At 46.0% G+C, this 72,089-nt stretch overlaps 2 protein-coding genes across 3 annotated transcripts; both read left to right on the top strand.

The window, feature by feature from the left end:
• Positions 1–20,871: 20,871 nt before the first annotated feature.
• On the top strand, positions 20,872–22,233 carry LOC146021242 (paraneoplastic antigen Ma1 homolog). The gene has a single exon (XM_083155035.1). The coding sequence runs from the start codon at positions 20,872–20,874 to the stop codon at positions 22,231–22,233; it is 1,362 nt and encodes a 453-aa protein (XP_083011161.1).
• Positions 22,234–54,771: 32,538 nt separating this feature from the next.
• On the top strand, positions 54,772–71,470 carry HNMT (histamine N-methyltransferase). 2 transcript variants are annotated; one of them, XM_083153876.1, is made up of 7 exons: positions 54,772–54,907; positions 58,267–58,529; positions 60,517–60,569; positions 62,262–62,369; positions 62,520–62,650; positions 64,914–65,007; positions 69,163–71,470. In XM_083153876.1, exons 2-7 carry the CDS (start codon positions 58,393–58,395, stop codon positions 69,519–69,521), a joined length of 882 nt encoding a protein of 293 aa, XP_083010002.1. In that variant the 5' UTR covers positions 54,772–54,907; positions 58,267–58,392; the 3' UTR covers positions 69,522–71,470. The 2 variants fall into 2 exon arrangements, with proteins under 2 accessions (XP_083010002.1, XP_083010003.1); XM_083153877.1 differs by having other exon boundaries at positions 54,817–54,907; positions 58,282–58,529.
• Positions 71,471–72,089: the final 619 nt, after the last annotated feature.

Here is a 72,089-nt window from a genome sequence, read left to right as displayed (position 1 = left end):
ACATGACTTAAGGTCGAATTTGCATAAAGGTCGACATGAGGAAGGTCGACTGGTCATACGGTCGACATGGGTTTTTCACTGTTTTTTCATCTGAATGTCGACACAGTCGACATGGACACAGTTGGCAATGAGAATCGGACCCTCGCATCGCTCGCTTCGCTCGCGATGCTTCGGGCACGGTGCCTCGCTGCGCTCGGCACACTATTTTATTCTCCCACCACGCCCTAGTGGATGGTAGGGCATGAAATACCGCCTGTCGGCACATGTCGGCAAAAACCCATGTCGACCTTATGACCAGTCGACCTTCCTCATGTCGACCTTTATGAAAATTCGACCTTAAGTCATGTCGACCTTGGCCCATGTCGACCTTAAGTCAGGTAGACCTTCCTGCCAGTCGACCTAGTGGGGTCGACCTAATGACTGTAGACCTAAGTTCATTCTAATAGATGACCGCTTCCCATTGAATGATACATACATATCTTTATTTTTTACTAAAGTGTATTTGTTGTAGATCTCAAAATAATTGGCCAGAATAATTATTAGGTCTTTAATTACATTATTTAGCAGTGTTGGTAGCAAAATATTTTACAGTGCTGATTGATTTATATTAAATGTGTCTGCTCTGATATTGTGACTTGGCCTCTGGATTTTGGTATGATTCTGCGGGGTGTCTGGTTCTGACATAAGTGTGGGGGATAAGCAGGGTCGCGGACAGGGGGGGGGGTACTATTTACTTGGGCCCGGGCTTGCTGAATGGCCCCTTGCTGGAGGGGCCCATTGGGGGCCCTGGTCCGACCCCCCATTCCCCCTCCGTCCATCCCAGGCAGCAGCAGAACACAACTACAGCATGTGCTGTGCTGACAGCTGGCTCAGCACGAGCGTCTCAAAGACAGCATGAGAGCTCATGCTGAGCCTTCTCCTGACAGCACAGCACATGCTTTAGGTGTGTGCTGTTGCTGCTGCGGGGGGGGGGGGGGCAATAACACCCCCCCCCCCCTCGACTTTGGAGTGCTTTTTCACCCCCTTAACATTTTTTGGGCGTGGCCTAATCGCAGAAGGTGACCACACCAACCGTAATTAGGTCATTCCCCCATATTTTACCGGGGCCCGGCATACCTCTCAGCGCCCTGGGGATAAGGGCTTGATTAGACTGACCCAGGTACTTTGTACACGCTCCGCATCTTGGCTATAGGCACTACTGTACATAGTTTTTATCTTTTCCATGTAAATTCCCTTTGAAACAACGGGATGTCCTGTGAAATACTATCTTATGATGGAAGAATGTTTCACTGACAATCACACAACATATATTTGAGTCCCACTCCCATCCAATCATACAGTATGTCACCCTTCTGCTGTTCCTTTGCTGAATGTTAATTACAGCAGTCAGTGTTAAACCAAGTAAATTTGTGATATGAAATGTGACATTTATCAGGCGGTGAATCAGGCCACACTGTACTTCCATACAATATACTGTACTAAGTGATTTCTATATTTAGGATCACTACAGTCAAATAAGCGAGAAACTCTAGAATAAATATGCTTTCTGGTATTTACTAATATTACGGATTTCCTTGGGGAACCTTTTGTTATCAGGTTTTTTTCAGGACCCAATAATTATAATTTGTTATCTATTTGTGTCAATAAGAAATGATCTGTTGCCGAGAAAAAAAAAAACGATCCCTGCAGTGTGTAAAATTAAAGTGATCAAATAAGTTTTAAGGGTAGGGGCCATAGGGATGACTGCATTAAAGTTGATATGCATTAGGTCGACCACTGAAGGTCAACAGGGCTTAGGTCATACTTGCGTGCTTTGATTTTCATCTCTCCGGGAGAAGCCCGGAAAGGCAACACATCAGAGGGGGCGGGGCAAGGCTGACATCACTTGTCCCCACCCACATGCCATAAACTCTGCTTTGCAGGCCGCTGAGAGGGGGCGTGGCTTAAATGATGCAGAGTGTCTCTATCGGGTCATTTTAGCCCCGATCCCTCTCCGCAGACCCGCAATTTGCGGTAATTGAACCAACAGGGAGGGGGGGGGGGGGCTCTGGCCAGCAAGCAAGACACTTGCCACCTTCCCGAAGGACCCAATTTTCGGGAGCCTCCCAGTCATTCCGGGAGGGTAGGCAAGCCTGGCTTAGGTTGACACTTGAAACCTAAGCCTCTAATGTGTCCACCTTCAGTGGTCGACCTAATGCACGTCAACCTTAAAAGGGTCAACCTAATGACTGATGTTACCAGGGGTCACGTGGTACTGCCCATACAGTATGTGGTCTGCTGGCAGTGCATGTGAGAGTGGTAAGTGATGGGGGGGGGGGGGGGGGGATCCTAAGGATCTAGGTTTCTATGTGGTCTGCTTTTAATAAAAAAAAAACAGCTATCAAAGCATTTACAGTATCTCCAATATGCTGTGGTCCCCATAGATACATTCATGGGATACTTATTATTTGTGGGTACCTCCTGAAAATATCCTGCAAATACAGGTTGAGTGTCCCTTACCACAAGCATTTTGGATAAGGAATTTTTGCGGAATTTGGAATATTTTTTTTTTCATGCTTACCTGGTCCCCTAGTGGCGCCCCGATGGTCACAGTGTCCCCTGGCATCCACGGCAGCCTTCGGAATCCTCTTCAGCGGCATCTCCTGTCCCAGGGGTGCATTGCACAAGTGCGTGGGCGCACTGGTGATGTCACAGGCACGTCCACGCACTTGCGCAATACACCCCTGGGACCGGAAATGCAGCTGAAGAGGATTCCGAAGGCCACCGTGGACACCAGGGATTGAGGTAAGTATGGAAAAAGAGGCCTGTTGGGGGGGGGGACAAAAAAAACCGAAATATTCTGAAAACCACGGTTTTCGGTTTTTATAATATATGGATAAGGGAGACTCCACCTGTACTTAAATAAAAAGCCCCCTAGACAGACAATATAAAGTACTGAGATATATTATAATCTGCAGTTGATGTAGGCTATTTATTTCATTAGAAGACTCACTGCACCTGCAGATGTCAGTGTTGTTACTTACTACTAACCCTGACTAATAATCCTGTACGTATAACCGAGGCATAGCTGTATACTGTACCTTAAATTGACTGTATGGTACAGTATATAATGTAGGGGCCGGACTGAGGCAAAGCCTAGGGGTAGGCTCCCCTGACAGGGTTTGTAGGGAGCTGATTAGCGGGGTAGTTATAGAAGGGGTGTCAAAGGAGAGGGTCATAGTGGGAGGGGCTTAATGGGGTGTTGGAGGGGTTTATAAGCAGGGTTCAGGCGGGAAAAGGGGACACTGGGAGATTTCTACAGCAGCTCCCACCCACCCTCCCTGTTTTTATAAGGTTTCAGGTAGAAAATTGTTATAGTATGTCCTTTTTGTCACAGTGGCCTGTGCGGAGGGGGGTCCTCGAGGTTAGTGGCATTGAGGCTTAATTATGTGACGGGGAGGGCCCCATGAGGGGGCTGGACTCCCCTGGGTGAGGTTAAGTAATGAGCACTGGGTGTTGACAATTGGTGCCCCCGAGCCAATCGCTATCGGCTGGGGGTAAGAACTCCTGGAAGTGCTTGAACGTGTGGATAGGTTTATTGGGGCCTCGGGGACCACCTCCGTTGAGAATGTTTTTGGTTATTGTTAAACTTGTATTGTTTCAATAAAGATGGCCGCTGTGGCCAATTTTATCCAACAGGAGTGTTTGTGTCATTTTGGGTAAGTGGGGTCAAAGAAGTATGGGTCACAGCGATTAGACAATACCCTGTCAAGCAGATTCAGTCTCTCTGGCATGAAATCAAGCATTTACTACATCTGTGACTATGGAAACGGCTGTAGGGGTCACTCAATATTTCAGACCTCAGGGCCTGATTCAGAGATGGGCACAGATGTACGTAGCAACTATGACTTGTACTGCAGTTCAGCCGCTATTGTAAATCTGTACTAACGCTGCAGCCGATGAGCTTTCTACTCAGACGCCCACTGGCTAAGGCTCTTACAGCTGCTGTGCATTGAACATCTCACCATTGAGCAGACATCAGCTGCACTAGAGGACAGTAGAGCAAGCTTATGGTTGCTCAGAAGGCCTGACGGTACATGGGGAACAGTAGCAGTAGATATTAGTATAGTAGACAGTACCACTGCCTCTTTTGATGCAGTCCTGGGCACTGGCATCACCCCAACACACCAGCTGATGCAAGCCACCACTCCCAGTCATCAGCAAATACCAACTGTTGCCATTGCACAGATTTCCCTGCAATTCTGTATACATGTACCTGTCAGTGGTAACCGTCGCTTCCCAGATGCTTGCACAAATTTAACCCTTTGATTGCCAAGTGAATTTGTCAAAATAGGTGTGAAAATTGCGAAGCAAACATTTGTATTCATCATAATGACCTGTAATGTTTACCTTATATAGGAAATATGATCTTTTTTACACAACAGTTTTATTTGATTTTATATAAAATATATATAACTTATATAAGTGACACTAACATTTTTAGTAGACATTTTGCACATCTCTCACAACTGATTGGCACTGAAAGGATTAAAATATTAGGCCCTTGCATCCAATTTTCTAAATCCATTAACCAGTGATTAAGGCCCTCATTCTCTGTCGCCAGGGGTGGATCCAGGATAAAATGACAGGGGGGCACCATGATAAAAGAGGGTTTAGGTGGGGGAGGGCCAGTGTTAGTGGTGCCAGTGTAAATGCTAAGAGAGCGGCAGAGAGAGGGTGGCAATGGGATTAAAAATAGGCCCTGGCATTTAAAGTACGCAGGCCCACCATGGCAACAAAAGTGAAGGATGTAGTTGTGCGCGCGCCGAAAAGGGGGTGTGGCCACTCAACAGGGGGCATGTCCTTGAGTGTAGTGTACAACACCATATGCAACTTCTACACATTATGCAACAAAATACTAGACCCCATTATACTTGCCCCTTACACATGATGCCAAATGGATTGAGCTAAAATTCACATAATGCCACACGGATTGAGCCAAAATTCACATGATGCCACAAGGATTGAGCCAAAATTCACATAATAACACACGGATTGAGCCAAAATTCACATAATAACACACGGATTGAGCCAAAATTCACATAATAACACATGGATTGAGCCAAAATTCACATAATGCCACATGGATTGAGACAAAATTCACATAATGCCACACGGATTGAGCCAGAATTCACATAATGCCACACAGATTAAGACAAAATTCATAATACGCTTCATAAACAGGGACATTGTCCACCAAAGGCGCGCATTAAACATTTACACCAGGCATGTCCAACGTTGGCCCTCCAGATGTTGTGAAACTACACATCCCAGCATGCTTTGCAATAGTTTTAGCATTCTCTAATAGCAAAACTGTGGCAAAGCATGCTGGGATGTGTAGTTTCACAACATCTGGAGGGCCAACGTTGGACATGCCTGATTCACACCATAATGTCCATTGCACGTTAAGTTACACGGCATGATGTCCATTATGTATTATGCCAAACACCATAATGCCTATTAAAAATTATGCTACATACAGTAAGTGCTGCTTATCTACATGCTCATTGCCACGGGTTCCATGCTCATTGCCAGAGGTTCCATGCTTGTTGCCATGTGGGATTACATGCTCATTGCCAACGGGGAATACATGCTCGTGGTAAATGGGGGACAGCCGCCAGGCAGAAGTGATAGCCACTGACAGTGGCAGAGCCTGGCTGTATTCCGAGCACTGCAGGTCCCAGCTATTTGAAATAATACCCATTTCACACCAGAAAATGCATTCCCAGGTTGGCCCCTTTTACACCAGCCTAGTCCCTGCATTTTCTGGTGTGAGGGGGAGAGAAAACCCCCCCCCCCCCTTTAATCAGTTATCTCATTTAACCGGCTATATCTTCGGAACTAACTGACGCATTTACATGAGACAAGTATCATATTGAAGAACTTTTGAGTGGGCTTTGAATGATTTTGGTCCAGTGAAACTGGAACGTTTGGTTCCAGAGTAATCTGCCCTCAAAGAACATGAACAGCCATGAAATTACATTTCAAAAAGAAAAAAAATCGATTTACACGCTATATCTCTGGAACCGATTGACCGATATGGACCATCCTGGTATCATATTAAAGGCCCAGCGATTTGGAATTGAATGACATCAACCAAGCTCACCAAGCTCCTGTGATGCCAGGGGGGGAACTGGCAGCCGTCGGAACTGGGTGGGGGTCGGAATTGACGGGTCCCATATTATCCTATGGGGAAAAAATGTTACAGCTTTGCCAGGCGATATCTCCGGTTCCTGGGGGGCTAAAGACACGGGGCTGGGCTCGTTAGAAAGCTCTGGTCCTCATCTACAAATTGAATGACAGGGGGGCACGTGCCCGGGTGCCCCCACCCCTGAATCTGCCACTGTCTGTCGCCTACAGTATCGCCGGTGAAGACTGAAGAGGACGTCGGGCAGAGATCAACTTCGCTGCAGCGACCACCAGGTATCGGGTAAGTGTCCAGGTACACCACCGGAGGGTTAGGGACGCCAGCCCCTGGTACCACCCAGCACTTACTTTGACCACCAAGAAAGTGCACACTGCACGGACTGAGACTCCAGCCAGCGAACCCCCAGTTCAAGGGTTCCACCCCACACCCTAATTGCTCACCACAGACTTCCACACTACCCCCCACCAGCGGGACCCCTGTGCCCCCCACCCGCACGGAGTTCCCACTGGTCCACCACCCCACCCAGGTCGACACAGGGAGGCTGACACGCACACCAGAGCCTGTGGAAGACACAGTAGTGAGATCCACAGTAGACCTCTGGCCCCAGTGACACCAACCCCCAGGCCGACCGCCCTTAATTAAGAGACGTTTTATCTTAATTGCACTAGTAACAATGAAGAGCATTTGTTTTCACCACATCAGCCTTATAGTATATTTATACTCTGCCTACACCTTGTTACAAACAAGTAACCACACAAATCAGAGTTCACAGAGTGCGCATTTCTACCCCCAATACGACACAGCCTACAGTATCACTCTGACTTAGCTAAACTCTCCAAAACAGTATTCTCACAATCTGCAACTAGACATACTGTAATTGAAAGCACATCCCAAACATTTATCAGCCTCTCTAGCATTGCCAGGGTTAATCTATTCTATTCTCACTAATACCATCACCAAACTATACTTCTTGCCTTACTAGCTTCTGGGTTAAGAGCAAAGGCAAATGTATTACAGTGTATATTTAATATATAATAATTATACAGTTCTTACAAAAATGACAAGTAAAGACATGACAATATAATATTTGCTAAATCAATGTACTGTATAGTAAAAGCTATACAAATTGAGAACACCAATGTACATTGAAGTTATACAGTATGCCTGGGTGCCATAAGTGAGTAGTAGGACTACAGAAGTGCTTTTTAGTTGAATCAGAGGAGGAACCAAATGACAGGTGCTTGGAGCTGAAACACCAGGGGGCACTAAGCAGTAAAACAGATGCACATGCTCCATGGATGTTTCATCATATATGTAAACAGTTCAGCTTGATAATATAGTATAGAGAAATCCAAAAAGTGGAGTACTGTATACAGTTACAAATTACATACTCATACGGTCAAATTGTGACAATAAAAAATGATCAGACACAATGCATGGTCAAGGACAGTTCATTGTATGCCAGGGATGCAGTCAGCATACCGAATGCCTTTAGAAGACCATCACCGATTGGTGAGTTTGAAGGTAAGGGTCAAGCCGGGAAAGGGGAGGTTAGGTTTAGGCACTAGTGTCAGGATTTAGGGATATGCTGCAGGGAGGGAAAGGTTAGGGTTAGGCTGCGGGGTGGGAAGGGTTAGGTTTACACACCTACAGAGGGGGTTAGGATGTGGAAGTTAGGTTTAGGCACTATTAGGGAGGGTTAGCATCAGGTTGTGGGGGGGGGGGTGGCAGTTAGACTGCTGCAATGGAGGGTTGAGGGGCGTCAGCATTGCCTTCTTTGGGATGCAAGCATCACTATCCTGTATGTTTCAGGCAGGATCATGGTCAGTTTTCCATAAGTAATAACCTACGGTCAGGCAAAAGTTTGGTCTAGAAATTATCAAGGTCTGATTCTCAGTGCAGGTAATCAGTTTAATGCAATACCCTCTGATCTATGACTAGAAACTAAGTTTCATCCAACAGCATGACAAACAGTATGGATGGTGTGGGTTTTCTCCAGGTACCCTGATTTCTTTCCATAATACAAAAATATTCTGGTAGGTTAACATCCAACAAAAAAATAACCCCAGTGTGTTATAGTGTGCCTATGCAAGTGTATATGGCAGACTAGATAAACCAATGTGGTTCTTACCTGTTGTCAACGTCTATGTCTCCATGTTAAAATAATTGTCCAAGACATATATTCAGACTAATCCAGAGACTGAGCCAGAGCTACCTTTAATGAAACAAACAAGACACTACTGTATTATGGAAAGGCCAGCAACCACTCCAGAAAGTTCGCTTCAATCAAGAACAGTGTATGAAACTTCAAACTTGAGAAACTACTTTTCCTCTTCTATTGTAGAAAATGGTATTTCTAGACACCAGGAAAACATGTCTTCCCAAACCAGCCAATATAGTCTAATAATATCATCTACAATTGGCTTCTTCTGTAAAAGCAAGTAAGTATCAAACATTCATTCATCAGGATGAATATAACTGATTGTATTCTATTGAAAATGTACTACGGAAACATCACGATGCATTATCTGAAAGAAACCGGATTTCTGAGACAAAATTGTATTTGGACAAGTTCCTGAAACATTAAAATAGTTCTAGTAATTGTGAAAATGTGATGTTTATTCAAAGTAGCTGTTTAATTAAACCTTCTTTTTACATGTTCCTCCCCTCTGTACTAATATAGTCCGAGCTGCATGATGCCAGCTCATCCAGAAGTGTGATTCAATGAACTTACAAGTCAAACACTGATTATATTGTTTCTTTATTTATTAGCAGTTTCTTATATAGTGCATACATATTCCGCAGCACTTTACAGAGAGCATTTGAACATTCATATCAGTCCCTGCCCCAGTGGAGCTTACACTATATTCCCTACCACATGTACACGCACACATTCACTCGGGTTAATTTTGTTGGGAGCCAATTGTGTGGGATGCGGTCATTTGGTCTACAGCATGATGGTCCACAGTCATTAGGTCGACACCATTAGGTCGACATGGGAAAAGGTCGGCATGGTTCTAGGTCGAAAGGTCATTCGTTTGACAGGCAATTAGTTTGACTGTTGACCTAGACCCATGTCAACCTTTTCCCATGTCGACCTAATGGTGTTGACCTAATGACTGTCGACCATCTTGCTGTAGACCAAATGATCCCAACCCAATTAACTTACCAGTATATTTTTGGATTGTGGGAGGAAACTGGAGTACCCGGAGTAAATCCATGACCTCACTTTGTACAGTAAGGACTGTTCTGAGAGCCTATGACCGGTATTCAATGTGAATACCGGCGAGGTGCAGCGAATCCTGTTTAGGATTCGCTGCACATTCTGGAGCCTCGCCGGCTCCGGTATTCAACGAGTCAGGGGCTCGCTGCCCCTGACCGGCGAATATGAGCTCCTGCGGCGAACGCCGCAGGGAGCCTGAAGACGGTGGCAGGCAGGGAGATGGAAGTCTCTCTGCCTGCCCCAGAGCGTATGTGGGGGGGGTGGGCTCCCCGGGTGCCAGGCAGCACAGGCTGCCCCCCGGGGGTGCCAGCAGGGGACCGGGTATATTCACTACACCCGATCGTGCATATGTAACGATCGGGTGCAGTGAATATATGAATATCTAATAAGCGGCTCGGCTCCGGCGCCCCCTGCTGGCTGCTGTGTAAAAAAAATATATATATATTTTTTTAAAATTAAATATATATTCATGTGCTTACAGCACATGAATAAAAATAGCATGCCCCTCCTCAGAATAAAATTCCTGATTTTTTGACACCAAATGTAAAAAACAAAACACTTTATTTTAAAAGTTCCCATTCCACTTCTCCATAAAAAAGATAGCGATTGCTACTCGGTGAATCATGGTGAAAAAAACCTTCAAATGTATTCGCCATCTGGTCATTGAATAGGGTGATTCACCGTTTTAGTCAAAAATTCGCCAAACAGCACAAATTCGCCATAAAAACATGGCGAATCAGGCTCATTGAATGCCGCCCTATTTTGGCTGGTTTCTTATCAGTGGAGTCTAAGGGTAATATTGCCTAATCAGCACCCATATTAGACACTAGTAAACAGAGGTCACCTATTTATATTTGCCACATCCCATTGCCACTACCATTATATGGAGCATGGATCTACCAACATCCACTATGGTGGACAGCTGTGGGGCAGGAGCCTAGCGTTTGGTGCTGACTGCATGGTAATGCTCTACCTGATCCTCCAATAGAGTAACAAAGTATAATGCATGTGAACAATCCAGAACTGATGTTACAGGAGGATTTCCCCTGTACCCCAATGGGCCAACCAACCCTCACTTTACTATTATGGGGGACATGATCACTTCTCTGCTAATTTTTAGAGCCCTGTTATCAGATAGCCACTGCCCTGTCAGAATGTGCAAGGCTGGGAAAGACCGGTGAAAATTTTGTAGATCGGAAAATAGCTGCTAATCCATTTACAACTTGTTCACCAGCTAATGCTTTTTCCAGTGTGTGCAGTCTGTGCATTACTTAGAGCCTACTTGGCTAGTGCAATAGAAACTGGCTGATCGGGGCTGGAGCTGACATCACACACGCTCCCTGAGAACACCTGGGAATGCCTGCGTTTTTCTTTACACTCCCAGAAAATGGCCGATTACCAGCCACAAACGCCGGGTTCCTGTTAATTAACCTGCAGCCCAGCGATCAGGTCTATATACACAACTACAGTATAGCCATAAAGTGAAATTTACATCGAGTTACAAGCCTTGCTGCATCCAGTAGGTGGACTAATGCTCTAACCAACGAACCAAGGAGGGTATTCAATTAGTTCAGTTTTTACAGATAGTAAAAAAAAACAGAACTAATTAAATGCCCAACTATTTAATTGCGGCTGTTTTTGCCACTATTGAAGGCATTTTTCACCCATGCCTTTCCAAGTTTTGGAGGGCAAATAGGCATGGGTAAAAAATGACTCAAAAAGCAGAAAAAACTGCAACAATGTCGCTGATCCAGTTGATTTTCGACACTGACAAATTTTTAGCCTAGAAAAAAGTTTGCCCTCCATTTGATTAGGGCGGATCCCTATTTGCCCTAAAAAAAGTGCAGAATATTCTCCTAGGTGAAAAATTGGCAATAATGTAATGACCCCTAAGAGTCCTGCAAAATATATTTACTGTTTGTATATTTACTGACATATTACAATGCACCAGAGAGATCAAGGAACAATGTACAGTATAGTGAAAAACTGCAGAACTTAACATAACTAATAATGGTTATCTACAGTCCCAATTTATTGCACGTCTAGTTTCATTTTTCTCACAAATGTAAAAGGAAATCCAGCCAGACACATTTCAAAAATGACTAATTGAACACATTTAAATATTCATTTTCTGGTACTTAACAGTCTAATTTGCAGATTAAACTCCAAAGAAGAAAGTTTAATACTGAACAAAGAACCTGTACAAAAATAATTGTATCTGGCTGTAGAATGAGAAAAATAACGGACAATAGTCTAGGTACCATGCTAAATCTGGGTCCATTATGTGCATCAGGGAGCTTGTAAAGTAAAAAGAAAATAGTGTTCCTCTAAGCAGTAACCTCTTGTGTGCACTAATAATCCTCATTGGTGCTGGCATTGCAAAGTCCATTCTTGGATCTGAAAGGATAAATCCACTGCACACAGGAGCTCATGCATAGAAAGTCATGCAAGTGAAGGAGCTCCAAGTATAATGCATCTCATGCATTATGATGAGTTAAAAGCTGGCCATACACTACTATGATCTCTCGCAGCAGTGTATGGCCAGCCGATCCCCACAATACATCACATGTGGTCCTTTCACACATGATGAATTGCATGCGAATCCTATTCCCAGTCACCAGGAGGAGGGTCCGAAGCCGGAGGTTGGACCTGCATGCCGATCTGACCTCCAAATCAGGTCTGATGCACATAGGACAACTCACCGGACCTGATTTGGGCTGATATCTCTGCCCATTTTGTCGGGAACTGGCAAAATTGCGGTAGTGTATTGGGGACTTTAGGTGAGTGGCCTCTTAAAGCTAGCAACAACAAAAATAACAGTACATTATTTTACATAGAATAGTATTTTTCAAGTGTGGCCTTTCTGCGCCAATGTCAGTGGCGTAACTATAAATTTTGCTCCCCCAAGCCAAAAAAGTTGTGGCGCCCCCCACTAACTATATATATATATATATATATATATATATATATATATATATATATATATATATATATATAGTAGAAATTGAAGGAGTCACTCACCAGTCTTGTAATCAAACAGTGGGGTTTTAATCAGGCAGCATGGCAAACAGTGATGGGCATCGACGTTTCGGTCCGCCTCTGGGACCTTTTTCAAGATGACATGCTTGGGCTAGAGCCTCTCTATTTATGCCATACATGACCCGGAAGTGCTTACTGCGTTGCAGTTATTCAATTAACTATTAAAATGTACATCAGTTCAGATTTATAAGCATAATATACAATGCAATCATAGGGAGTCTGGAAATAAAGTGCTAGTGCATGTCAGTATCTAGTTTAAGGTGCTGTGGGTTAAGTGCAGTGAGGTAATTGAGTCCGTGGTCCGCATGCCTGGAACGCACGCTACCGGACCCGGAAGTGATGTATAAGGTGAATGTGGTCTCCTAGTGCCGGCTCACGTAACGCCGCGCACTGGCGTGCTATCGTTGCTATGGTGTTCCCAAACATAGTGATCCGCACGCGTGACCCGCACACGTCAGATCCGGAAGTTGCAGAAAAAACTAATGTAGTTAACTCGCGCGGCGCATGGCGCCGGCGTCACTGGTTGCTATGGTATCTATTTGGGCAGGGTTGTTATGGTGACGCATCGCGTCTCGTGTAGTGAGGTGGACACATATACGTAGTTTGTGTGAAAGGAATAAGTGTATTTAAAATATGTGAAAAAATGCAAAAGAATTGTGTTAAAACTGTGCTTTAAAAACAAGTGTTATTGTCCGGACTCCAAAAAATTCATATAGTTTGTACAAAAATTTTTGCTATTGTAAGCATGTCAGGGGTCTTTAGCTGGCATAAATATTACATTCATATGCGCCATGTATGATTATTTTACATTATGAAGTGAGGATATGTAAAAAACAAAAAAAAGGAAACTTATAAAATGGTGAAAAAAGGAAACTTAAAATACTAAAACAATATAAATGGATATATATAAAGCGTATGGGATATTCACATAGGTAAACATATATGCACCACATTTTATCTTGGGGGTTATCTGTCATATGTGGTGCAATATTATTAATATATATTTTTTTAAAATGTATCACTGTACGGACCACAGGTTGTATATTTTACAAAAAAATCCAAAAAAGGTTCAAACTGGTTCTTGAAAAGAGTGACTTCTTGAGCAAACTTCAAGTACAGAAATTTTGAAGAGGAACTTCTCAAGTTATTAGGGAAAAGGAGCAGTGAGATATTGCAGGTTATGTCAGTCTTCCAAAAAAATGGAGTAATGTATCGACTCATTCAAACCTCTAGGCCATATGGTATCCAACTTGTGGATCCACATCGCTTCTCGACGTAGGAGGGTTTTTGCTCTGTCACCCCCTCGATTGGGAGGTGGAATTCTGTCGATGATCATGCATCGGAGTGCAGATAGTGGGTGTTTAGCTTCCAAAAAATGTTTAGCGACTGGCTTGTCGGTAGTGCCAGTAAGGAGTGCAGAGGTGATAGATGATCTGTGGTTGGCCATTCGTTGTTTAAATGTGCCCACATATATTAACGAGCATGGGCATTTCAAGATGTATACCACATAGTCAGACGTGCATGTGAGCCGATGCAGGATGTTGATCTTCCGTCCTGTGTAGGGGTGGTGGAAGAATGCCCCTGGCGTCATACTTCTGCATGTTGTGCACCCTGTGCAGCGATGGCATCCCTTCTTGGGAGTGATTAGCCACGTGTCTTTGATGGACCTAGGTGTCATCTGAGGTCTCATCAATTGATCTTTTAAATTTTGCCCACGTCTGTAGCTAATTAACGGCTTACTAGGTAACCTGTTCTTCAGTATGGGGTCACTAGCTACAATGTGCCAATGCTGCCTGATGCTTTTTTGTATTAACCCACTTGCTGTATTGTAGGTCGTAGGAATCACAAATAGGTTTTCTTTCTTGGTAGTTTTTCTGGTGTTTTTAGATGCATGAACATTTCGAGCCTTGTGTAGGCATTTCTGTATAATTGGCTTGTTGTAGCCTCTCTCTTCAAAGCGCTGACACATTTCCTGCAATTGAAATTCCGCAGTATCTTCCTCTGAGTTGTTCCGGAGAACTCTTAAAAATTGTGAAATCGGCAGGTTATTTTTAAGACCTGCTGAATGAAAGCTTTCTGACCTCAACAATGTGTTTCGGTCAGTGGGCTTTCGATACAACCTGTGGCCATAGCCACCATCAGTCACATATATGGTCACATCTAGGAATTCAATGGATTCACTCTGGACATTAGTGGTGAATCTAATTGGTGATTCAAGAGAATTCAGCACTGTAAACATGTGTAGCAATTGCTAATTGGAGTCTTTCCATATTAGGAATACGTCGTCAATAAAGCGGTAGTAAACCGCCAACTTATCTCCAAACTGCGGGGCTATGTGGGTCCTCTCGTATGCGTCCATAAATAGGTTCGCATACGAGGGAGCGATGTTACTTCCCATAGCAGTCCCCGCTGTCTGGAGATAAAAGTTCCCATCGTACTTAAAGTAATTACACGTCAATGTGAGTTCAAGCAATGATATTAAGATAAAAAAATATATATTAATAATATTGCACCACATATGACAGATAACCCCCAAGATAAAATGTGGTGCATATATGTTTACCTATGTGAATATCCCATACGCTTTATATATATCCATTTATATTGTTTTAGTATTTTAAGTTTCCTTTTTTCACCATTTTATAAGTTTCCTTTTTTTTGTTTTTTACATATCCTCACTTCATAATGTAAAATAATCATACATGGCGCATATGAATGTAATATTTATGCCAGCTAATGACCCCTGACATGCTTACAATAGCAAAAATTTTTGTACAAACTATATGAATTTTTTGGAGTCCGGACAATAACACTTGTTTTTAAAGCACAGTTTTAACACAATTCTTTTGCATTTTTTCACATATTTTAAATACACTTATTCCTTTCACACAAACTACGTATATGTGTCCACCTCACTACAAGAGACGCGATGCGTCACCATAACAACCCTGCCCAAATAGATACCATAGCAACCAGTGACGCCGGCGCCATGCGCCGCGCGAGTTAACTACATTAGTTTTTTCTGCAACTTCCGGATCTGACGTGTGCGGGTCACGCGTGCGGATCACGGAGATTTTAAACACTATGTTTGGGAACACCATAGCAACGATAGCACGCCAGTGCGCGGCGTTACGTGAGCCGGCACTAGGAGACCACATTCACCTTATACATCACTTCCGGGTCCGGTAGCGTGCGTTCCAGGCATGCGGACCACGGACTCAATTACCTCACTGCACTTAACCCACAGCACCTTAAACTAGATACTGACATGCACTAGCACTTTATTTCCAGACTCCCTATGATTGCATTGTATATTATGCTTATAAATCTGAACTGATGTACATTTTAATAGTTAATTGAATAACTGCAACGCAGTAAGCACTTCCGGGTCATGTATGGCATAAATAGAGAGGCTCTAGCCCAAGCATGTCATCTTGAAAAAGGTCCCAGAGGCGGACCGAAACGTCGATGCCCATCACTGTTTGCCATGCTGCTTGATTAAAACCCCACTGTTTGATTACAAGACTGGTGAGTGACTCCTTCAATTTCTACTACATGCAGTAGCGATCCTCCAGCAAGGTTCACTACATACGGAATGTCACCCCAGCAACTTACTATTCAAATGTGAGTGCCAGTAATATGGACTATATATATATATATATATATATATATATATATATATATATATATATATATATATATATATATATATATATATATATATATATATACACACACATACATACATACATACATACATATACACACACACACAGGGATCCAGAAAAAAGTACAGTGGGGGCACTACAAAATAAATAAATGGGGGGGGGGGCAGTTTCATGCAGGTTCCTAGAAAAGTGTGTATGGTCTAATAAAACGGGTTGTGGACTCCAAGGAAATACTGTTTCCAGGAGCCACGAATTCATTTTCATCATTCCGGGTGCATGGGATACAGTTCTAGCTGGGGACAGATGGGTATATGCTGGGCAGAGAGAGGGAGACAGATGTGGGGAGAGGGGAGATAGATGCTGAGGAGTGCGCATGGGGCAGATGCTGGGTAGAGAGAGGGTGGTACAGATGTCGGGCAGGAAGAGGGGGACAGGTGATGGGCAGGGAGGTGGTACAGATGCTGGACAGAGAGAGGGGGAGAGATGCTGGGGATGGAGGGGGACAGACATTGGACAGAGAGAGGAAGACAGGTGCTGGGAAGAGGGAGGGGGGATGAATGGTGGGCAGAGAGAGGGGGTGGTTTGCAGGGATTGGGGGGGAGGGATGGTTGACAGGGAGAGGGGGAACGGATGGTGGGCAGAGAGAGGAGATGGATGGTGGGCAGACAGAGGCCGGATGGTGGACAGGGAGAAGGGGTACGGATGGTTGGCAGGGAGAGGAGGGGGGCAGATGCTGGGCAGCCATAGGGGGGAGAGAGAGGATATCCAGTGAGTCGGTGGGCAGATACTGGGCAGGTAGAGTGGGGACAGATATTGGGCAGGGAGTGGGGTAGGCACTGGGATGGAACGCAGGACTGGGGGGCGGGCATAGACGGACTACCTCATACATACATACATACATAGATACACTGCCTCCCTGATATATACAGATACATACAGTACATACATACACTGCATCCCTCATACATACATACATACATACATACAACCATCCATACACTACCTACCTCATGCATGCATACATACATACACTGCTTCCTTATGCATACATACACTGCCTCCCTCATACATACATACATACATACATACATACATACATGAACTGACTTCCTTATGCATACATAAATACATACACTGCCTCCCTCATACATACATACATACATACAACCATCCATACACTACCTACCTCATGCATGCATACATACATACATACATACATACATACATACATACATACATACATACACTGACTTCCTTATGTATGCATAGATACATACATACATACATACATACATACATACATACATACATACATACACTGCATCCCTCATACATACATACATACATACATACATACACTGACTTCCTAATGCATAAATACACTGCCTCCCTCATACATACATACATACATACATACATACATACATACATACAACCATCCATACACTACCTCATGCATGCATACATACATACATACATACATACACACACACACACTGCCTCCCTCATACATACATACATACATACATACATACATACATACACTGCACCCTCATGCATACATACATCCATATGTCCCCAAAATGACATCCATACATATATCCCAAGATATTAATAATATTGTACATACCACTGGCGCTGGGTGGAGGGCCTGCCAGCAGCAGCACTAGGGAGACCAGCAGCAGGTGTTTGCAGGGGCCAGCTTAATTGTCCCCTGGCAGAGAAGAGGCAGCAGCTCCGGCTCCAGGAATCCGTGCTTGGTCTCAGCCAGTGGTGCAAGTAGAAAAAACGTCTTAGTGGTACTGTGCTGCGCGCCGAAAGTGTGCGACAAAAATGGGCGTGGTCAGGGGGCGTGGTCATATGACACAAGGGGAGTGGCTACATGACAAAACTTTATGCCCCCAGTGCCAGATATGCCCCCCACAGTGCTATGTATGCCCCTGTAACATATACATGCTTGCATGTGCAAGAAATGTATATATTAAAGTTACAAGCAGTTTCCACCTCAGAAGTAATGTTGTGTGATGAACTTTTCCACAAATGTGGTAACATTCACTGAGCAACCGAAGTGTACAAGTTGCCAGAAAATGTCCAAAACAATGTGGCATGGACTCTTATATATGTTAACAACATGGCTAATGGGAAACTTTATCAAATATGTATTTTATTGTTGTATTATTTGACAAAAGACATTGGTGGCAGTGAAATGGACTGTAAATCATTTGGACTTTGGTTAGACAAGCGCTGTGTGTATAGTTGCCCCCTGGGTGAACCCTCAGTTGCCTGTCAGTCAAAGGGAGCCCCAGAGTGGCCTCGAGGACATAAAAAATGCGGGAAACCAGCTGTCTCGAGGGGCAAGCGGGAAAACAGCTGTTCTCGCGCTGAACAGCTGACCTCCCAGCTGAGATATAAAAGAGATGACAGCGCAGTGAAGCTAAGCTCAGCTGTTCCCTCATTCGTGCGCTCACCTCCCTGCTGCTGCTCTAAGACTGTAAACAGAGCTATAAACATTACCGCAGCAGGAGAGGCACGCTGTCTGGACTAGAGGAAGGGAGAACAGCGTAGGGATCACAGCATCCGATAGTGAGCGCAGCAATTGAATCCAGAAGGCACTGTAAGTGCTAACTACTCACCAGCTAGGGAAGCTGCCGTCCATTGTGCTGCCCGCACACCCCTCCACACCCTGGTGCCGCCCGCTTAAGCAGCGGTCACCAGCGGGAGACGGGAGGCGGTATTGGGAGCAGAAAACAGATGCCCAGCCGGAGTAACAGCGTCGCCCAAGAGCCGCCCATCGGGAGTGACGTGTACCGCCTCTCACCAGCAAAAGGACGGAGCTGTGCTGAGGAGAACCGCCGCCCACCGCTGGTGTTTGACAACATCCCCAAACACGCCTCCTCCACACCCAGAGCCTGCCTGTACACAGAGTAGCGCTCTGCGGGAGACGGGAGGAGGAGGGGAGAGAAGAGACCAGAGACGCTGCCGCTCACCTACAGAAGATAGGGGAAGTGCCGCCCAGCCGCCCCAGGAAGAAGGCTCCGCCCAGCGTCAGTGACTGACGAGACGCCCCCTCCAACTGCAGAGCCGCGCTGACAGGAGACCAGGGAAGCGCCGTACAAGCCGGCCGGAGGAGTGAAGCTGTCAGTCAGAGGCGCGCCTCTGCTGACGCCGCCCCCTACAGACGCTGCTGCCGGGGAGAAGCCGAAAGACGTCCCTCTGCCGCCCCTCTACACCCTGGTGCTGCTCACCAGCGGGAGACGGGAGGAGGCGCTGAGGGATGTAAGCAGGACACAAGCCGGGAGAAGAATCAGAAGCCAGATCAAGAATCGCCGCCCACTGCAGGAGAAGATCGGGAACCAGTGTCATCTCCGAAGGTCGCCGCCCAGCCCAGTCAGGAAGCCAGCCCCTGTCATGCCCCTCTACACCCTGGTGCTGTCCCTGTCATAGGCAGTCACCAGCGGGAGACGGGAGGAGTCACTGACAGTGGAGAGGGAAACGCCCTGCTGATAGGGTTAACAGGGACTGAGAGCCGCCCTCCGCCAGCACTGCCCAGCCAGCATCTCCTCTCAACAGCTGACAGTGAAGTGTCGCCTTTGCACCGCCCCACTGTTGCCGCCCCTACTAGCATCAGCATCAACAGGGTCCAGTTGTACCCCTCCACACCCAGGGGCGGTTTGTATTAACAGCAGCACCCTGCGGGAGACGGGAGGTGGGGCAACTGAGTGACAGGCGGTCACTTTAGGCTGAGAAAGAAGGCAGGCAGTTCCAATATAGTTAAGCAAGAAAAGAGAGAGAGAGCAAGAGATAGGAAGAAGGAAGACAGAGAGAGGGACAGCTACCAAGAAAAGAGAAAGAGCAGGACAAGAGACAGAGAGAGACAGCTGCCAAGATAGACAATCAGAGCTGCCAGAAGGGTGAGCTAACCTTCTTTATGCACCATAACACCACAGGAATCTCAGACATTTATATTAGCTCTATTTAAAGACAGCAGCTGTATAGGAATAGCTCAAGCTTCCTACCTCACTGAACAAGAGATTTTGTAGCGATCGCCCCTAAGCTCACAGCCAAGCAATTATGGGAGAAAGATAGAAAGTTTCAATTCTCCTAGGGAAAGTCAGACTATTGTAGCTATATTCAGTGACTCAAATACTTTGGGTGGTTAATATCACACATCTAAGGGACAGATATATATATACTTTTACAGTGCTAGGGATACCTAGTGAAGACCAGCGTAAAGACTACTTTCTTAGGCAGACTGAGCTTATATACTTACCTATTTACTTCTTCAGTCAACTTAAGGGCCCCAACGTGCACCAACGAAATACTTATATTGCATTGCTATGTGTTGCTAATTGAAACGTATCATTTTTATGCTACTGGCCAGTAAATGGTAATTTTTGTAGATGCATGCATATTATTGATTGTATAGGCAGTTATAAGGGTTTAGAATATTCTTAATACTATAGATGTGAGATGTACTGTGATTCCTTTATTTGAAGTATATGTTGTATATTATTAAACTACTACTAAATTATACTTACCATTTGTGGGGTATTTCCTTGAAGCCATTCACCGATATCTAGATAAATAAATAGAGATAGTGGGTTACCCAAGTGACCCATATATATATACTTCTTAAACTTGGGTGGAGGCACATCACATTAACCGTTACCCTCATACTTAAAGAAGGGTTACATTTGGAGGCACTGGCCGAGATACGAAATACAGGATATACGCCTGTTAATTCACAGGAGAAAATGGAGATCATGTCAGGGAAAGATATTTATGAATGGTGTTCAAGGAAAGGAAAAGATGAGGATAAATGTTTTGCAGTAGGAGGAAATTTTTCCGAATTTACTGATGATAAAATAATACAGCAAATAAATAGGCTATGTGGTGTAGTCAGACCTAGAGTGATAGATAAATGGAGAGGAGAATTGGGGAAAGTTGTGGCTGTATTAATTGAGAATGATGAGGACTTAGACAGTGAGTTAATACCATTAATGATTATAGCTGACAAGGATACGGGGAGGAGATGGCACATTATGTGGCCTAAAGTAACAGAAGAAGAGGCTGCAAGTGTGCATGCGTCAGCATTCATGTCTGGAGAAGGAAATGAGAGGGGTGATGCTGATAGACCCACTCAAGAAAATGATACCAACCTAAATGGTAGTCAATTCGAGACTATAGTAGGCAGAGTAGTCACTCAGTTGGAACGTTGGCACTATGAGGGCAGCTATAGAAGATTGAGAATCTTTTCTGGGATTATCCCTGTACCCGCTGGAGAGGAGGCTTATGAAGCCTGGAAGGAGGCTGCCATACAACAAGCCGAAGAATGGCAATGTCCGGATAAAATCAAAAGGCAAAGAATCGTCGAAAGTCTGAGAGGTCCAGCTATGGGGATAGTACAAGCTGCCCGGCGTAGCAACCCAAATGCCACGTTGGACACCTATTTGGAGGCACTCGATTATGCCTTTGGAACCATGGAAGACGTCGGAGACCTAACATCCCGCTTATACCACACTTTCCAAGAATCCGGAGAAAAGCTGAGTACCTTTCTAATTCGTGTAGACAAGCTGCTGTACAAGATTGTGGACAAAGGAGGGATTGAAAAGAAGGATGTCGATAAACAGCGGATGAAGCAGCTCCTAAGGGGGGCTTTGACCAGTGACCCTGTAGCGCAGAAATTGAGGTGCTCAACAATGCAAGAACCTCCTCCTACCTTTAATGATTTACTCAGAGACATAAAGCAAGATGAAGCACTGATCGAAATGAGGGAAAAGACCGTGAAGAAAGTGAAGGTGGTCCAGCCTACGACAGAAAGCAGTGAGTTCGAGAGCAAGGTTCTTAAGATGTTAGAAGAACAGAATAAAAAGATAGAGGGTTTTTTGACCCAACAGAACTCCAAGACTCCTAATGTGAACAGCTATACCCCAGTGAGAGGCTTGGGCAGAGGAAGCGGTAGAGGGTGCTTCAATTGCGGAAGATTTGGACACCGAGCATTTGAATGTAATAGAAATGCATACAGAAACCCTGGCAGAAGAACTGATAATGATGAGCAACAACAAGAAAGCCAGAATCAGGGAAACGGGAGAGGGAGACCTATGAACCCCGCATAGACTCCCTCGAAATCACGTACTGTGCCATGGGAAACTCATGGTGGAATGGGGAATTGCCTGAAGGTTTGGTGGGGCCCTCCTGCCATTTGAATGCGACCATCAACGACAAACCATGCCGAATACTCCTCGACAGCGGATCCCAAGTGTCCATAATCTTTGAAAATTGGTACCAAGAAAACTTGCCTGATGTACCCATTAAACCACTCAGTGGGCTCGTGATATGGGGACTTAGTGCCGAAAAATACCCATATTCGGGCTATGTACAAGTGACTCTTAAATTCCATCAAGAATCATCAGAAGAAGGTGACACTCTGGAGATCCCTTTAATTGCCTTGGTGTGCCCTGATTTATCGAAAGAGAGAGGTGAGACACCAGTGATCGTGGGGACAAATACCCGGTTGTATTCCTTGTTACAAGAATGGCAGGAGGGTGAGAGTGAGCAGTTCAAGACGACTTCTTTCTGCATACAACCTAAAGAAGATAAATTCCATGTCTGCTTTGAGGGGAGCGACATTCATAAAAGTGATAAAGATGAACTTATCTTTGAACTTGAAAAATACCAACAGGCATTCTCCGAGGGAGAGTGGGACCTTGGCACAGCAAAAGGAGTTGAGCACAGCATCCGACTTACCAACGAGACCCCTTTTAGAGAACGCTCCCGACGGATTGCCCCAGCTGACTTCGAGGATGTGAGACAGCATTTGAAGGGATTGATCGAGAACCAACTAATTATTGAATCTCGGAGCCCTTACGCTTCCCCCATAGTGGTGGCCCGAAAGAAAAGCGGCAAAATCAGAATGTGCGTAGACTATCGTACCCTAAACCAACGTACTATCACTGACCAATACACCGTGCCCAAAGTGGATGAGGCCCTAGACTGCTTGCAGGGGAGCAACTGGTTCTCGGTGCTCGATCTTAGAAATGGTTACTATCAGATCCCTATGAAGCCAGAGGACAGGGAAAAGACTGCTTTTATATGTCCCCTAGGATTCTTTGAATTCCTGAATATGCCCCAAGGGATCAAGGGAGCCCCTGCAACTTTCCAACGGGCCATGGAAAAGATTGTCGGGGATATGGCGTACAGAGAGGTGGTCGTATACCTCGACGATATCATAGTATTCGTGGCCACTTTGCAAGAACACAATCAGTGCCTCTTAAAAGTACTAGAAAGACTAATCGAAGGTGGATTGAAACTATCGATCGACAAGTGCCTGCTGTGTCAATCAAAAGTCAAGTATCTGGGCCACATCGTCAGTCGGGATGGGGTAGCTACTGACCCCGAGAAGGTGGAGGCGGTGAAGAAATGGCCAAGGCCGATTAAATTGAAAGAACTGCGGTCATTCTTGGGTTTCTGCGGGTATTACCGGAGATTTGTTCCCAACTACTCCAGTGTGGCCAAGCCCCTAACCGACCTCACCAAGGGGTACCCTTCGCCGAACAAGAAAATTAAGAGCAAGAAAGAGTGTTATAAGGTTGGTGAGCCTTTTGGAGAACGATGGACACCAGCGTGCGAAGCAGCTTTCCTGTCTCTGAAGAGATGTTTGACAGAAGCACCAGTACTAAGCTATGCGAACCCTGACAGAACCTACACACTCCACATCGACGCCTCTCTAGATGGACTAGGGGGAGTGCTATACCAGGAGCACGAGAATGAATTACGGCCTGTATCATTTGCCAGCAGAGGACTGAGTGAGAGCGAAAGACGGTACCCGACGCACAAGCTAGAATTTTTGGCTTTGAAGTGGTGCATTGTCGACAAGTTTCATGACTATCTGTATGGGACATCATTTATAGTGCACACTGACAACAATCCACTCACCTATGTGCAGAGCACCGCCAAGCTCGATGCCACCGGGCACAGGTGGCTGGCCGCCTTAGCTCTCTATGACTTCTCCTTGAAATACCGTCCGGGTGTCAACAATACAGATGCCGACTCACTCTCCCGCATTCCAGGCCAACAAAGTAACAGCGTAGAAGACGACTGGATTAAAGTGCCTGCCAGCTGTATTAAAGGAATGTGCCATAGTATTGGAGTAGAGCTGCAGTCTGAAAAGAGATGCGTGGATTGTCTAGGGCCTCCGCCGCAAGTCCTACCACTATCATATTGCTGGCTCAGTCAAGTCGAGATGGAGGGACTGCCGAAAGTGAGACAGGATCAACTAAGAAAAGACCAGCTAACTGATCCCGGTATGAAGTATGCCTTCTTGAATAAGTCTGACCCTAATGTTTCACAAGACATCAAAAGAGAAGCTGAATTGTTGAGGCGACAGAAAAAAAACTTTATCACTAAGAAGGGAGTGATGTACAGGAAGCATGAAACTGAGAAAGGCCGGTGGCAAATTGTGCTCCCCAAGAAACATCGAGCAACAGTAATGAAGGCATTACATGATAGGCATGGTCACGTGGGAATGGAAAAGACCCTGAAGTTAATATCTGACCGTTTCTACTGGCCTAATATGAGGAAAGATGTGGAAATGTACTGCAAGAGATGTGGAAATTGTATTGTCCGGAAGACACTCCCGGGGAGGACGGCCCCTTTGATGAATTTGAAAAGTCAAGGCCCCATGGACTTAGTGTGCATAGATTTCTTGACGTTAGAAGTAGACCCAGGGAACAAGTGCAACATCCTAGAAGTCACTGACCACTTTACTCGCTATGCACAGGCGTATGTCACCCCAAATCAAAAGGCCATTACAGTCGCCAATGTGCTCTGGGAGAAGTATTTTGTACATTATGGCCTTCCCAACAGAATACATTCCGATCAAGGACGTGACTTCGAGAGCAGGCTCATCAAGGAAATGTGCCAAAGATGCGGGATAAAAAAATCCCGAACAACTCCCTACCATCCGCAAGGCGACCCACAACCTGAGAGATTTAATCGTACTCTGTTGGACATGCTGGGGACATTGAGTCCATTAGACAAGCGTCGTTGGAAACAACAGATCTCTCGGCTAGTACATGCTTACAACTGTACCCGTTGTGACGCCACAGGATACTCGCCATACTACATCATGTTTGGGCGTGAAGCAAAACTCCCCATTGACGTCAGCTTTGGGACCCCAGATCCTAACCAGTCAAACCTGTCCCATCTAAAGTATATACAAACTCTTCGCAGAGAACTCACAGAGGCATATGAACTGGCTGAAAAAACTGCTGATAAGTTAGAGAAAAAGAATAAAACCAATTATGACCGCACTGTACGTGACCATATTCTCCATCCTGGAGACCGAGTACTACTGAAACGGCTAGGACATCCTAGAAAGTTCAAAATCGCCTACAGGTGGAAGGAAGAACCTTATGTAGTGCTGGAAAAATTTAAAGACTCACCTGTCTACAAGATTCAAAGGGAAGATGGAGAGGGAGCCATCTTAACTCATCATCGACAGAACCTCTTACCAATAGGAAGAGATACTCGCATGGAAGATCTTATAGACAAAAGCACAAAACCCATCAGGGAAGAGATAACCACAGATAATACAAGTCAAGTACAGCACCAAACAGAGTCTGAAGAGAGTGAGGAAGAGATTGGACAGGGTTTCTACTACAAAGACTGTGATCGTGATACTGATAAAATTTGTGAACGTAAACCAGAGACTGATGAACTTTCTTCACCAAACCCTGTGTTGCCTGAGTGGGACTTTACAATGGATGACTCTGACCGTCCTGTACCTGAAGAATGGGTTGTGGGAGAGGGGGATGTAACAGAAAGTTATCCCAATGACTATACTTCGGAGGATGGGGAAGCATTTGGGGAAGTGACGGCAACTAGGCCTAAGAGAGCATGTAGGCCCCCAAACATTGTTACCTATGATCAGTTAGGGGTACCCACATATATCCCGAGAGTGACCTACCCTGCCCACTTAGCAGTATGGCCTTATTTTGCAAATACTGAAGTTGTATATTAATAAATGTAAATATTTCTATGATGATCCAAGTTCATTTATTGCCTTGTATCATCAGGGGAAGAATGTAACATATACATGCTTGCATGTGCTAGAAATGTATATATTAAAGTTACAAGCAGTTTCCACCTCAGAAGTAATGTTGTGTGATGAACTTTTCCACAAATGTGGTAACATTCACTGAGCAACCGAAGTGTACAAGTTGCCAGAAAATGTCCAAAACAATGTGGCATGGACTCTTATATATGTTAACAACATGGCTAATGGGAAACTTTATCAAATATGTATTTTATTGTTGTATTATTTGACAAAAGACATTGGTGGCAGTGAAATGGACTGTAAATCATTTGGACTTTGGTTAGACAAGCGCTGTGTGTATAGTTGCCCCCTGGGTGAACCCTCAGTTGCCTGTCAGTCAAAGGGAGCCCCAGAGTGGCCTCGAGGACATAAAAAATGCGGGAAACCAGCTGTCTCGAGGGGCAAGCGGGAAAACAGCTGTTCTCGCGCTGAACAGCTGACCTCCCAGCTGAGATATAAAAGAGATGACAGCGCAGTGAAGCTAAGCTCAGCTGTTCCCTCATTCGTGCGCTCACCTCCCTGCTGCTGCTCTAAGACTGTAAACAGAGCTATAAACATTACTGCAGCAGGAGAGGCACGCTGTCTGGACTAGAGGAAGGGAGAACAGCGTAGGGATCACAGCATCCGATAGTGAGCGCAGCAATTGAATCCAGAAGGCACTGTAAGTGCTAACTACTCACCAGCTAGGGAAGCTGCCGTCCATTGTGCTGCCCGCACACCCCTCCACACCCTGGTGCCGCCCGCTTAAGCAGCGGTCACCAGCGGGAGACGGGAGGCGGTATTGGGAGCAGAAAACAGATGCCCAGCCGGAGTAACAGCGTCGCCCAAGAGCCGCCCATCGGGAGTGACGTGTACCGCCTCTCACCAGCAAAAGGACGGAGCTGTGCTGAGGAGAACCGCCGCCCACCGCTGGTGTTTGACAACATCCCCAAACACGCCTCCTCCACACCCAGAGCCTGCCTGTACACAGAGTAGCGCTCTGCGGGAGACGGGAGGAGGAGGGGAGAGAAGAGACCAGAGACGCTGCCGCTCACCTACAGAAGATAGGGGAAGTGCCGCCCAGCCGCCCCAGGAAGAAGGCTCCGCCCAGCGTCAGTGACTGACGAGACGCCCCCTCCAACTGCAGAGCCGCGCTGACAGGAGACCAGGGAAGCGCCGTACAAGCCGGCCGGAGGAGTGAAGCTGTCAGTCAGAGGCGCGCCTCTGCTGACGCCGCCCCCTACAGACGCTGCTGCCGGGGAGAAGCCGAAAGACGTCCCTCTGCCGCCCCTCTACACCCTGGTGCTGCTCACCAGCGGGAGACGGGAGGAGGCGCTGAGGGATGTAAGCAGGACACAAGCCGGGAGAAGAATCAGAAGCCAGATCAAGAATCGCCGCCCACTGCAGGAGAAGATCGGGAGCCAGTGTCATCTCCAAAGGTCGCCGCCCAGCCCAGTCAGGAAGCCAGCCCCTGTCATGCCCCTCTACACCCTGGTGCTGTCCCTGTCATAGGCAGTCACCAGCGGGAGACGGGAGGAGGCACTGACAGTGGAGAGGGAAACGCCCTGCTGATAGGGTTAACAGGGACTGAGAGCCGCCCTCCGCCAGCACTGCCCAGCCAGCATCTCCTCTCAACAGCTGACAGTGAAGTGTCGCCTTTGCACCGCCCCACTGTTGCCGCCCCTACTAGCATCAGCATCAACAGGGTCCAGTTGTACCCCTCCACACCCAGGGGCTGTTTGTATTAACAGCAGCACCCTGCGGGAGACGGGAGGTGGGGCAACTGAGTGACAGGCGGTCACTTTAGGCTGAGAAAGAAGGCAGGCAGTTCCAATATAGTTAAGCAAGAAAAGAGAGAGAGAGCAAGAGATAGGAAGAAGGAAGACAGAGAGAGGGACAGCTACCAAGAAAAGAGAAAGAGCAGGACAAGAGACAGAGAGAGACAGCTGCCAAGATAGACAATCAGAGCTGCCAGAAGGGTGAGCTAACCTTCTTTATGCACCATAACACCACAGGAATCTCAGACATTTATATTAGCTCTATTTAAAGACAGCAGCTGTATAGGAATAGCTCAAGCTTCCTACCTCACTGAACAAGAGATTTTGTAGCGATCGCCCCTAAGCTCACAGCCAAGCAATTATGGGAGAAAGATAGAAAGTTTCAATTCTCCTAGGGAAAGTCAGACTATTGTAGCTATATTCAGTGACTCAAATACTTTGGGTGGTTAATATCACACATCTAAGGGACAGATATATATATACTTTTACAGTGCTAGGGATACCTAGTGAAGACCAGCGTAAAGACTACTTTCTTAGGCAGACTGAGCTTATATACTTACCTATTTACTTCTTCAGTCAACTTAAGGGCCCCAACGTGCACCAACGAAATACTTATATTGCATTGCTATGTGTTGCTAATTGAAACGTATCATTTTTATGCTACTGGCCAGTAAATGGTAATTTTTGTAGATGCATGCATATTATTGATTGTATAGGCAGTTATAAGGGTTTAGAATATTCTTAATACTATAGATGTGAGATGTACTGTGATTCCTTTATTTGAAGTATATGTTGTATATTATTAAACTACTACTAAATTATACTTACCATTTGTGGGGTATTTCCTTGAAGCCATTCACCGATATCTAGATAAATAAATAGAGATAGTGGGTTACCCAAGTGACCCATATATATATACTTCTTAAACTTGGGTGGAGGCACATCACATTAACCGTTACCCTCATACTTAAAGGAGGGTTACACCCCCAATGCCAGATATGCCCCCAGTGCCACACATACGCACCCTACGTCCGCAGAAACACAACATCGGTCCTGCAGTCAGTAGTAGCGTAACTTATGCATAACACCCAAAACATTTACCAACAGGCATAGGCGCCAATTCTGTGGGTGCTCAAGGGCCCTAGCACCCACAAAAAATTATGAGCACCCACGGTTCCATAACCACCCAAGTCCCACTGCCAGGCTGCACCTGTACCACCAAACCTGCTGCCTGGGATACGCGAGGCAGTGTGCCAGGAGAAGTGTGTTGTAAGCAGGCCCCTTTCCTAAAACCGTGACCCAGCAACTGGCACATGTGCACTTGCGCATACAAGACGATGCCTGGCACCATTAGCAGTGTCTGCCTGGCACCATCACAAAGTTGCTGCTCTGGTGAGTAATAACTGCTGGGCAGAGAGCAGTGTGTGTGTGTGTGTGTGCTGCCTAACGTGTGTTCTTTTTCTATACACACTGCCCTTTTTGTGTAGTATGTGTGCTTACAGTGGGCGGTATTAGTCACTATTATGTGTTGTGTGTATACAGTGTGCAGTATTAGCTATTGCTTATTGTGTGTAAATTGTGATTCACTGTTCATCTCAGCATATTGCAGGCCCAAATGACATGCCCCTTTTCATGAGGCCACACCTCCTTGAGCACCCTCTAGCAAAAACATAAATCGGCACCCCTGCCAACAGTTGTATCGCTGCATATACGTAAAGCCCTCAACAGTTTCTGACAGTAGTAGCGCAACTTACACGTAACACCCACACCAGCTGCCGACAGTAGTATCAATGCTTATACATAACGCCCACACCACTTGCCGACAGCAGTAGCGCAATTTATAGGTAACCCCCACACCAGTTGCCGACAGTAGTAGCGCTGCTTATACGTAACCCCCACACCAGCTGCCGACAGGAGTAGTGCTGCTTATGCGTAACGCCCACACCAATTGCCGACAGGAGTAGCGCTGCTTATGCGTAACACCCACACCAGTTGCCGACAGCAGTATCGCTGCTTATGCGTAACACCCACACCAGTTGCCGACAGGAGTAGTGCTGCTTATACATAACACCCACACCACTTGCCAACAGCAGTAGCACAATTTATACGTAACCCCCACACCAGTTGCCGACAGCAGTAGCGCAATTTATACGTAACCCCCACACCAGTTGCCGACAGTAGTTGCGCTGCTTACACGTAACCCCCACACCAGCTGCCGACAGGAGTAGCGCTGCTTATGCGTAACGCCCACACCAATTGCCGACAGGAGTAGCGCTGCTTATGCGTAACACCCACACCAGTTGCTGACAGGAGTAGCGCTGCTTATATATAACGCCCACACCAGTTGCTGACGGTAGTAGCGTGGCTGCCTGTACATATGCCGACACCAGTTGCTGACAGTAGTAGTGCTTCCTGTATATATGCCCACACCATTTGCCGTCACTAGTAGTACTGCCTGTACATATGCCCACACCAGTTGCTGGCAGTAGTAGTGCTGCCTGTACATATGCCGACACCAGTTGCTGACACCAGTAGCTGACAGTAGTAGAGCTTCCTGTAAATGCCGACACCAGTTGCCATCACTAGTAGTGCTGCCTGTACATATGCCCACACCAGTTGCTGGCAGTAGTAGCGCTGCCTGTACCAGTGGCAAACGCAGGATTTTCAGAAGGGGGTTTCCAGAGGGGCGGAGCAAATCACGGAGATGGACACTTAGGTGACCCAGTATATGCCTGTTCAGTTAAATTATTATAGATAGACCAAATGTATATAAATAATAATAATAATAATAATATATATATATATATATATATATATATATATATATATATACATACTGTACATATATACATACAGGGGCGTCAACAGCAGTGTAGACCCCTGGGCATAACAATGCATTGGGGCCCCTACTGATCCTCCAGTGGTAGGGGTGGGGAAGCTTTGATGTCCTGCGGGTGGTAGGGGGTATTATATCAACCGCTCAGCATGTAGGGCCTGGATCAGTAATTTCCACTAATTACCCCTTTACTGCACAGATGGTGGGAGATGAGGTGGGAGAAGGGGGCATTGGGCTGAATGAAGGGGCCCTGTTACATAACTTCCAGGGTGGTAGAGGATGTTTAGATAAAGCGAGGGCTGCCTAAGCCAGAGCGTACTTAAGAGGCTTACATTTTTTGGGTTGGCAGGAAAGAGTTAATGACTGCTAGTGGGCTAAAGTTAGTTTCAGTTTTGTGGTCAGACTATGGGAGAGCTTAGGGGCGTGAGCTTAGGAGAGGGGTATATAGGCAGGTCCTTACAGGAAATACTTCCTCTTGCAAAAGTTTCTTCAGCCAGCAGCATGCAGTCACAGCCCAGCAGCATGCAGTCACAGCCCAGCAGCATGCAGACACAGCCCAGCAGCCTGCAGACACAGCCCAGCAGCCTGCAGTCTCAGCCCAGCAGCCTGCAGACACAGCCCAGCAGCCTGCAGTCTCAGCCCAGCAGCATGCAGACACAGCCCAGCAGCTTCTCCTCAAAGCTAAGTGCCTGCCTGTGCATTTTATATGCTATCCCCTTGGCCAGTTGGTACAGTTAGCCAACATGTCCTGTCTCCCCCTCCCCACTGTTGGCTTTATGACAACCTTCCCCTCTAGTTAGACAGTGCACCTCCTTCCAGGGCCCCCCCACCCCTCACAGCATTATCCGCCCCCCCTCCCCCCCCCAAATCCCTACCTCCACCCACCCCGGGACCCACAGTACCCTGTCCCACTCCCCCATTGCAGGTTTCTCTCCCTGCACGGTACCACCAGGGTACGCGCCATTATCCGGCCCGCCCACCTCTGCGTCGGCGCCGGCTCCCCCTCCCTTTTCTCCCCCGGGCTCTCTACCTTACTGCCCGTCGCCGTCCTTACAGGTTCCCCCACAGGTTCCCCGGCTGGCATGCGGCTGCCGCGTGGGTCCGGCGCTCCTGTACAGCGGGCAGCGCGGGCCATGACGCATCACACGCCCACACGCTAAGCCCGATCCGGCGTATCCGGGACGAGCTCTCCCCCCCCCCGTAACCCCATACCCCCCGCAGTCTGCCCTTCTCCCACCCTGTTCCAGGGCAGTAGGGCGCCGGGTCCAGGGCCGCCATGCAAGATGGCACCCCCCAGCGCTGGGTGCATGGTCACCTGCGGGTCCCCCGCAACAGGCCCCGCCCTCACCCCTATCACCCCACCCATCAAATAAGGGTCCTTATTCCACCCTCCACTGGGACTGGAACTGGTTTCCAGGCCAGCCACCCAGCACCCCCTCCCCCCCATGTGGGACTTCCTGCTGTACAGGCCCCTCCCGGGCCTGGGGTCGGGTACCCCTACCCGTTCTTCCCACAAGGGAACCACTTACGTCACCTGCCCTCCCCCTGCACGGCAGGGTTATGGGCGCAAGTGACTGTTGCCACCACCGCCCACGGAGTTCAGGGGGGCCGGACTTTGTGACCCCGCACCCTGGCCCCCTGCCGGGCAACCGTGGTGCCTGCCCCCGCTCCACACCAGTTCCCAGTGGTCTCGGGCGGGATACTAGGGCCGGGGCCACTACGGCTCCGGCCCCTGGATTGTTCCGGCCGGCGTCCACCCAGTCTCAGTGCCCGCCAAATTTGACACATCCTCGGGCCTTCCCTGGCCCAGGGATAAGGGCAAGGGTACTGGTCCCACCCCAACGTGTCCACCTTGCAGCCTTACCCCTCCCAGCAGCATACTGTGGCCAGGACACCTCTTTCGCCTGTCCCATTTCCCGCGCTTACCCACTCCCCACTACGATTGTCCCCATCCCACCTGGTCATTCAATTCCCACCAGTGTACCACGCTATAAAAAGGGCAGGGTTGGCCACCGTTGCCCTTGCCACCATGGGCGACTGGCAACCGACCACCGATGGTGCATAACCATGCAAGGGATGACAGTCGATGGGTTACATATCGATGGTCGTCCATTGCCTACGTGGACAGAATACAGAGCGGGGCTTCTCGGGTGCTGGGACGGAGCTTCGCTCAGCAGCCAAGGCAAAGGGAGGTACAAAAACTATTATTTTCTGCTTGACATCGATGGGGGGGAAGCCATCTGGCTCTTACACATCGGTGTCAACACTAGTTGACATCGGCCATAAACCATCTATGTTTTCCAAACTTCAATGACCATCCATGTTTAGGCCCCACCAGGCCTTGGCAACATCCAATATATTGGGGACAGCCCTTTCGGCCGGCCTATACCGCTGTCCTGGAAGTAGCTCAGATGGAGAGCGCATTAGCTTAGCAGGCCAGGTAGCGGGGCCGTTGCTTGCATTTTCGATATGGTTCTTGCTTGGGCCTTAGGGCCAGTGGGTTCCTCCCCTTGTTGTAAGTGTATGGTGTTGTTGGCCAGCTGCGCCACGCATACATTACCGTGGCAACACCCCCCCCATTAACCGCGCGCAACCCCGGTTTGTGCGGGCCTTGTTCGTTACTTTAGCGGATGGTCAGGGTTAACATTTTTCTTTTGTTTTCTCCGAGGTGTTCCCCTGGATCCAGTGGAGTCTTCTGGATCCCTGCCGTCAGCCGGGTTGGATGCAGTCCTGACGCCCCCCCACCACGTGATGTCAAGAGATAAACTGGTTTCCGTACAGGCTTCCCTCACGCATCGGCCGGCGGGAAGCGGAATTCCTCCCCTAGGTATTCAGACAGTACCAGCTTTTCGAAAAGGCCCTGGATATTATCCTGGGTTTTTTGGTGCTGATCCACTTTTGGCGTCGCCGCCGCAGGCCTTGCGGCGGCGGCGGCAATATTTAGTGCTGAAATTGCCTGTGCGGGCAGCTACCTGCGCAGCGGCCAGCAGGCTTCCTGACTCTTCCGTTCAGGCAATGGGGACGATGGAAGTCCGCTGCAATTAGGATTTATATAAGGTAGATAAGATTTGGATGTAGTGCGCCTGTGGCGCTGACCCAAAAACGCTGTTTACTCGCTGGTTTTGGAACAGCTAGTGTTCCGGAATCAGGGGTGTGAAGGACTTTCTTGCATTTTTTACCTCCGTGGGTCCTTATTAATTTCAATTCGGCCCACCTCCCCCTTCCGGGACACACGAGAGGTTTTTATCAAGTTTTCGACTTCACTTGGGTCCATTGTACTAACTTACCTTGCCGTACTAATCAATGCAATGTATAATTTCTAACGGTTAGGAACATTTTCTTTCAGGAACTTTTTCTTTCAGCCTCCCCTTCAATTAGGTTAGGGGGTTTTGTTGAGGTATAGTTCAGATTTAGTTTAGGATAGCGGACACTTAGGTAGGTCTTCGTGGGTGGCATGCGGCGGCTCTTAGAGCTCATCTAGTTAATCTCTTAAGAGCCTGGCGGTGGCGGTAGGGCGTCACGGTCCAGCGGTCACTTGTGGCATGAGAGGGCGCTGGGAGGCACTACCCCCGGGAAAGACGGCGGGGTGTCCTGCCTTTGCGGGGGGGCGCTGTGGGCACTTCGTCAGCGGAGTGTCCACACCAGCCAGAGAAGGGGTGGTGAGACTTCCCAGCGTTAGGTTGTGCCTTAGTCGGATGGGGCCGTCTCAGTCGTCCCCATGTTAATATCAGTCAGTTGGGGCGTTTAAGTCGCCGCCATTTTTTATGTGACTAGAGCTGGGCAGCCGTGGCGCCTTATTGCCAGCCCTTTACGAAGAAGGGTCATACCACTTAATAAATATCCTATGACCTTTAAATCTAGTTGCTTTGGTGTCCGTGTCTTTATTGTGTCAGCGTGAGTTTATTCTTTAGTTAAGCTAGCTTAAAGTGAATGTTAAGGTTCAAGCCAAATAAATGTATAGACGCCTTAGATAAAGCGAGGGCTGCCTAAGCCAGAGCGTACTTAAGAGGCTTACATTTTTTGGGTTGGCAGGAAAGAGTTAATGACTGCTAGTGGGCTAAAGTTAGTTTCAGTTTTGTGGTCAGACTATGGGAGAGCTTAGGGGCGTGAGCTTAGGAGAGGGGTATATAGGCAGGTCCTTACAGGAAATACTTCCTCTTGCAAAAGTTTCTTCAGCCCCACCCACCCTCCCTTGCCTTTGGCATTTCAATTTTATAGTCAATTCATTGGTACATTTACCATTAGCAGAACTGGGGCGGTAGGGCGTCACGGTCCAGCGGTCACTTGTGGCATGAGAGGGCGCTGGGAGGCACTACCCCCGGGAAAGACGGCGGGGTGTCCTGCCTTTGCGGGGGGGCGCTGTGGGCACTTCGTCAGCGGAGTGTCCACACCAGCCAGAGAAGGGGTGGTGAGACTTCCCAGCGTTAGGTTGTGCCTTAGTCGGATGGGGCCGTCTCAGTCGTCCCCATGTTAATATCAGTCAGTTGGGGCGTTTAAGTCGCCGCCATTTTTTATGTGACTAGAGCTGGGCAGCCGTGACGCCTTATTGCCAGCCCTTTACGAAGAAGGGTCATACCACTTAATAAATATCCTATGACCTTTAAATCTAGTTGCTTTGGTGTCCGTGTCTTTATTGTGTCAGCGTGAGTTTATTCTTTAGTTAAGCTAGCTTAAAGTGAATGTTAAGGTTCAAGCCAAATAAATGTATAGACGCCTTAGTACGCAGAGGAGGGGTGTATAGTGGAGTTGGCTTATTATTCATAATTTTCTGGTAGGAGGACAGCTTGATTGACTGCAGATATCTCCAGTTTCCAGAAATAGATTTCTTAGATTTTAATGGAATAAAAACTAGAGAATCCCACCTACCAAATGGTACTGTGGACTAGGGGATCAGAGTTCAGGAGACAGAGCAATCTGCCAACAAGAATATAAAACTACATACCAGGTGTGTGGAGCTGGAGCAGTAACCAGCTGCTGGAAGGCTGATATATCTGGTTCTGGGAACAGTAGAGACAAGCTAGTAGTGTCAATCAAAGGGGGATAGTCTCAGCTTTTGGAATATACTCTCAGGAAAACTCTAAGTCAGACAGAACCTGAAATATCTGACTGGGAAGAGCATTTAACAGGCTTGGATGGGGACCACTGCTTTGAAGTCAGATATCTCCGGTTCCCAAGGGCCGATTTTTAAAATTCTTGTACCCATGGAAAGAGGGGACCCTCAGCTTTCAGGGTAGGGCCCTTAGACTCCTGGAGGGGTTTCTGGGTACTCAGAAACCCCCCCTGCGTGCGCTACTGTGTACATATGCCGACACCAGTCGCTGACAGTAGTAGAGCCATACTTACAGCCCTGCTGACACCAGTTGCATTACAATCACATGTTACTCACCTAGTTCAGGTGAGAGGCAGCTCATTCTTTCCTGACCTGTTGCTTTTTCCATCATCAGTCAGCTCCCTTATAGCCCCGTTAGCTCCGCCCCCTCAGACCGTAGCCCCGCCCCTTTTCGGTCCCGGCCGCGGCTCCCCTCATAGTCTTGACTAGGGGGTGGGAGGGGTGAGTGCGCTGCTCGGGAGGGGGGGGGTGAGTGCGCTGCTCGGGAGGGGGGGGGGTGAGTGCGCTGCTCGGGAGGGGGGGGGGTGTGTGTGCGCTGCTCGGGAGGGGGGGGGTGAGTGCGCTGCTCTGGAGGGGGGGTGAGTGCGCTGCTCGGGAGGGGGGGGGGTGAGTGCGCTGCTTTGGAGGGGGGTTGAGTGCGCTGCTCGGGAGGGGGGATGGTGCGCTGCTCGGAATGGAAGGGGGGATGGTGCACTGCTCGGGGCGGGAGGGTGACTGCGCTGCTCGGGGCGGAGTTGGGGGGGTGCATTGCTTGTGCGGGAGGGGGGAGTGCGCTGCTAGGGGACTATTCTGCAGGTACTCCTGGCACGTGTCCCTTGGTGCACGCCTCCCCAGGGCCGGTCTACAGTACAATATGGAGAGGAGGAGGCGGGGCAGCAGTGCGATAGGAGGGCAGTGGGCAGGAGGAGGCTGAGCCGCAACCAGCAGCGGCGAATAGTTGCTTATGAATAATACATGGGGAAGGGACGGCCCGGCCGGGGAATGACTCGGGGAGAGGCTGTGGCTGGGGCGGCGGAGGCCCCGCCCCCCGCCACTTAGATATGCGCGCATGCGCATTAGACACTTTCCAGGGCATTTGTTATGGCGGTACGGGGTACCGGCACAATATGTTTTACCGGTACGCCGTACCACCCCGTACCGCCATACTTACAGCCCTGCTAGTAGTACTGCCTGTACATATGCCCACACCAGTTGCTGGCAGTAGTAGTGCTGCCTGTACATATGCCGACACCAGTTGCTGACACCAGTAGCTGACAGTAGTAGAGCTTCCTGTAAATGCCGACACCAGTTGCCATCACTAGTAGTGCTGCCTGTACATATGCCCACACCAGTTGCTGGCAGTAGTAGCGCTGCCTGTACATATGCCGACACCAGTTGCTGACAGTAGTAGAGCTTACTGTACATATGCTGACACCAGTTGCATTACAATCACATGTTACTCACCTAGTTCAGGTGAGAGGCAGCTCATTCTTTCCTGACCTGTTGCTTTTTCCATCATCAGTCAGCTCCCTTATAGCCCCGTTAGCTCCGCCCCCTCAGACCGTAGCCCCGCCCCTTTTCGGTCCCGGCCGCGGCTCCCCTCATAGTCTTGACTAGGGGGTGGGAGGGGTGAGTGCGCTGCTCGGGAGGGGGGGGGGGTGAGTGCGCTGCTCGGGAGGGGGGGGGGGTGAGTGCGCTGCTCGGGAGGGGGGGGGTGTGTGTGCGCTGCTCGGGAGGGGGGGGGGTGAGTGCGCTGCTCTGGAGGGGGGGTGAGTGCGCTGCTCGGGAGGGGGGGGGTGAGTGCGCTGCTTTGGAGGGGGGTTGAGTGCGCTGCTCGGGAGGGGGGATGGTGCGCTGCTCGGAATGGAAGGGGGGATGGTGCACTGCTCGGGGCGGGAGGGTGACTGCGCTGCTCGGGGCGGAGTTGGGGGGGTGCATTGCTTGTGCGGGAGGGGGGAGTGCGCTGCTAGGGGACTATTCTGCAGGTACTCCTGGCACGTGTCCCTTGGTGCACGCCTCCCCAGGGCCGGTCTACAGTACAATATGGAGAGGAGGAGGCGGGGCAGCAGTGCGATAGGAGGGCAGTGGGCAGGAGGAGGCTGAGCCGCAACCAGCAGCGGCGAATAGTTGCTTATGAATAATACATGGGGAAGGGACGGCCCGGCCGGGGAATGACTCGGGGAGAGGCTGTGGCTGGGGCGGCGGAGGCCCCGCCCCCCGCCACTTAGATATGCGCGCATGCGCATTAGACACTTTCCAGGGCATTTGTTATGGCGGTACGGGGTACCGGCACAATATGTTTTACCGGTACGCCGTACCACCCCGTACCGCCATACTTACAGCCCTGGTCTCAGCACTGACTGGAGGGAGGAGGCGGGGCTCAGAACTGCAGCGTGGAAAGTGAAAGTAAAGTGACTTCCTCTGCTGCTGCTGCCCTTCTATGCAAGCCCCAGCTCCTGAGTCCCGTCCAGCAGCAGCTGCTGCTTTCATCCCAGCCGGCGCTGCTGCCTGTCACACGCTGTGACACACTAGTAGTATGCCGGGCGCCCACCGCAGGCGGCTCCCCCAAGCAGCTGCGGGGGCTGCCTTTATTGTAGCTACGCCCCTGGCCAATGTGTCATGATTTGGCAATTACGTGAACTGACAAATAAGACTGATTATAAAATACAGCACTTCTGTATTAAACATTGTAAAGATTCTCTTTGTTTTGCTTTACAGTAGGCACTCTCAAGTTTTTGCTGTGACCTGTCGGACTGCAAATGATAAAAGGAGAGGTGTGGTGAGTCCAGCCCCAAAATACATACATACCTGTACCAGCCCAGGAAGGAGTGTTCTTATAATTACCTACACAGCTGTATACAGTTTAAAGACATTTTACCTCATAGAACTAAAGTCAGCTATATTTTTACACAGCCACAGACAGAAAAGGCATTTTACCTCAGAAAGGCTACAGTAAGCTATGGGCTTTTACAGCTGCAGACAGAAAATAAACATTTTACAGTACCTCAGAAAGGCTGTAATACGCTCTTCTCTCGCCCAAATGTATATATTGAAAGATAAACTATCAAAGGAAGTTTAAAATAAGCTAACAATCTAATGCAGGGTTAACACAGACACTGCGTTTACCTCAGATGATAACTGTACAATAGGCAGATATTTATTTGGTTCCTCATCAGAAGGAGAGAAGTCGTTTCCCCTGACTAATATTATTTGATGGAGAAATAGTGACTGTAATAAGCAATATGGTGTAAAGACTTTATACAGCTGGCTTCATGCTACAGTGACACATTACATACTTAGGCAAAGGATATGAAGAAAAGTGGAGAGAGGATATATACAGTGTTGTTACAGTGTTGTTACATTGGAGGTTATTCTGATCGGAGCGGCCAAACGTGCGTACGTTCGCTATTAACGTACGCTCTCCGTACGCGGCCGTTGGGGTTAAGTCCACCCACAAATCAGCCGCATACGTACGGCCAGAAACAACGTCGAAGGGGAGTGGCGTACAATTGAGCGTACGCCAACGTACACGGACGGATCAGCCCTTACACTCCGACAACTAGCGTACAACAGAGCGTACGCCACCGTTTACGGACGTCTCTCGTCCGTCTTCCCACCGACTTCTTGCGGCTATCTGAGCGTACGCCAGCTTGCACGGACGGGTCCCTATTGTTTTCAATAGAAAACTCCGCTTATGTCACCGCTCGTGAGAGTGAGCGTACGTCCGTGCACGCTGGCATACCCTTCACATATATGGACCTGCAAATCTTGCCTTTCAACTAAAATTCTGACAATTAATTAATTATTCTAATTGTTATTCAATTATTGTTTTCTATTAACTCAATTGTCTACCTTAATAAAGACAGTTCTGTATTTTGGGTACTATACAAAGATTGTGTGCAAAATAGTGGGCATGGGCTTAAAACATTGCTGAAACATACTTTGTAGGTGTTAGATGTGGTTTATGTTATTGTATCATAAATACAAAACCTATGTTTGTATTAGAGTGAACACGTTGACACATGTCGACTTGTGTAGATTGAGTGTGCTACTGTGTAAAGTCTATGAAAGCACGTAGTGAATGTGTATAACTGTTTAACAAATACCTACCTTAGCATATATAAGCAGGTCTTAAAAAGATTCTTACCTTAAATTAAACAAACCTTTAAATGTAGAGAAGTATAGAAAGATAAGCTTCCAATGTGTTTGAGTGCTGTGTGTGGCTTGCAGGTAGTGAAATCATGGTTTTGACTTAATAGACTGCAGCATTGCTTATTACATTCAGGTGTATGTGTTTGAGTAGTAATCAGCGTAAATTAGCAAACCCAGGCGCACGCTGGCATGCGGTATCTGTAGGGGTGGTCTGAGGTGGCGGTTGGCGGCCGCCTGTTTTGTGTCCGAAATGAACGGTGCTTTAGGCGATCGTGCGGTAGTAGCACCGTTCATTTTTGGTGCACACCCCCGTGTACACCCATATTTACGCCCATTTTTCCTCATTATTTCAGCCGCTCCCCTCAACACGCCCCTATGCCGCCCCCAATGCCCGTACTCTCGCGTACAGGTTTTTTCGCACAGAGAGACCCGTCCGTAAGCGTTGTGGAGTGTTCGCGCCTGCGCATTTGCGATTGTACGCATGCGCAGATCATGAAAAACCCCGGAACGTACGCGTACGGCCCGGCCGCACCAACCAGAATAAGGCCCCTTGTGAGAAAGCCAGCAATTATTACCTGATTCACTCTCACTTGTGGATTACAGTAAGCCCATGCCAGGATTCTCAGTGCGGGACTCCAAACTACAAAACAAAAATAGACGCTTTGGTTATAGGGGCTACTACCTAATAAATAGAAAGTCTAAGTAAAAGTGTCCAGCTGCAGCAGGTATATTATTGCACAATAATAAAGTAGTATTTTAGCATATAATAGTGATACTATTGTCATTTTGACGTCATGTGAAAATGGTAACAGTATATCTATGTTGAATATCTATATATAAATTGTCTTATAGTTCTGTGTTTTGTGTCCATCATAATCGTAACTATCTTTGCTACTGTATTAATGTAATGTTTATTGCATATACCTTTTAATGTTTTAACTTGTACAGTAAAATATCTGATACATAAAAGAAAGAAACATTGCCATGGACATTCCTATAGTTAATACACTTACAGTACCTGCTAGAAGAAAGGAAAAGGGAATTAATTAATGTACTTTCTGGATCATTACATTGTTATCAGTGGTGGCTCCTACTCCTGGTCTGCAGGGGGGGCTGCAAGTAACTGACGCTGCTCTGTCTCACTGGGATGAATGGTGCACATATGCTGAGCCAACAGAAAGGCTTCCCCACTTTGGAAGCCACATTGGTTGATTACAGTCCAGCATGTGATTAGCAGATAGTGCTTTCTATAGGAAGTCTCATCCATCACTGAGCTTACTGGTAGTTGCAGATTTTTACTAGGGGGGTGACTTATTTGGTACCTCAGTTATTTATTAATCTGGGCTCTAACATGGATATTACTACAATTGGACTGAGAGTGTGAAACACTGTCTAACCCCAGCTCTAAACACCAGAATATAATACTTAAATTAGAGCTGAAAACAACATAGCCAACCAGGGGTGTAAGTTTCTCTAAGTTGCCCAGAGTCAAGTTGGAGTTTGGTGCCTCCCTCCCCAAATATGGTGTGTGCACATTCACTAAAGTCCAGCACCATTGCTTGCTGCAATGCAGGCTGAGTGGTACCAGACAGAAGCCATCCTGTTCCCTATTGCAGATGTTAGCAGAACTCCTGGGATAGAGTTATACCCCGTTCTCACAGCAGGCAAATTCCCGGGTCTATCATGTCGACCCGGGAATTTGCCTTTGTATACAGGTTTTTCTGCAGTGTAAACCCTTCTTTTTACCCCTGTTTGAGATCCGGGTATACAGACACGTGTTGACCCGTTCACACTGCAGAAAAAACGGTGTTAAAAGGCAAATTGCCGGGTAGAACTTCTTCACCCGGGTTTGCCTTGCAGTGAGAACGGGGGTCCATCCCTGCAGTCCCCGGCATTTGAATGCCGGGGAAAAGCCGTGTATTTCTCACTGGCAGTGAGAACACGGTATTAATTAATGACAGGTGTGCCACACAGTTGCTGCTTTAAATGCAGGTGCCCCTTCAGGGCTTGGAGGCTGGAGCCTCCATTGTCTCTGGGAGTTAGGCCCCTGCAGAAAACAAACCCTTAAAAGTTCAAGAGTTTTGTTACATTTCCCTAAAGGTCAATAAAAAAAACAATTGCATTACCATTTCTGCTGTTAAAAGTGTTGCACATGTGGTTGTTTCGGCAGAATAGTTTCCTTGACATGGTATGATGTATTATTGGACAAAATTAGTTATATATATCTTATATATATACAGTATATATATAATTAGTTATATATATGTTATAAATAGCATATAGGTACTGTACTGAGATAATCAAAACCAGAATAGAGAAGTCAAAGTCAGGAGTACAAGCAAAGGTACCTACAGTAGTTTAAAAGCAAAATAAGAAATGTAGAAAACCTACAGAGCTGGGAAATAAAATGAAATGTAATAAAATGGATAAACTGATTGGCGCACTTAGCTGTATCTAGAATGCTGAATGCTGATCAATTAGGTACTATATTTATTTATTATACAATGCAGCACATTCCGTTGTTCCACTGGAACAACAATAATATAACAAAGTTGGTTTATAACAGAAAGACATACTATATGATATACAACAAGGTTTGATACAATCCTGAGTGGTCCTTAGACATCCATAATGCAAAATAATGGGCTTATTAATTATTATTATTATTATTATTATTATTATTATTATTATTATTATTATTTAATTATAAAATATTAACTAATCCCTCTAATTTGTTATGATTAAACCCTTAGCATAATATTTTTGAATACAGGTTGAGTATCCCTTATCCAAAATGCTCGGGACCAGAAGAATTTTGGATAACAGATTATTCCGTGTTTTGGAATATTTTTATATTCAAATGAGGTATCTTGAGATATCTTGCATTTATGTTGTATAAACACATCAAACACATGAAATACACACAAACATATTTTATTTGTGCATGAAACAAGGTTTTAAAACATGAAACAAAGTTTGTGGAATTTCTCAGGTACTGAATTTGAATGCCAAGCAATCATATTTAGTGCCAGTTACATGTTATTTCCCAAGTAGTGTCAGTTACTGATGTACCCAGTAGGTTTTTAGCAAAAAAATAAAAAAAATAAAAGTACATTTTGGAGACTATGGTTTTTGGAATAATTTGAACAATTGATATTTGGATAAGGGATACTCAAACTGTATTATATCACTTAATTAACCCCTTCAGTGGCAATACCGAGAATTTTTGGGGCTGTGCCTCAGTCTGGCAAGCCCGGTAAAATTCTCGGGATTGCCACTGTTTAGAGCTGGGCAGCGCTGCTGAGTTCAATCGCTGAACTCAGGCAGCTTCAGTGCTGCCTGGCACCCTCCCCTCGGCCGCGCCTCCCCCTCCCCTCCGGCTTTTGTATTGAAGTCTCCAGCGCTGGCTTATGACAAGCCGTCTGCCGGGGCAGGGGTGAGATGCAGGACTTCGCAGCGGCTGATTGACAGTTCAGCAGCGCTGTCCGGACCCGGGGAGGCAGTGGTGGGTTTTTTTTAGGGAGCGCTCCCCATAAAAATCTCGCCCAGTGGGAAGCGCTCCCTAAAAATACAGGCTGGTACTTACTAGTGAGGTATATATTTTATTACATGTAAGATAGCTGTATTTACTAAATGAGCTGTATGTATGTATGCATACTGAAAAAGTTTTTTTTTTGGTTAGATATAAAACATATATAATTTTATATTGTATCTTATATTGTACTACTTTATTTTGCCGTATTGGTAAGTACTTAAAATACTGTATATATTTATCTTAGCGCTGGTCCTTTTCTTTTACGTTCTTGAATGAATTTATGATCACATCACAATTAACTCATTATGAATTATTACATCACAATTCAGCAATTATAGAGATTAATATGTATCAAAGACACTTTTGTGTATATATACAGGGTCTGACCGGAAATTAATGCAAATAAATCTGTGAAAAACTAATTACTGAACATAGGGTATGACCCTTGAGCATCGATACACTGTTGCCAGCAAGTCTGCCAAGCTTGGTACGCCTCCTGGAAGGAATTAAGCGGAACCTTCTTGAGTGCCCTTGTCGTGGCCGCTTTGACTTTGTCTATGGTCTGATAACAGTGTCCTTCAAGGCAGCGTTTGATCTGGGGGAACAAAAAGAAGTCAGCTGAGATCAGATGAGGACTGTAGGGTATCACGTTGTGCTTGGCCAAAACTCCCTTCTTTGCACATGGTCGTGATGGAGGAAGCAGGTAGTGGCAATCTCCTTGTGGAGGACCGTGTTGTACCAGTTTGGCTGGTAGGTTGAAATTCCTTGAAGACCACACCCTTTGAGTCAAAAAAGAAACTGAGCATGGATTTGGTATTTGATTTGCTCATTCGGCTCTTTTTCCACATTTTGTTCATTTCAGCTTGATGAAGGTGGTCCAGAGCTTGGTTCGCCCTTAACATCTTTTCTGCCCACCTCAAAGAATTTAAACAAGCAATAAACTTGCCCCTTTGACAAGGATACCTCCCCAAATGACTTGATCACATATCATTGCTCGATGGTACGCTTCATCTTGGAGCTTGACCGAGGTATAAAAGGACACTTCGTTTTCAACTCGATCCAAACACTGAAAAGGCTCACAGTCAACTGCCTTTGATAGGAATATGTAGCTTAGACACCCATCCCGTCCTACAGCGCCACAATGCGCCTGTTCTGCACTGCATAAAAAAAACAGTCTCAATAATTTCCAGACAGATCCTGTATAATACACACACACACACACACACATATATATATATATATATATGTAAAAAGCAGAAAAACAGGAAAGATAGGTTGTGGTCATTAAACACAGGTTTACGACATGCAATGTAAGCAGCCCTTAGGCTGGGTACACATATAACAATTTGCCCCGTCAACAATTTTCCTTGAACTCCCCACAGCTCTAAGACAAACGATATACAGTAGGGCCCGATTCAGAGTTGATCGCTATTGTGTGAATTCCCAATCCTAATGTTTATCGAATGACTGTGTAAGGCAGGGGTGTCCAAACTTTTTGTGACGAGGGCCAGATTTGGTGAAGTGTAAATGTGTGGGGGCCGACCATTCAGCCTGACATTCTTTGAATCATTGATCACATCAGAATGGCCCCCTGCTCGTCCCCCAGCCTGCCCCTTCACTGTATTTCTCCCAGCCTGCCCCCATTCACTGTATGTCCTCCAGCCTGCCACTCCTTCACTGTATGTCCCCCATTCACTGTATGCTCCCCACTCTGCACCCATTCACTCTGTCCCCCAGCCTGCCCCCCTTTTCTTAATGTCCATCAGTGCCTCCATTAATTGTATGTCCCCAAGCCTGACCCTCCTTCACTGTATGACTCTCATTCACTATGTACAGTACCCCACTCTGCCCTCATTCACTGTATATCCCCCAGCCTGCCCCTGCTCCCCTTCTCTGAATGGCCATCACTGCCTCCATTCACTGTATGTCCCCCAGCCTGACCCTCCTTCGCTGTATGTCACCCACTCTGCCCCCTCCCTTCTCTGTATGTTTCCCAGCCCCTTGTGTGAGCCAGAGGAAGGAGAGGCAAAGCAAGCACTGCAAGGGCAGGAGATGCTTGGGCTCCCGCTGCTGCCCTCCTCCGCTCTGCATGTTACGGGAGCAAGATTCCCCTTTGCTGTCCCCCTCCCCAAACACTGCTGTCACTGTGATTGTGGAGTAGGGTGATATACGATTGCAGCAGCAGGGGTAGGATGCAAAACACATCTGACTTTGGCTGCCGGAACCTCCTCACTGCAGCAGACAGCAAGGTAAAGGCGCGCTCACCGGGGCCCCACCTTTAGTGTCCTGTGCTGTGCTTCCCACATCTGATGCTCTGCCCGATTCCAGCTGGAGGCTGAGGGCCGCTTGAAATTACAGCACGGGCCGCATTTGGCCCCCGGGCCTGACTTTAGACATGCCTGGTGTAAGGATTGTGCAAGGCCAAATAGCAAAAATATCTAATCACAATTCGATGACTAGGAAATCTGCGTATGTTGGTGGTAACCAGCCATTTTATGGGAGTGTTCAAAAAATGCAGGCTTACCCAGTGGTTCCAAGGGAGGGTGTGTGATGGCAGAGCTGGCTTCGATCAGCCTATCCTGTCGCAGAGTTGGGACTTTGTCAGACTTATATTTGCACATTCGATGGTGAGTAAATTGCATCTGAATGTGCGACACTATACTGAATTGCGAAATGTTTGCAATTCACTCGCTAACCACTCACAGTCATCTGCAAATTTGCAGATGAGCGATCAGGTCTGAATTAGTTCATTAGTGTATATACATTACATTATTTTACTAAGATATTGTTCAGTGGACACATCAAGGAGTATGCTGTTTGTCGACAATATATTAAGGATTTTACTGCATATACAGTAAACAGCAGCGGTCGATGGGAGTGCGCATCATTAATTATATAGTGCATACACCGTAGACAATAGCCCTTATTCTGGTTCACTTGCAAAGGCAAATTCCTTCTCAAATGGACAAAACCATGTGCACTTCTGGGGGGGTAGATGTAACTTGTACAGAAAGAATTAGATTTGGGTGGGGTTTTACTTCAAAGTGACACCTATATTGCAGTGTAAAAATAAAGCAATCAGTATTTACCCTGCACAGAAAGAAAATAACTCACCCAAATCTAAATCTATCGGCACATGTTACATCTTCCCCCCATGCAGTGCACATGGTTTTGTCCACTTGAGAAGGAATTTTCCTTTGCGAGTGAACCAGAATAAGGGCCAATATGCACAAAAATACCATTAATGATATCCTTATCATGCATACTGTTTAAAAAATTGTCTAATGTGTAACACAATTTAACACAGCTTCCTTGGGTGTATTGTTTTCATTTATTTTGGAATATCCAGCTTTTTACTTGCATGGAATTTTTAAATGTCTATTTCTCATTTGCTGTATGATGCACAATAAAGTTTTCAGGTTTTTTTTCCCCCTGAAAGTATTTTTTTTTTTTAGACTAAAATTATAGCTGACCTTCTATTGACACAACGGCCAGTAAGTACTTGATAAAAAAAAGTAATGATTAGACAAATGAGGATATCACACATGAGTGATGAATGCTCATTAGAAAACATGTTGACTAACAGCTCTTCAATTATTTAATCAATGTTAATGAACTTCTGCAATAGTAATTAATCCAAATCCTGCTTAAAGGTGTATTACTCTATGTCCATCTTCTTTATTCAGATAGCTGAACAAATCTATATGCAATTACAGAAGCACTAGTAACATGTTTAACTGAACATTATACTGTGCTGTTGGGTCTGAAATGAGAATATTGGTTATATTGTAATACTGACTGTACGCACTGCCTTGTATCACACAATGTAGGTTAGAAAACACGGTACTTGTTTCCTAGCATGGCGCCCATCGCATGGTATACCATAAGACAAATATGGTATACGATGGCATGCGAAGCGATATTGTACAATAAAATATCGTATCGCATCGTATGCCATACAATGGCATACAATGCGATGGTATACAATTTTTTATTGTACAACCACCCTGATGGGTCCATACAGTCTTAAATGCCCCCCCATTGTCAACGCCACCCCCAGGATCAACGCCAACCCGAAGCGTGGCGAGCGCAGCGAGCCTGCGAGGGGTGGGGGTACGCGTCCTCTGACCTTTTCATACCCCCACTATCCACGTCAGCGTGAAGTTGATTTTAGATAGTGTGGCAAGCGCAGCGAGCCCGAAGTGTGGCGAGCGGATGCGGAATACATGTAAAGTTATAAGTGTCCGCTCGCCACGCTATCTACAATCAACTCCACGCCGCCGTGGATAGTGGGGGTATGAAAAAGTCGGAGGACGCGTACCGCCGCCCCTTGTGGGCTCGCGCTCGCCACGCCTCGGGTTGGCGTTGATCCTGGGGGTGGCGTTGACAATGGGGGGGGGGGGGGGGCATTTAACATTGTAAGGACCCATCAGGGTGGTTGTACAATAAAAAATCGTATACCATCGCATTGTATGCCATTGTATGGCATACGATGCGATACAATATTTTATTGTACAATATCGTGTCGCATCGCATGCATCGTATGCGGGTATATGGCATATGATGCATGCAATGGCATAAGAAGCCATAAGATGTAAATCGTGGGCGCCGTGCTAGGAAACAAGTACCGAAAACACTTCAAAGACATTTCCTGTTTCGTGTAACAGTAATAAAAGATTAATAATATTCCTAGTTAAGTGATTTCTCTAAGTTTTATAATTATGTAAACAAGTATACTTACAAGGTTTACTTTACTAAGCAAATCATATTTAGCAAAAACAAAGAAGAAACCCTCTTCCTGGGGCCTGATTATAGTACACATAAAAATTACACTTAATTAGATGCATATTAAAATATTCTAGTATGGGTATGTGTGTGTGTGTGTGTGTATATATATATATATATATATATATATATATATATATATATATATAAACTCCGTGTGTCTGCACTCGTGTTGAAATAAAGGCTTTTGCTTGCCTGGTGACTCCCGTATACTTTGACTGATACACGGGGCACTTCACACTCTCTCTGACGGTGGCACTCTGGACTTGGAAGAAGTAACAACAGAAAACTTTGGTAAAGCAACGTTTCAACGCTTTATTGCGTTTTTATCAAGGGCACTCACCAAATTCTTCACATAAATGGAAAACTTTTTATTACATCACCATTTCTGCAGTAATTATCTCCTTACTCGCAGGTAAGTTGTTTGAGGTCGACGTTTCGGCCTTTATCAAGACTTTATCAAGACTGCAACTATAGACAACCTTTCAGTTCCAGAGACCAGGGTACACTGACACTGCCTCCCAACCTGTACTATATACCAGGTGTCTCATTAGTTAACTCAATGCACCTGTGTACTGCACCTATGGTGTCCCACACAAAGCGATCATTGTTATCACATGTCCTCATACTACAATTTGGATTGGTTCTTAATAACCATTGCTTGCCACCACCAAAATGGCCATGCGTTCCACATCTATTTTCTGGGTTAAGCACATACTGGAAAAATCATTAGAAGGTGAGTGAGTTGTATATGGATTTGCAACTACACGGCGATCGGTGTGATTTTCGCAAGCTATTCGTAGCCTTGCAATGGCGTGTTTTCACTGTAAATATCCCCCAAAGTTCCCCAAATTGATATCTCATGCCATTTTTTATAGCAATCCTTTGTACCTCAAAAAAAAGCAGTCAGAAAATGATTTTAAAAACCTCCCTATTATTGCTTTACTATATTTTGTGTTATCCCCTCTCCCATGGCATATAATAACAATAAATAATTATAACAATAAAAAGACAGTTTCTGGGGAACAGCTGTATTTGACATAATAATACACAAAACATGCTCAAGGGCCACCTTAATTGATTGGAATGGAGTGCATCTCGTTTTGGATACAACACAGAAACAAATGATAAAAACATGTGTACTTGAAGACTTAATCATGTATGATTAATAGTCTGGAAGCAGGGGGTACAGTTTTTTATAATAGTTTGAAAGAGCAAGCGCTACAGATCTCTGAAGAGAACAATAAAATTAATAATCTGCAAACTATCAATGCTAAAATGAAAGTTGATGCTCTGATAAAGAGGACTGTTGAGACTCCGGATGGCAAAGGCTTTTAGAGCAATATAATCGGTACTTGACAAAAGAGTAATATTAATATTTACAGTTCTTTTACATTTTAGCCTTGTTTGTATTATAAGCCCAATGTACACACAGGATAAAGGATAAAATATCCATGTAACTGTGTAGAAATGTAATTAAATGTCTCTGGGTGTCAACATCATACCTAAATGCCAGCTCCTCCTAGGTGACCGCGAGTTGGGTTCTGAGCTGTGACATTATCATGCTCTTGGAGGAATCAACAGTACAGGCAGAGTCTCTGGGCGTAGCCCAGCATCTTAAGGAATGCTGGGTACGCCCATGAATGAGGGAGTCATGGGGACACTCCCCCTTACCATGAGGACATGCCCCAATTTTGGTCACAATTATTGGCAAGTCCAGTGACACCCCTGTTTTTTAGGAATATTTTCACGAATGTGGTACAGTGCAAAAGTGAGCAATGGCTCTGCCACCCTGCCAGTCACAGAGCTTCAGCATGGAAGTTGTTTGGGGTTAGATGCGCTCGCCACGCCAACCCGAAGCGTGGCGAGCGCAGCGAGCCCGCGAGGGGCGGCGGTACGCGTCCTCCGACCTTTTCATGCCCTACTATCCACTAGGGCGTGGTGTGAGAATATAATAGTGTGGCGAGCGCAGCGAGCCACCGAGCCCGAAGCGTGGCGAGCGCAGCGAGCCCCGCGAGGGGACGCGGATACCTTCACAGTTATGCGCGTCCCCTCGCGGGCTTCACAGGTGTCCGTGGCGAGGCGGACACCTGTGAAGCCCGCGAGGGGACGCGTCTACCTGTGAAGGGGCTCGCGGGGCTCGCTGCGCTCGCCACGCTTCGGGCTCGGTGGCTCGCTGCGCTCGCCACACTATTATATTCTCACACCACGCCCTAGTGGATAGTAGGGCATGAAAAGGTCGTAGGACGCGTACCGCCGCCCCTCGCGGGCTCGCTGCGCTCGCCACGCTTCGGGTTGGCGTGGATCGTGGGGTGGCGTTAAAAATTTGGGGGGACATTTATGGGTTAATTTGGCCTATTTGGCCCCAAATCGGGTCCATTGAGGCATTTAACAGTAAAATCGCGGTCAATCTGCCGTTTTAACATTGTTCCCTATGGGAAAATCGCGGTGATCGCGGGCATCGCGGCCATCCCGATTTACCCGCGATGCCCGCGATGACCGCGATTTTTACCCACGACGACCGCGATTTCAATCGCTGGCGCCGTTCTAGGTAAAGAGTACCGTTATTACTACTATTATTATTAGAAGTAGTATTAATAATAACTTTAGTTATGAAGCACTCTTTCTTCAAAAGGACCTAGGGTGCTTTACAGACATCAAAAACAATGCACACAATACAGAGAGTTCAGTAATAAAGAAAATAGAAAAAAGCCACAAAGACATAAAAAAAAAAGAAAACCTTGAGCACACAGTAAGCATAATACAGGATTTGTGTAAGCATTTTGGGTAATAGTTTCTACCGGTTGTGTATTGTACCCTCATAAGGTATCAGGTGAAGCAGCCATCTTGGGTGCATTGCAGAGGACTTCTCTGGATGGATTAGTCTACCCCTAGAAGAGATTATACAAAATGGGGTGACTGCAGCATTCTTATAGAAAGAGTAGGGTCCCAACAAGACCATCTTGTATTTTACTTCCTATCCACAAGCATACCCAGCCTTGTTGGGCACACCACGCAGGTTATGCTGTGGAAGATGAGGCATTTAAGGGCTCAAGGCATATATGGCAAACTGACTTTTGTTTAGAAGTATGATATGCCCTGTACGGAAAGATCCACATGAAGTACATCCTGCCCGTGGAGAAAGCATCCGAGGCAACCATCTGGGGTGCACTGTGTAGATTGCTGCTGGTAGGGTTTGCAAATAGCAGAGGTACACACTACAGGAATAGCACATGGTGTCCTGAAAGTACGCAGTAAGAAAACAAAACATGGTAAGGGCACATATGCAGGTAACCAATGTAGGGACGAAAATTAGGATAACATAATTTTAATAAAATGATAAATGTCCTGGTCACAATGGGAGCAGTAGAGTTGGATTGAGAATGTGGGGAGTGCACTAATGGGGAATGAAAATGTCCCTGCTGAGTCTGGTCCTCTCATTTCTCAGCTCCCTGCTCCCATTGGGGTGCCGGACGGGGTCCCGACAGTCGAGACAGTCAAAACACAGACAGACGGGTTCCCGACGGCCACCTGCTATTTTCCCTTGTGGGGGTCCATGCCCCCCCATAGAGGGAGAATAGAATAGGTGGCTTGCGTAGCTAGCCACCGTGCCCGCAAAGTGGCGAGCGCAGCGAGCCCTCAAGGGGCTAAGTTGCACTCACCATGCTGTCTGGGTCTTGCCAGTCGGGATCCCGATGTCGGGATAATGACTGTCGGGATCCCGACTGTCAAACCCCTTTTCCACACCCCTCCCATTGAGGGCAGTAAAGATGTTTACAGATGGAAGGGTAGCAGGCCTGGTCCCAGTGTTTTTTCTTGGGGCATGAAAAGTATAGTGAGAGATGGAAAACTCTCATAGCATGGTTGTGGCTTTTGCAGATTTACTGTTACGAGTCTGGGCTATGAGCGCTGGTTCTTCTATCACCTTTTATAATAATAAAAATAATAATGATTACTATTTATTTGTTGTAATGCCACATTAAAACACCTTCATGATTCAAATGAATGAAATCATTCAAGTGAATGTTATGTGCTTATAGTATATAATAAGTTTTAAATGTACCTTCATGTAATAGACATGTACAGCATAGCAGGCTTTGTCATTCATATCTAAGTTAATTGTTACTCGGAACAGCCATGTAACTATGCTCCTTTTTTTTAACTGACGCATTTTGCAATTGGTTTAGTAGATGCAAAATGCGTCCAACTCTAAATATTTCCCATTATGTGTTATCATGAATTGTTTCATAGAAAGTGAACATTTGTGGTGTACTAGAATCCATCTGGAGACTGGTAACAGCTGCAGACTGAAGATCCTAAGCGCTCTATTTCTCCAGGAATTTCTTTACCTCTGGCACAGATAATTAACTTCATATTCACTAATGAGAGGATTAGCCGCCTGTAAAATTGTGTTATGATATCAGCAAGGATGCAAGTAGATTATTATTGTTACAGGAGCTAAACATACTGGGGGGAAATTTACTAAAGAAAATACGCCTGAATTTGACATATTCATAGGCAGCCTTACCCCTGCTAAAGGTGCCCATACATGGTACAATATTCCCTGTGCGTTTTGTAGATCACATCGCATTGCGATTTGCATGCGATGCGATCAGGACCTAGATCAAAAAGCACAGGCTGCACAGACTTTATGTGCTGTGCAATGGGATGCCCGCAGAAGGGTGCATCGCATAGTACCATTGTACCGTGTATGGGCACATTAACTTAGCCTTTGATTCAAGGAGCTCCAAAGGCCCAGAAGAAGCAACAAGTGCAGCAACCGAGGGATCAAAAATGAATTCTTTCCTCTTCTCTGCTACACCAGGGTTGCCGACATTTACAGTCTCCTCTCCGGGAGAACGATGGAGAGGAGACTGTCAGCTGCACATCTGGGGGCGGGGCTGATGGAGATATCATTAGTCCCTGCTCCGAGTAATGCAAATCCCACAATTCACAATAAATATTAGCCCCGCCCCTCCACCAAAAAAAGTTGTGGATCGCAGCAATTTAAAACTCTGCCATCGGGAAAATGTGGGTGTCCGCCGGTATCAGGAAGTTGCCCACCTTTCCAGGGAGGGTGACCTGATTTTCGGGACCCTCCCGGCAATTCCGGGAGGGTAGGGTAGGCAACCCTGTACTATACCCGCAAGTTTGACTCCGTTCAATACATGCTTGACTACAGTACAGTAAAGCAGTTATATCAGTTGTTGGTTCCTAGTCCAACCCAGTTTTAACCCCTTCCAGTAGAGTTTCTCAGATCTGATCAATGTTCATAATGAATGTTCTAGTTAACATTTTCCTTTTGCATACAACAATCTTGAGTCCTTTCTTAATATACTTCAAGAAATGAAGGACATTTATTTTCCTTCTTATTTCTCTCTTGTTCCACCGAGGATTGCCATCTGTAAGCTTCTGTAAAATCTGACCTCAGGGGGCGGGGCTTAGCTTTATATACAGCAAGTGCATGCAAACAGAGTGCATGTGCACACTAATCATGTAGCCGCAGCTAAGTTCCTTGGTCACCCGCCTTAGAATCATACTTGCCTACCTGACCCTCTCCATGCGAGAGAAAATGCTCTGTTTCTGGACTTCCCTGGTAATGTATGATTACCATCACCTGTGCTGAAATACTTTTACCTAGCTCACCACAGGTGATGGCAATCATACATAACCAGGGAAGTCCAGGAATAGAGCATTTTATCCAGCATGGAGAGGGTCAGGTAGGCAAGTGAGCTTAGAATGCCATACCTCCCAACTTCTTTGCTTCATAAATAGGGACACTCACGCGGCAAAGCCGCGCGAGCGCCCGAAAAGGGGACGGGGCGTATGCAAATGAGGGTGCGGCTTATGCTAATTAGCCGCGACCTCATTTTAATACGAGAATAGACGCTGTGCGCATGCGCACAGCGTCTATTCTATTAGATTGGGGGGTCTGCCAACTGCCACCCCCCGCAGCGGGACAATGCCTGCCGTGGGTGGGACAGCGGGACAGGACCCGAAAATCGGGACTGTCCCTCTGTAATCGTGACAGTTGGGAGGTATGGAATGCTAAAACTATGGCAAGACATGCTGGGATGTGTAGTTTCACAACAGCTAGAGGGCCATAGTTTAGACATGCCTGTCCTAAAACCAAAAGAGTTTGCAGATCATAGATTCCTGCAAACTAGGGTTTTCATAGGAATATTTCTGTAGGTAGCTGCATTTCCTCTATAGCACAGCACACAACATCTTCAAACTGCAGTGAACTACTGTATATGATAACATGCTGAAAGCATTGCAAAATCTTTTTAATACTGTAGGTATATTTTTCTGTAGGTAGCTGCATTTCCTCTATAGCACTGCACACATTATGATATGCAGAGACAACAAGCACTTTGGGACTGGTGATTTAAATGTGCAAGCTGCAATCACTTCCTGCCCACATGGGTGCACAGGAATCTGGAGGGTGGGGAGAGAGTGCTGTGTAACAATGTCTGTGTTGCCATTTTCATCTAGCACTGTACACAGCAGCTGAGTGCTGACCAGCTACCCCTCTGACTGGTGAGTACAGACTTGCTGCTTCCTGTATGATTATAGAAAGACAATATAAAGTCTATAGAGACATTGCATGCACAGTGCAATGTTATTTTGTAAACTAGCACTCCGCCCTCCCTCTTCCTGCATCTACCCTGCAACAATCTGTCTTCAGTTAACTCTCTGGCTGGTCGGTAGGACTTTTCATTGTCTATTAAAGGAACAGTCATGTAATCCCTATCTGAGACTGGGGCAGAAGTATATAGAAATGCACCACACGCTAGATCTGGAAAAAGAAATGAGGAAAGTTAACAGTGATTCCCAACATAGCAGCACGTTCAGTAGTGCATGGAATTCTAAAGGAGGCTATACATATTGCACTAACACTGGGGTAGCCAACCTTAGTCCTCGAGAGCTACCAACAGTGCATGTTTTGCAGGTCTCCTCACAGAATCACAAGTGAGCTAATTAGCTCCATCTGTGGATCTTTTAAAATGTGTCAGTGATTAATGAGTGCAGCTGTGCAGCAGCTAGGTTGTCTGGAAAAGGTGAACTGTTGGTAGCTCTCGAGGGCTAGGGTTGGCTACCACTGCACTAACACATACTCGCCTACTTCTGAAAAATAGTTTCAGGGAGATTATAACTGGTAATAGAATTTTGAAAAGCACCCTATTGAGGGGACATGTCATGCTCCACCCAAGGGGCATGTCTAGTTCCATATATGGAGAGATTGTGAAAAGAAATTGTGAACGTGGCACCTAGAAGCGTGGGTGTGCACTGCTACATCTGGGAGGAATCTTTTAAAATTACTTATATCCAAATGTAGATGAGCCCTAGAGCAGTTAGTAAGAGATACTATACTGTAATGTAAATGCATCTATCTCTCATTCCTATTTTATCCCAAAAATGTAACAGTGTAATGTGGGCTAGGTGAAATGAGGGAGATTAGTAGACTAATGAGGGAGAGAGGGAGATTGCTCTTATTTCAGGGAGTCTCCTGCAGAATGCAGGAGGGTAGGAAACTATGTACTAAAAATAAATGATTATTTATGGCTAGCCTTCAAAGCATTTATTCTGCTTATTCCTACACATTCTTAAACACCGGGGAGATAGATATTTGGGGGGGGGATGCTCTAACATCCGCGCCCCCTTACCGCCGCACATCGCCTACATAATTATCGCATACAGTATGCTCTAACATATGCAATAATTATGGCAAAGGATAGCTCTTGCGTTAAGAACTGTCCTTTGAGGTGAGAGACAGCGGGTCCCTTCGGGACCCAGCGGCTCCCCCCTCCCTTCCCTTTCCCGGCGCTGCTGCTGCTGCTGCGCCGGGCTCTCCTTCCTGCACCCGGAAGAGGATCATAGTGCAGGGAGGAGGTCACAGGTCCGGACAGCACAGCACTGTGCTTTCTGGACAAAGGTGAGGGCGGGTCGGTGCGGGGCGGCGGTGGGTCACGGTAGAAGCCCATATGCTTCTATGGGGCATCGCCAGATTTTTCTGGCGATGCCCCCTGTCAGGATAACCCGGCGGGGGATGCTTAGAGCATTTTTAGTTCAGAGAATCTCCCCCATTATGCTGATTTGCGTATGCTCAATAGAGGTGTTCCCAGGAAAGTGGTGCGGGCACCATGTTCCTGGAGACCTGCACTTGAGCAGTAGACTTTGGCACAATGCCAGAGTCTACTGCACTGCCAGAGAGGATGGGGCCCAATCAGAGCCTACACACAAGCCTCCTCCTCTCTTAAAACGCCCCTGATTAGGGCATTCTCATGTAAGCAATATTAACAGGGCTTGTCTATAGAATTGTAGGCCATGTAATTTCCTGGAGTATCATATGCACCAAATATCGGTCAGCGAAAGTGCGCACTGATGATGAACAGCTAACCAAGCATATGGTTACAAGGCAGGCTTACGGCAAAGATACTGGTACTCTATGACTCTATGACTCACACTCTATGACTGTGTGACTATATACACTTTTTGAGTGCATGCAAATTGAAAGCATCCATGGTATCTACATTCATTCTTTCCTGTCCAGGAGATGCTTGGATAGGAGAAGCAGGAGGGCAGGGGCAGGGTTATTGCATCATTAAATCCCGCTTCTCATCAGGAAAATGTTACCTTTGGGGTAATTAGGAATTGGACAGAATGTGAGTGTATGTGTGTGGTGGGGGCACTCTATGAGTTGCTGCTCAACTTAGCATGAGGCCTAAAGAGGTGATTTCAGTTAAGGGTGAAGGGAGCAGATTGCCATTAAACACACACTTACCTCTTACCTAAGGGTAAAGTGAAAGACCGTGACTCACATTCAGTATCCAAAACAGCTTCATTCCAAAAGCATGGCAAGCACATAAGGTGTGTACACACTTGTACAATTTAGACTTTATTACAATTTAGACTACAGATGGAGCGGGGCTCATCATTGCAGGGGATGGCGATGGCGACGCCAGCCGCCATCTACCGCCACCTGTACAGCGAAAGGGGACGCATGCGCACGAGATGCGCGCGCTTCCCCTTCCGACGGCGCTTCCCCCGGGTCACCGCCGGCTTGTCGGCGGTCACCCGGGGTCCCCACCGACTCCCCGCACCCCCCCTAACCCTGTCCGTCTCCCTAAAGCGGAGACGGACAGGGTCCCCTCGCCCCGGCGACGGACACTGAGACGCGCGTGCGCATGAGACGCGCGCGTCTCAGTCAGATGGCAAGCCGGGCTGCTGGCGAATCGCCAGCGGTGACGTTCTGGCGATTTGCCAGCAAAGCTGAGCCCGGCCCCATCTGTATATTACAATTTAGACTATCTGCATACAATTTAGACTATATAGTGCAGATCTGCACTATATAGTCTATGCAGCAAAGACTTTCTGGCTGCGATACGGAAGCGCGCATCGCGATCGCATCGGGATCGCAAAGGTTAAAACCCATATAATCTGCATGAGATCCAGATAAGATTTTGACTATATAGTCAGATTCTCATGCACATTGTACAGGTGTGTAGACACCAATAGACTGGTGTGAGGGCAGGTGCCCAACAGCAATTTCAATAGAGCCTTGTCAGTTTTAAGCCCTTGAATAATGAGTGACCTTTGACTTAATATATGTTTATTTATGCTTGTAATTGTCTATATATTAGACCTATATTGAAAATATTGTACCTATTGTACCTTCCTTGGTTTCTGATAGATTTTATGACAGAATATTTTAACAGTGCTGTGTCACAAACATTAGATTTAGTTGGTTATTAGGCAGTATGGAACATACAGTGACTGTGTACTGCAGAAGGTAGTTAGACAGGAGATTATTCACAGGGAATATTATGCAGAGGAATATTAGCCCATCATAATTGCTGATACATATTTGCAGATATAGCTTATTGCCATGTCTACAGGTGTTATTTCCCCAGGGAAGGGAAACAATCTCAGTTAGACCTGATCATTCTGAGAACGCAACTAGTACTGAGGCCAAGAAAAACACAAGACGGCCTCCCTCTCCTCCTTGCTGTACAGAAGGAAACATGGAGACGGCATTGAGAAGCCTGATCACAGACAACAGCCGTTACGTGGAGAGCTTTCGTCTTTTCCTTAAGAATTCCACAGAACACCAGTGTATGCAGCAGTTTATAGAGAGCAAGCTGACAGACATTATATCCAGGTAAGATGTTTGCTTCATTTCTGACAGGGTGATGCTGATCAGCAGTGATTTCTAGTGAGAGCCTGTCTGATAACGAGGCCAAATCTTAGCAAATACAGTAGCTAATCCTTTTCATCATGAAATATAAGTCTGTTTATGATGGTGTGAAGGCCATACAAGGCTATGTCCAATTTTGACTATGCAATTTCCCTTGAAGTGTATGGAGCTGATTTTGACAATGTGCACTTGTGATTTTGACTATATTGCTAGGTAAGCCAAAATCGCACTGTATGTACTGTATGCACCTTCATGTATTTATACAGAGCTCCAGTGTGACAATGCTGCACAAGATGCTGCATAGCAAGCCTTGTAACGCCACCCACCAGGCGTGCAAATGCCCACCCCACCACCTATCAAATATATATGTGCCGCACTGCCAATGGATGATTTGCATATACATCCATTCACAGGCTAGCGTGCGGGCCCAAAATCATGACCATCAAATGATTCCTACAGTGATCACAAATCTGTCAGTCTCTGCTAACTTAGACTTGTGGTGTCCTGCTCCGAGAACTGGGCAGGCGGCTGACATCCAGTGACATCAGTCACCCATCCCCGGAAATGCAGGTACCTGCCTGCGTTCGCATGGGGATGCCCAGTGTTTTTGTGGGTACGCCCAGGAAATGTAGGGCATTTGCATGCCTCCTGCCCGCCTCCTCCAAGATCCCATCCCATGTGAGCATCACGGAGACTATGCAAGACTCCGAAGGCTCCCGCACAGAAGCCCTGCACATGTGCATAAGCGAATATGTGCAGGGCTTCCCTAGCGGTCCCCCGCGCATTTGCAAATCAGACAAAATCTCACAGACAAGAGACCAGGTGTTGAGCGTCACTTACTATGCGTCTATGCACAATATGGCACGAAATGCTCAGTTCAAATGAGGTTCTCCAAGATGAGTAGCATATTCTATTTTCCTTTAAGGTTTTGGTACAGGTTGAGTCTCCCTTGTCTGTATATTCCAAAAACTGAAATATTCCGAAAACTGGGGTTTTTCCGATTTTTTGGGTTTTACACACACACACACACACACACATACACTCTTTTTTTCATACTCACCTTGTCCTCCGGTGTCAGCAGCATCTCCGGTCCCAAGGATATAATGTCCGGAGCTCTCGCGCAATGCACCCCTGGGACCGGAGATGCCACTAAAGAGGATACCGATGACCGCTGTAGATGTCTGGGGACACCGCGGATGTCGTGGGCTAGCGGTATAGTTTGGTATCATTTATGTATTTTAATTATGAAATAAGACACACATTTTCAGCGGAAAGACTTTTCACCTGGCTGACCTGGATGGGACCTTGCACACTGAAAGTTATTTGGTGCGACTAAGGCAACAGTAAGAAAGGACACATCTGTGTGCAGGTCTTTACACATCTGTGAGGTGCCTCCTTTCTTTATCTGTACTTTTAGTGCTCAGTGTATTGTATAAAAGATGAGAGAAGGCATCACCTAAAAAGCACCTAGCTGCCATTTTACCAGCTGTGTTTGACAGCTAGGAGCTGATTATTTGGAGCTGGGAGACTCAACTGTACCTTCCAAAAATTCAGGTTGAGTTGGCATATATAATCTATAAATAGTTTGTATCGATTTGTAACTGTTGAGGGGTATCAATCCTTATAGAAAGATACATCGGAAAGAGATAAACCACTAACCAATATGTCCCTGTCAATTTCAGGTTGTATATGATTGGTCAGGAACCCCTCATTTAAGCAATATGAGCAGAGCAAGTATTTTTAATAGCGATAACTATTATATTTATCTATTAGAGGGGAGGAAAATACTACTTTGGGGTCTTTAAAGACACGATATTGAGCCCTGCAATTCTCAAAATATTTTATTTCCTGTTAAACACTTCTTCGACATGTTTTCTTACACTCCTTTAGAACGAGGAATACACTTGTTTAATGTCAGTGTGTATGAACAAGTATTTTGTCTCTTTCTAAGTCTAGGGAACGGAAAGCCGGTCATCCGCGTCCTCAGTGTAGGAGGTGGCTCAGGTAAGGATGGACTAATTAATATACAGTATGTAAAGGCTTCAAACGTAAGGCACAATGCAGCATAAGGAATAACGACAGACAGTTTTAGTGATGCTTTTCCTCTAATACATGATTTTTCCATTTAAAATGATTAAAAGGAGATATGTACAGTGTTCGCAAGTGGATATTCATCTCTGCCTGTTTCAGTGGCATTTTATTATTATAGCGCATGTCCTTACATAGAGTTCCTTAATCAGTAAATGTGCATATAACTGCAGGGGATGCAAAGGTGTCTGTATTTCAACCACAACTCCACATGCCGCTGAAAACTAATGGTGTGAGGCTGTAATGAGGATGTTCTGTAGTGAGGTGTTCTCACATATGCTAGGTTTAGGGGGAGCAATTTGGGTGATCACCCCCTCATAACACAATAAGTACTAAGTCGTTGCTAGTGATAAAGTGAAGAGAGATAAAGTACCAGCCAATTAGCACTTAACTCCCATGTTACAGGCTGTGTTTATATAATAACAGCTAGGAGCTGATTGGTTGGTGGTCTATCTCCGCCCCCTTTATCACTTTCCAAAGCTTAGTTTATCTGTCCCTTTGAGAGACTGGGACCTCCAGGGACCAGGATCACAGCTGGCTATGCCTGCTCACTCACTGAATATCTGATACAGTATACAGATGTGTCCTTTTGTAGTTTTACTGTATTGCACGCACAATGCCGCAGGGGATTCTCCGCTTAACAGGCATACGCTAACCATGGGTCCTCAAACTGCGGCCCTCCAGATGTTGTGCCACAGTTTTAACACTCCCTTATAGCAAAAATGTGGCAAGGCATGCTGGGATTTGTAGTTTCACAACATGGATTCTGGTTTTTTTGTGAGGGGTAATGAGTACATGGAGGAAACTCATGCAGACACAAGGAGAATATACAAACTCCACAAGGCTAGGTCACATTGCATGATTGGACAATATTGGGTAATTATGCAATCACTAGTTAAAAGCCCATCAAAATGAGCTCCATTTACCGCACCTCATAGAGGTGAGGAGCAGTTAGCCTTATATATCCTTATTGGGGTAAATTTACAGTACTAAGATGGGAGTGCTATTGAAAATGGGATGTTGCCTATAGCAACCAATCAGATTATGGCCCAGATGCACTAAGTTTAAAAAGTGATAAAATGGTGAGTGATAAACAGCCAGCCAATCAGCTCCTGCCTGACATTTTTCAAACACAGCAGGTGACATGGCAGGTAGGAGCTGATTGGCTGGCTGTTCATCACTCTCCATTTTATCACTTTTGAAGCTTAAGTGCATCTGGCCCTATATATTTTATCGTCTAGAGGGTGCTTAATAAAAAAAAGTACAATCTTCAATAGAACTCCCATCTTAGTAAATTTACCCCATAAAGTCCCATTTTCTGTTGGACAGTTTCACTTTGTGACAGGCACAGGTGGTGTGGCCAAAAATGTTGTATTTGGCCAGTGCAGAATCTGCTTATGTCGAAGTAAACCAGTGGTGAGACCTGGGCAATAAAATATTTTGTGGTGCTACTACTACTACTACTACTACTACTACTACTACTACTACTACTACTACTACTACTACTACTACTACTACTACTACTACTACTACTACTACTACTACTACTACACAGACAATAATTTATGTGTTTTTTTTTTCACAATATATTTCTTTAAACAATTTTAGGTGAAATTGATCTACAAATTCTCTCCAAGATACATGCCCGATATCCCAAACTCTCCATTAATAATGATATTATTGAGCCAAGTCCAGAACAAATACTGAGCTACAAAGGTAAGTGTACAGTACTTCCCTGGCTCTGTAGTGTGTGAACTTTGAACTCATTGAGTACGTGTCAGTGTTTTACTTCCCAGTGTACTCTGAAAAGAATAAAGAGCTTTTTTTCACTGTTTTATTGCAGTACATGTGTTCTACTTGTTTCAGAGCGTGTTGCCAAGACGCCCGGCCTCGACCATATCAATTTCTGCTGGCATAAAAAAACCTCTGCTGAGTTTGAGCTTCAAGTAAATGAAAAGAAGCTGGATACAAAGTATGATTTTATTCATATGATCCAGGTAATTGTTGTTATTTATGCTACAACTTATCATTAAATGTTGTTGTTGTAGTAGAGCTTTTATAGACATGGGCCTAGAATACATTAATGATTAGCATGTGATATATCCCTAATTCAGTAAGCGACGCTAATTGCTGAAAATCACTAATCTGCGTTTCTCAGCCATCTATACATGTGCAAGCTCTGAAACGTGTCTGGCCTGTTGGTGGGGTGCAGCAGCTGCATGCCATCACTCGTAGTTCTGCAATTCCAAACAAGACCACCTAATGGCTGGCTTCGCAGCTATGGTGCGACTCTTAGGGGGGATTCTGGGTTATATGCTATTTAGTGTATTTGGTCCAGGGGCCGATGTTTGGGGTCTGCTCATGCATATCGGCGAATATACACATGTGCAGTCCCGATGTGCGAACGCCGAGGAGTTCACAGACAGCTGGGTGGTTAGTGGGCGGGCAGGGGTTTGTTGCATGAAGACACCCAGTGTTTCCTGGGCATGTCCCCATGCAAACCCAGGCATGACGAAACCTGCACGGGGTGGGTGACTGAAGTCACAGGACGTCAGCGCCCTGTTCTCAGCCATTCACTCACCTGGTGGGCATGGTCGCATCAGGAGGAGGAGCCTGGCATGTGGAGTGGTCTTGCACTGTGCTCTGTTCAAGTCTGTACACTCTGGGTGTTTCTGCCCAGCGTGTATGGCCAGCGATGAAGTGCACATCGTTGTCCGGAAAATCGCTCACACATACACACTGAGAGATCTTCTCAGATGAGTAGGAGACTATGCAAAGCCGTGCACTCCTCCTGTCAAACAGTACGATGGACGGCGGCGGTCGGCAATGATGCGGAAGTGCACATCAGTGCTCATCATCTGATCATACCGCTCATCGCCCGGTTATACACACTGACTGCTTTCAGCTCAAAATCAACTAGTTTGTATGGCCTTATGGCTTCCACTAATCCACTAAAGAACCAGGCTAGGTATGGTCATCACTGATTTCAGAGACCCACCAAAAAATGCCTTGGCAGCGGTTTCATAAACACTCCCAGAAAACACTGGCTTCCTGTCAATCAACCTGGGGGGGCAATTTAGACCTATTCATTTGTGTACGAATATGGCCCCGTGTCAGATGGTGGGGGGTCTGCGCTTGTGCATCCACAAACCGCGGGAGCGAATGGCTTCGGCAAATTTCACACTTGCCAAGCTGGTCGCTCCAGAGAGGCAGGGGGCCCGAGGGGCTGGAGCAGGGGAATAGATAGCATTTTATGGGCTTCCCCTTAAAAACACTGGACATTCCTCTGGGAACGCAGATGGGTCACATGACGTCAGTGCCTGCCCGAATATGGCCATCTCCGTCGGGAATAAAAGTCAGTTTAGACTAACTTTTATTACCAAAGGGGAGAAAAATCATTCGATGGTCAGTGACCATCAAATGATTTCTCTCCCCTTCGGCCGGATGCGAGATGATTTGTTCTCGTACACATCCCATGACAGCGAGGGAGATGTGTGCTCTCTGTGTGGCCTGCAATGTGCCTCGTGAAGGCACCCATGACCAAGTGTATTTTTTCTCACATCCTATAGAAATGTACAGAAAAATGTGCAAAGGTTGCTTAGCATAATTGCTGGTAACTTGTGCAACCAGTTATGGAAGCCTATTTTTCCATACTTAACTCGTCTTCCGATGTCCAGGGCGGCGTTCAGGATCCTCTTCAGCGGCATCTCTGGTCCCAGGTGTGCATTGCGCTAGTCCCCAGCTCGCACTCGCACTCGCACAATGCACCCATGGGACCGGAGATGCCGCTGGTGAGGATCCTGAAGGCCGCCGTGGATGTCGGGGGACCATCGGGGCACCACCAGTGGACCAGGTAAGTATGGGGTAAAAAAATATATCAGAATCTGGAAAAATCATTTGGTGAATGTGCACATTTCCAGGTGCTTTCCTAGTAAAGTGATATAGCAAAAGGTTTATTTAACCCTTTGAGTGCCAACGTTTCTATAAGAGATGTGCAAACGATCCTCTAAAAATGCCAGGTAAGTTCAGGAATATGAATCACTTTAGTTATTGCCGGCAAATGATTTGACGTCAATTAATTGAAGTTTTGTTAAACACAGCACCAAAAAAAGAGCAGTCGCTGTGACCATTTCTAGCGGATTTTTTTCACATCTCTCACAGCAACGTTGGCCCTCAATGGGTTAATAAAACGGGTCACATCTAAGTGGACTTTATTAAAGTATGACATTTAAATGACCATCTTGTCCTACGTATTTCCAGATGCTGTACTATGTGAAAGATGTTCATGCCACATTACAGTTCTTCAGGACCTGTTTGGCACTGGATGGAAAACTCCTTATTATCCTTGTATCTGGTAAGACATGGATGGAGCTTTTGTTCACTATAAGTATTTGGCACAGATGTCACAGTCTACTAGCCTATGTAATACGTCAAATAAATACCTTCTGTACACTGGTGGTAACATTTGTCAAAGACATCGTTTCTGCTCATATTAGTGATATACTGTATTTTAGGGCTATTTAATGAAAGAAAATCTCCCACAGTACTGTCATAGACGCACACAGCTGATCACATTGGCCCCATCCCTGCAATGCTGTCTCTGCCTAGTGGCAGAGAAAGCTGTGCACAAGCTAAGATTGCACAGTAAGCACTATGATTCGCTAGCTGAAGCTGACTTAATTATCACAGGACTTGTTTTTTTACTTTTTTTTATTTAAGTTCATGACAGATCGCATCTTCCATTATAAGTATGGGAAATGCGTTCTGGTTACTAAAAAAAATGAAAATGGGATTGGAACTGTTTTTCCCCCAAAAAAACATTTAATGCATTCAGATTATACTAAATTGTAATTGGCTCCTATGCACCCTTGCAATGTACTTTTGTTACATTAGCAACATGACTGAAAAAATAGCTTGTTATAGCTAAAGCTGGGTACAAATTAGATGACACCGCGAATTATGTTATGTCATCAACAATTTCCCTTGAACTGGCTGTTTTCCCTGACAAACTATATCTTGCATACACATAAAAATATCGTTCATTGGCCACACCCAGGAGCAAGTTGTTGTTGTTCACAATACAGTCAGGGTTTTACAGCAGGCACAGATGACAGAGGGGGTCTCTTCTGGGAGGCAATGGAGTCATCTGTCGCCAGGCTCCTGCTCCCAAGGGGGCACCTCTCCTCCCCTGCACATTTGAAATACTTAATTGAAAGTTGTCGATAATGATTAAGTGGCTGACTCCTCCTAGCAGGACTATAGATGTCACACTCTCTTAATTTTAAACATAATACACATACAGTAACATGTTTTTATTTAAGGTGGTGGTGTGTGTGTGTGCATGTGTGTGTGTGTGTGTGTGTGTGTGTGTGTGTGTGTGTGTGTGTGTGGGGATCCAATTATTTATCTTGCCTCCTGGCAACTGGGACGAACTTATGTCACTGAGTGGTTCCCAAGCTTTTTAGAGTATCAGAATGCTTTTCCCGGCGCTCCTTAAGCCAAAAGTTGCTTATTGAAAAATGTTAAAAATATTTATCAAATTCTATAAATTGTGGTTTATATGTCATCCTTAGGGTCATTTATGTGGTGAGGGAAAGGATTCACATATTTTATGTTGGGAAGTCACAAGCACTAGTTTTGCCCATTATACTCACCAATTTGAATTTGAATTTCTCCTGGACCACCAACCCGAGGCACCCCTGCAAGTGTCTCATGGCACCCCAGGGTGCCACGGCAAACAGTTTGGCAACCACTGGCATACACACTAGACAATATGCAAGAAAATATTGTATATTGGGGCTAATTCTGCATGGATTGCTCATCGGAAAATTTGCAAATCAAGCGATTATTGATCGACTGCTTAAACACAACAAAGCCACAGTTTGGCTCACAGGAAGTCGTGTGTGGGGGTGGAAACCTGCAATTTTCTGTGTATGACCACTTCCAGCATGTCTCAGTGGCAGAAACCTCAGACGTACTCACAATTGGAAAGATGGCAAAATCTCTTTGATGGTTTGGGAATTGTGTATGGATTTGCGAAAGGACTGCGATTTGTGATTCATTAGCAATTCTTTTGGAATTAAGAAAGTGGCATCTTCTTTCTCTGTCTGGGCGGCACCTTTCTCCTCGCAGTCCACTGTGAATTCTCACATTAGTGATCCATGCTGAATTAAACCCTATATCGTTATAATGCATATCGTTAACCAAAATCCTCTAATTTGTACCCAGCTTAACCCACAAACTAATTGTGGTGCCAAATGGGGATATTTGGCGTAATTGGAGCATAGATGAGTGTGGACACCTCTGCTTAGTAGCTTCCATCTGCTTTGCAGAAGCTCTTTCATGATTGCCTCTATGCAGGGCCGCCATCAGGGTGGTACTGTGGGCACAGCTGTCCCGGGACCGGCCACTCTGACAAAGAGGGAAGGGCCCGGGCTGCTCATTCCACCCATCGGCATCCCTCAGCAGCGAACAGTGCGGCCACACGCGACACACAGCCTACATCTATCCTGGACCATGCCCCCCGCGGCATCATGCCTGTTGGCCACTGTGAGCGGCCTGTCACTCACATCACCGGCTGCTCTGTCCCTCCTTCCCTGCTGAGGCCCGACAAATTGGAGAGCAGATGGGACTGGAGGTAGGGTCCGATGCTCCGCCCCTTATAAATGCGTGCCCTTGTGTGTGCGCGCACTGTGACACAATGACGGCATTCGTTTACGTTATGTCATCACTGCCACCAGACCGCCAGCCCTAGCGCCCACCCATCCGCTGCCCGTGTTCTATCCACTTGTGCCCCACCCTGCCATGTACTCTGTGTAATTGTGCTGCTGCCAAGACACAGGTGAAGAAAGAAGGAGCATACGGAGGGAGGGCTGCAGCTGCCAGTGCTTCTCTGATCTCTCTGAGGAGGAGGATAAAATTCCCAGGCCTGGCAGAAACCAACCAGACCAGTCTAGTTACAGAAGTTCAACTAGTTACCACTGAGCAAAGTAAGTGGTAACTGAGTCAGACACAGTGCTGTGGGCTAAGTCTGCTAGTTCACATGCATTGTGCTGTGGTAGGTTTAGCCAATGAGCATGTGCTGTGCCCCCCACCGGCATTGTTTGGGATATAATAATAACTATAATAATAATAATTTAGGCAAAGGGAGGGGGATTTCTGTGTGCCTCTATGATACACTGAGATGCCCATAACTTCCTGTGGTTGAGAGGTGTCTTCAATCTGCGAGCGCTGTACAAATCATTCGCTGGTCGGCGACCAGCGAATGATATTCTCCCCGCACGAAAGCTGTGAATGGATTTTTATGCAAAAATAGTACAGTACAAAAGATAAGACAGAGCTCTGGGTCTTAAAGATAATATCATTGCTGTGCAGTTCCAACAATTAATTCTTGCCCTTACTCCACCCTGTCAGACATGATAGTAATTTAAAACTTTCTATTTTTAATATTTGTGTAATGCAACAACTCTATTATCTACAAGATCAGAGATGCTGGGGTAGAGACCCAATCCTGTGTACAAATTGATATGACAGGCATCGACCGTATTTTGGGAAAAACACGAATATGAGATTCTGCTGTATTTCCCGATTCGTATTTTCCGATGCTGTGGCCGGTCACATCCATTCATATTCGTATTTTGCTGCCCTGTGTAAAAAAATAAAAATAATAATAATAAAAAAGAGAGTGAGGTCCCCCTCCACTGCTATTAGCAGCCCCAGGCTTAAAGAGCCGCTCCTGGTTTAAGAAATTTAGGGGACAAAGAAGTTGGGGTTCCCCAGGATTTCTAAAACCAGCACCAGCTCATGGGCTGGTCTGCCCCCCAGCCAATCAGGAGTGGAGCTCCCCTGGAGACCGCTCCTGATTGGCTAGGGGTATGCTGGAGGGGGGACCCCTTAATTGGGGGGTCCCAATTCTGCGAGGGTCCCAGTCAGTGGGATTTGTGTTTCTGTTTGGGTCCATGCTGGTAGTAGCCATGGGGGTTAGGGACACACCTTTTAAAAAAACAATATATTTTCCAGGCGTTTTTCAGGATCAAATACTGACCGTATTTTACATACGGCGGCTGGTTAGTAAATTTGGAATCACCATTCGAATGTATGGTGATTCGTATTCATATTCTTTCAATGGCATATGCATTCATATTCCAGTATATGAATACAAAAATGCCTCTGTAAAGAATACGAATACACGTACACTGTAAAGAATATGAATACCCATACACTGTAAAGAATACGAATACCCATTCAGAATTTGTAAATTCTGAAATACGTATTTACGGCCATATACTAAAATACAAATGGCTACGAATACGTATTTTAGTAATTTTATCCCGCTGTCTTTTCTTTTGCACCCGAACTATTATGACTTGGGATCAACAGGTGTCTGAGAGTTACATTAGATTGCAAAGCCTAGCATAGCAAGGTTCCCATTTAACTAATTGGGGTAATAATAGATCCTCCCTACATGAAATTAAATGTATAAAACCAACTCATGATTATGTTTTGTCAGGACACAGTGGGTGGTCTACATTGTGGAAGAAATACGGATCCCGCTTACCTTTCAATGATCAGTGCCTGTACATCACAGCAGGCCACATCGCGGACATGCTCAGCTCAATGGGGGCAAAGTATCAGTGCTATGACTTGGAGTCTGAAATGGATATAACAGAATGTTTCCTGCAAGGGGACCGCAATGGGGAGTTGTTGCTGGACTTTTTAACTGAGACCTGTGAATTTAAGAAAAATGCCCCCCCTGAGCTCAGGGATGAAATAATACATGATCTGAAGAGCCCGGGGTGCAGCTCTATCAAAGATGGAAAGATTATTTTTAATAACAATCTTAGTGTGATTGTGGTTGAAAATGAATAGTTGGTTTCACTCATACATACATATATATAATACATATACCTATGCACATGTCATTTTATATATGAGAAAACATAGATTAATCCAGTATAGCAATCAATAAATCTTTACAGTTGACACAATGAAAAATAATACATACTTTTGAAATGATAACAGTTTGATGTATTTTGCACCTATGGTAAACATTACTTACTAAACTAAAGCAATCTGTACATGGTGCCACTGTAGTTGGAATTGCTCCCTTACAGTATTATTAAGTTTGATAGTGACTAGGATATTAGGCAGGATGTTCTAAAGCAGAAATGCTGTTAAAAACCCTGTTATCTGTGTTTTTACCTCATTTCTGTATGCTCTATTGTCCCTCTGCAGTGTTTTCGCTGCAGCGCTGGCGATTACCTGCAGAAGCCTATGGGCTTCTTACCGCAGCCCTGTTTTAGGGATCCATACCGGATGCCTCCCAGCATGCCCTGAGGCTGGACCCGGTGCTATGCGCATGCACAGATGGAATCTTGGTTCTCAGACCCGGAAGTCCAGTGCCGGAGCCGCATCGCAAGGGACAGCTCTTATCTCGTGTTTGAATGGGATAAGAGCTTGGCTGGGATTACATATCCATATATACGATCTATCACATGTGATCCTGCCACCTGCGAAGGGGAAATGTCGACCTAGTGTAATACTAGCATACATATAGAATGGGGCCTTTAAAAGGTGTTACATTTATAATAATTAATATAGAAATATTGAAGTCTGTTAGTTATTTTGAGAAGAATAATTTATTTTATCTGAAAGATTAATTATAAAATGTGTTAATTACATGGAATCAGCAGAATAAGCAAACAAATGGACAGATGTTTTCTTTCTGTATTTTATTTAATGACTGTGGACCTTATTCTGGTCCATTCGCAAGGCTTTGTGCATACGCACAGGGCCAATATTTCCTTTATGCGCATTTTTGCACATGTGCATGCGCTGGGTACGTGTGTCCATGGCGTATAGTTTGCTGGGTGCATCCTTGTAAACGGAGGGCATTCTGATGGTAATGGGCCGATGACGCGAGTGCGACGGGGGTGCTGTCAGCTAACATCACCGGATGTCAGCTGCTCGCCCATCTCCCTCGAAATGTGCACGCAGATCTAAGGTTGCTCTGACCATCGAATGATGTTGGTGTTACCCTGCAGGCTGCGAATAGATGTTTATGTTAAACATCCATTAGTACGATCATATGGGCATTGCGAATGGTGGTCCGGCGTACCACCATTCGCAAGGCGGGATCTGGTTTACTCGCAAGGGTGCGAACTTGCATCCGAGCGAATGAACCAGAATAAGGTCCTTTATGTGACAGACATAAGGTAATTACAACATTTCCAGCTCTAATTAGGAGTATAATGAAGAACTTTTTGAGAAGTTATTAGACCGGCTGCAATGTGAGGTGATCCTGACCTAACTGGAGAAAAGCTTATCTACAATGTGCACAAACTTGCAAACTAATCCTATGTTTTCACTGTTTGTACCTGTAATATACTACACCAGGTTTTCTTGGTATTTTCTTTTGTAAATTACACTTTGTTAATGAGTCACTCGGCTTTATGTCGCACCTTTAATGACAAACTAAAAGCATTCAGTGGGTCATGCTGTAATGTGAAATGTTTCAGGAAAGGCTCCCAGCAGGCGGTTCCCACTCTCTAATCATTGTACTATTTCTGGAGTCTTTGCTTTTTCATTTCTTTTGCCATTTTAAAATATTTTTAAATAAAGTTTTTTTGTATAACTACTGGAGACAGCCACACTCCTGATTTGAAGATTTAACCCTTTGAATGCCAACATCTCTGTGATCAATGTGCCAATGATCCTCTAACAATGACAGTGTTGCTCACATTTGTTATATAACTTCAAATAAAAAAATGTTGTGTAAAAAAAAGGTTATATTTCCTATATAAGGTAGACATTACAGACCATTATGATATATAAAAATGTTTGCTTGGCAATTTTTACACCTATTTTAAACAAATTAACTTGGCACTCAAATGGTGACATAAGTGGTGCATTTATGCAAAGTACAGTGGATCTTTGCTGCAAAACAGTTGCACCACACAAGAGGCCAGATTAAGCATGGATCAGAGAATCAGAGAAAACACAGTCGATTATAAGCAAATAGCAGAAACAGAAAGAATAAACGCCCATTGCAAATTTGTGAATGCTTATTGTGCAAACTGACTACCTTAAGGCCGGGGTGGTTGGCAGCTCCTCTCTTCTCACAGGTGTAGTGCAGTTGAGAAGTTCCTAGTTCCCCAGCTCGCAGTGCAGTTTAGAAGTTCCCGGACCAACTGCCAGTCAAAAGAAGTGCAGCATGCAGCAAGGCTCGGTGGCAGGCTTGTTCCTGGGCAGTGCACGGTCACAAGGTCCTGCCACGGTCCGCAATGAAGGCTCACTGCCGGGCCCGGCTGCATAGTAAAGTGCCGCTGGATGGCGGAAGAATGAGGGGGCGTGAAGTTGCGGGTGGTGTACAAGGAAAGTGAAGGGTCGGGGGTGCTGCTGCTCAGAGCGGTGGGGCCCGGGACTCAAGTACCACCA

Source organism: Crinia signifera, chromosome 7, assembly GCF_055691185.1.
Source record: "Crinia signifera chromosome 7, ASM5569118v1, whole genome shotgun sequence".
Lineage (NCBI taxonomy): Eukaryota > Metazoa > Chordata > Amphibia > Anura > Myobatrachidae > Crinia > Crinia signifera.
Note: the sequence above shows the minus strand (reverse complement) of the source record. Positions and strands in the feature narration are given on the sequence as shown.

Bases quoted from the DNA above. Each gene is read 5' to 3' on its own strand.
- LOC146021242 (XM_083155035.1), top strand. From the start codon at position 20,872: ATGGAGATCATGTCAGGGAAAGATATTTATGAATGGTGTTCAAGGAAA.
- HNMT (XM_083153876.1), top strand. From the start codon at position 58,393: ATGGAGACGGCATTGAGAAGCCTGATCACAGACAACAGCCGTTACGTG. The intron at 62,370-62,519 runs GTAAGTGTACAG...TACTTGTTTCAG, and splicing joins ACAAATACTGAGCTACAAAG to AGCGTGTTGCCAAGACGCCC. The intron at 62,651-64,913 runs GTAATTGTTGTT...ACGTATTTCCAG, and splicing joins ATTTTATTCATATGATCCAG to ATGCTGTACTATGTGAAAGA.